Source organism: Lygodium microphyllum, chromosome 7, assembly GCF_053477565.2.
Source record: "Lygodium microphyllum isolate KBCC chromosome 7, Lygodium_microphyllum_v1.1.10, whole genome shotgun sequence".
Lineage (NCBI taxonomy): Eukaryota > Viridiplantae > Streptophyta > Polypodiopsida > Schizaeales > Lygodiaceae > Lygodium > Lygodium microphyllum.
Genome location: NC_141141.1, coordinates 65,321,921 through 65,394,009, shown reverse-complemented (window position 1 = coordinate 65,394,009; position 72,089 = coordinate 65,321,921).

Below are 72,089 nucleotides of genomic sequence, written 5' to 3'. Positions count from 1 at the left end.
GCAAAAGCTTTGGGAAAATAAGTTCCGAGGGAAATTCAAAAGGAGAAGAACATGGTATCTAGCGGCGGCAAAATCTTGCTTTGAAAAGTCCCAATGCAACGAGGAAGAGAGATACATTTGACAGGAAATGAGCAGTTGCAACTGTGTGCAAGACTTATGAAGACGCATTCTGTTGTTATTCAATTCCTTGCAACATGGAAATTGACTACGATTACAGGGGAATTGACTGCGATCTTGAATCTTCTAAGGCAATTGATGGCAGTCTTGAATTCTGGTGTTTCATATTTAGTTTCGAGACCATGAAAAGGGCTGCCTTTCTGAGGCTATTGTGGGAGAAAAGAAGAGCTTTATCGGTCATTTTGTTTTTCTCAGGGATCAAAGGGGGGGGAAAGAAAAAGCTAAGCAAAAAGCTTCTGAGTATCGGAAGCTCCTGACCGCCGGACATGGACCTCTTCCACTGGTAAGAAGCGCAGCAAGGTTCCTAAAATTCAGAGGCTGGTCACTCCCATTACCTGGCAAAGGAAGAGGAGGCACTCAGGCTGTTGTGAGTGGTGCAGACAATCTCCTCACTGCGCATGAGAAACATACGACGGGTGAAAGGGAGAAGGAAGGACTTCAAATCATTATAACTCGATTGGGCTGATTTCTGATTGGGATGGTGAAGACGAAGAAGACAGATCAACTGGGAGGACGTTGTTGTGAAGAGAAATCGAGACAAAGAAAAGCTTACGGAATTGCAGTTGAAGAGGAGACAAAGTTGTTGTAGCGAAGACGACAACTAGTGCTAATAAGAAGAAGATCAACCGTCAGCTATCTAAATATATACAAGGCAATATACAACTTGTCCAGCTACATCTGTTGCTGTGAGATGATCAGAGATCTTAGGGTCACCTCTCAGTAAAATAAAAAAGGGGACTTCGATGAGTTCGGAAGGAATTGAAGGCCACGAAAAAGCATCGGTGAACTCTGTTGAAGGCGAAGGAAGTCAATGATGATCTCTGAACTGTAAAAAGATTGATGAAAACGGCATGTCGGATGAATACGCTGAGGACAATGATGAAAATTAACTGAAGAATGACCGAGGGAGAAAATTAACATGCAAACGAAGTAAAGTAATCATGTCGATGATTGCTTGTGTGATCGAAGTAAAGAAGATAGCAGAAAATGACAGAGGAATGCTTAAGAAACTGAAGGAAACGCTAACCTGTAGACGAAGATGGACAACTGAAGATGCAAGGTGATGAAGAAAACCCACTGCAGTTAATGACTTGCAATTAGAGAAGAAGAGTGATCATCGATGAAGGCTGTTGCGGCAAAGATGCTGGAGGATCATAGGGTGATTACAACGATGAGGCCGCGCAGATCTGGAGGCAGACGCTACTGTGGCAAGTGTGCCTAGTGAACGTGGAAAAAGGGAAGGAAATTCGCCAACAAATGTTGCTGTGAACAAGGCACAGCTTAACAATAGTCCCGCCAATTTTGATTTAAGAAGGATAAATGCAGTTGTGCAGGACTTGTCAGTGCATGGTAGTGAGCCCTTATCATAATAAATCACAGCAGGATATTGCCATTCCCGAAAGCAGATCAAACTATGGACTTATAAACAGACATATATCACAAAAGTAAAAACAAAAATTCAAAATTACATAACTGGTTAGATGGAAAAAGTTTAAATATTTCAGACTGAAATTGCGGTGTCTTACAGAAAAGATGGCATGACACAGGCAGAAAATTCTGTTAAGAAGAACAACTCTCTTTTGCATTACAATCTATGGACTGCAAGGTCCAGTAAAGACATAACTACTTTTCTAGCATTGTATTTTGCCTTATACAGGGTTGTATAGGAAAGAAAGACCTGCTTACAGTTTGTTGGATGAAGATGCTCTTGTTGATATGTATGCTAAATGTGGGAGCCTAGAGAAAAGAGAAATTGTCCAGTATAACCTGAACTTGCTTGATTGATCTTCTATCCTGGAATTAGTCAAGGTTTTCTGTAGACATGACTTTTCTTTGCTTTGGCAAATCCTTCGACAGCGTTAAGAGTAAGACCCAGGTATTGCAGGTCATAGAACTCATTCATTTTCTGTGTGCGATACGCAGGTGGTAAGTATCTTCCTTGCACAGCTTTCTTCACCTTTTCCCTAGTAACGGATCCTTCTGAGATTCCTTGATCTCTGCACCATTACTTCCACCAAAGCTTGGCTTCGTCGGTGAGCTTCAGCTTGGCGAGCATTGCCTAGTTGGCGGGTGTAGTACTGGCTGCTTGAAAGTAATATTCCATGGACTCCATCCAAATCTCAGCATCCACTTGGACAATCCTTCCATTCTCGTCAAATTCTGGTGGCTTGATCTGCTTGAGAGGAAACTTCTTCTCCTAAATCACGGTCGTACTTGATGTAGGGGACAGACTGGGAACCTGTATCTAGGGTTGTGCCTGGATAGAGGATTCTTAATGTTACAACTCGCTAATCGTTATGATTATATTTCATACCCAATTCATCTTTCAGCCAAGAAACCTAGCCACTTAACTTTTTATCAATTCTCATAGACAAGACAAACATTGATAAAAAGGAGTCTTATCTCATTTATATGGGCATAGCTCTTTCGGAGTACAATATTTCTTGGGATGGTAGAGCAATTGATACATTAATTTGGGAAGAATAATGTTGTGTTACATTTAGCCATGGGAACTGGATAATAGTATGGTTTCGGGTTATGGATCTTCACGAATCGATAAGTCATCGGAAGATTAGGGTATCCTTTCCTTTGGTACCCATTCTTCTCGTAGTGTCCCAATACCTTGATCCTATCAACGAGGATTATGTGGGTCACTTCCTCATATACATATGAGTTCAGCTCGACCCTCTGACCTTCGACATGTAAAGTTGTGTTTACGTGAGCTTCAACAAAGATGAATAGCTTCACGATCTTCAAGTCCTCCAACCACTTAATCCTCTTTAGGTTGGTTTGAAGGTACGCAAACCAGTGGGCAACTATGTAGTAGATTCCTGAGTCACCCATCCACCTCCATTCCACGTACAAAGGCGATGGATTATAAATATGGTCTAGGATGTTCATCATATCAATCCTTTGTCGATAATCTAAGGAATGCATCGCGGTCATAAACATGACTCGGAACACTAAGAACCTGTTCCATGCTTCATAATTCTGCAAGACAGCATCGAAAGTAAGGAAATGTTCTTAACATCAATATTTGCTTTACTTCTTCTTATTAAGATTTCTTATAAAGACATATCCTTCATTGGTTCGCTCTGATACCAATTGTAACGTGTCCACTTGTTCCCTTTCAAGACACGTCTTAGCAGTCCATCGGAAAGAGAGTCTAGAAACCTCCGCCCGGCACTCCCATGGAATGTTACGAGGTTTGCGATCTAGGACTTTTCGCGTCTGCCACATAGCGGAAGTATTCCGGTCGTTCCCACTTAGGACCGACCTAAATCAGGGTTTCCCCTAATGGTCATTTTCCTAAACGGCAACTAGGATCGAACCCCAAGCGAACTACTTTACGTAGAAATGTCAGGGCCAAAGTGGATTCACGTTGCACTTGGTTCAAGGAGAATGGAAAACGAGAGGGATGCAAGGCTCAACCTCTCTACCATAAGGCATAGTCCCATTCTGTTCCCCTAAAACAGCATTAACCAGGATTTATATAACCTAGACTCTAGGTCAGCACCCTTGCTATTCATTTCCTTTAGGAAGATCTCATTTACTGTCCATTTTGATTGAGAAAAGTTCCCGGCCAATGAGGACCACCCATCCATAGGACGGACCCATGGCCACATCCACCTCACTTTCCTCAAGGTTGCTTTATTTGTCTAATTACCTACCACATTTAGTTGGACATACATCAACCAGCTTCCTTAATTAGCCCGTTAGACACTAGTTCCTTCACGTAATCTTAGCACTTGACATAGAAAAGTAGTGTCAAACAAGTCCCTTTACAATAGGTTATCTTATTTATCTTTGGAATACATCCATAAAGTTCAGCCAGCAAGCTAATCCATAATCCGCCCGAAGGATATCCATAATTCGTCCGAAGGCTATCCAGCAGTCCACAAGGATTACTAATCCAAGATTCCACTCGTAGACTAGTATGCAGACCTCGAGATCCAATCTCGAGTCACGTTGGCCTCTTGTGCAGGGCCCCGAAGGTAAGAGATTTACGGGGCCAGAGCCCCCCTAGCACCCAAGCGTCCTCCTACTCTAAGTAGCGCTCAACGGAGAGACCTCACGCGACGGGTTTGGTCTACGTTCTTGGCGCGGCTAACAACCCCCTTGATCAGGGTCAGGCAGACAGTCGAGGGTAACTGAAACTGCCTCTCCCTTCAGGTCTTCAACCTGAAGCATTAAATATATTTCCATCCTTTAGTCCCTTGAGCAAACAATGCAAACAGTGCTCCTAAACTGTTACAAGCACAATCAATTCCAGTGGTCCTTTACTTGGCCAACTGCTAAGGAGTGAATCCTTCTCTCTGAATGCATCCAACATTCGATGCGGGATCAATTGCAACTTGGAAAGATCCCTAAGGGTTTGTTTGTTCTCCCTTTTCTGCTTGGGATTAGGCCATACCCTGTTAACCCAACTTAACCAATACCTTAGATTTCATACATTAGCAATAACTCCTGGCGACCATGTCACTCTAAATTCTTAACTAATCCTTTGCTTCCAAGAAAATACCTAATTTCCCTTATCTTGGAAATTTTTCCCCAAGAAAGTTGCTGTAGCAGGACGACTACTCATCCTCCTGCAAGTTAAAACTTGTGCAAGAATCTGCCAACCTCATTCCAAGGAATGGCAAAACTTTCTTGCGACCAAACCACAAGACCATGCGACGTTGCAACTTGTTGCACAAGTGTCGCATCTATTCCAAGGGATTATTTCACCCTTTGAACGGTGTTTTCTAGTCAAGGAATTATGAGTGGACAAGAAGGGGATTTAGGGTGTCTTCTTACCCAATCCAATCCTAATTTGCACTAGGCCGACAACCTCCTAGGGATTCCAAACTCAAATTGTTTTAACACCTAGTCGATTGATCCTTAGGGTAGAAACTCTAGATCATTATTAGCATGCGCGTCCAATTGCCCCTACATACCGTGAATGTGGGTAGGACCTTTGGGTATGAGGGATTTGACTTGGCAAAACGTGCGAAACTAGGTCGAGTCCTTATCGTACTAAACCCTAGTTAGCACATGGGATATTTATCGTATCGCTTGAACCATCCTATGTGAATCCCTTGTGAGTTAGGTGATTTAGGTAATTCGATTTACTTGTCTTGCGACAAGGATGAACCATTCGTAGAGATGTTAACTTGATCTAAAAGGGGAAGACTAGTTGCATTATGTCACAATTCACATAAGCACGCCATTCATTGCTTCTACGTACGACTAGATTCACAATAACCCTAATATTTCTTGTTAAGACAAAAATGCATGTTACATTGCAGCATCACTTCCATTGAACCTACTAGGTCTTACATTCAAGGATCATGCTCACAATTCTTTTTCTAAGCTTTTTAAGATTTCATGCTTAAATGAACCATGCAGCCTTTCCCTCAATACAACTCTTGATGAATGAAATTCTTGCGTATGACGAATGTGCAACATGCAATCCTTTCCTAACTACAACGTAGTTAAATGAAATTCATGCCAATTGAAGCTAGAGTTAACCTATTTCATGCAGCCCTTAGAATCATTTCCATGTTTTGCTAATTCCTATGAGTGATAATGACTTTCTTAATGAATCATTACAAAGAAGATTTGTCTAAAAATGTGACATGCCATTAATCTTTCCATGCCTAGTCAAAGGTGTACTTCAATAATTTCAACATTATAATGATAGGCAATATCGTCACTTTGAAATGCACAAAAGGAAACTTACTGATAAGGTCCTAAAAATGCATAGACACCTTATGTTTTTTTCATTCATTCCATTGAAAGTACCAATGACCAATTTTCATATCTTGAGCTAATCCTAGTAAATGTTCAAATAGCCAATTTATTTCCAATTGCATTTAGCTAGGTGGATTTGACATGCATAGATGCATCCTAATCCATGAAATTATCGTGCATAATGCAATACTTCTATGTAAAATCAAAATAGAAAAAAAAAACCTGGACTTGTGGGCTCGGGGAAATATCCACGTGAATACTAGGAGATGAACCTCCTGCAGGCGTGCCTTGTGACTTTTTAGGGGCCATTGTAGGTGTGATTTTGGCTTCCGGTTTGCCTTCGCGGACTATGAATTTACTCGCCTTGGTATGCATCCTCAAGATCTTTCCCTTCTCCCTCGTATGCAGGAGATACCTTTACGGGACTTCGGATCTTGAAAAGGCCGGGCTTGTGAGACTTGGGCTCATGGGATTTGGAAGTATGGAATTTGAAGCTTTGCGAGGGGTTTTTGCGAAAAGGCTCTTACGAATGGTGCTTGCGGGAAAGGAGGCTTTATGAGATTCTTTAGGGAAAATCGGGGTGGCTAGGAATGGGCTTACGGATGGCTTGTGGGATTTGAAGCCTATTTGTGAAAAAAGGCCTTTTGTGAATGAAGCTGCGGGAAAAGCCTATGGAAAATGGGCTTTAAGGTGGCTTGTGTGAAAGGGGCTTATAGAAGCCCCCTTAGAGAAGCTTCTGTATATGGACAGATCCACATGGAAGAGGGAGGGGGCAATAAGAAATCGACGTGGAAGAGGGATGATGGCATGAGGGATGGCGGCGGCTGTCAGCACTGCAGGAGGCGGCGTTTGGCTTCACGGCAGCGGCCTCCAGGGCTGGGCAGCATCACAATAGCTTCCCTTCTCTCTCCACGATGTCAGCACGGCCTCTCTGCTTCATCCTCCTTACCCCCCTCCACTAAGGGGGTTTTTATAGGCCAAGGGGGGAGAGGGGACCTCCCCCACGTGGGCTGTGCATGTAGCCGACGACTCCCTCATGTAACCACCTCTCCCACCTAGCCTATCCCCTTTCCTCAGCCACGCATCGACTGGGGGAAAATTAGTACAACAATTTGCAATAGATTGCACATTATCCACTTAACCCCCTCCCAAGAGGGTGTTTACCCATGGTTTGTGGGTTTGAACCCCCCCGGACTCACTTTGCCAATGCAGAGGTCTCAATTTCTCACGTGTGGGTTACATATTACACTGTTGGCAATTCCAATATGGAAGATAACCTTTGCATGGGATTCACGTGGTGTGCGGCAAGCCAAGTTGGGTAATATTTTCCGAAGGGGAATATTACAAGTGACAAGTCATTTTCTTCAATCAATTAATGGAAGGTATGATGTGCAAATTGGAGCATTGTGCCCTCTTGTATCTATCAATATAGTATGAGATAGAGGGAGGGACGTGTGAGTGATTTTCCCTTCACTCAACTAAGACGTGAGGATTGAGGGACATTATGATAACTGGAAAAATCAAGTACATTCTCATTTTCCCCTACACACATGGATGGGTCCCTTCTACTACCACAAGACATGTCACTCTATTCTATGCATTGCACTATGAGACTCCTTGGCCTTCATTCTCGCACCCATGTTAGCTGGTTGGGACACATGGATACACCATCCATTTCACATATTTATATACTTTCTTTAAGTCTCCTCATCTTATCAAATTCTAAACTAGTGTGTAAGATATGGATCCTTCAACATCTATTATGCAATGTGAGTAATTGGGATGAGTAAATGATCTCTCCTTTCAACATAAGTGCCTGGTAAGATCGAGGGTAATGTGCTTTGATAATGACAACTTGCATTCTTTCATGGACAATGCTACCTCCCTGGGTATCGCTGCATAGTCCCTATCGTGTGTTCCCTTACTTTGCTAATGTGGCACCTCTTGCACAGTCAACTATGACACCTCATGCCACAAGGATTGTCTACTTCGACCACCTACTAAATGGACCAAGTGCTTCTAACCCTACTCTTTTGTATGTATATGTGTGTTATATCTTAAGTATGGGAGCATTACGGTCTAGTCATTTGTCACAATGGGTAGCCTCTATAGATTTTCATCACCTAATCAAATAAAGTCATAAGTGTGGGGATGCATCCTTGCACATCCATCTTGCATAAACCCATACAAATACTCTTTACAATTAATCAACTAAATTTTTTTTTTATTTATATCTTGCTAGGATCCCTGCCCCATCTACTATCATATCACTCCATACTAGGGCGGGTTTCCCTTCCCATTTTGCCATTTTTTAATTCACGAGTTTTTCATGTGAATATTTCCTAAGTTTATCAAAACTTAAATTTGATATCACAACCTTATTTTTCCCTTCAAATTAGACACTTTTCTCTTTTAGAGGCCTCTGTTTAGAGCAACAATTCATAGCTTATTAATTTTTGAAGGATTTTACATGAATCAGATATATTTTCATACCAATACATTTTTTTCACATCAAAACAAAGATTTGGCATGACAACCCTGACCTTTTCTCTTCCTTGGATATTTTTTCTTTCTATAGCTTTTTAATTTGATGCATGGATTGGACGTTATTAATTTTTGCATGTTTACGAGTATTAATTTTACGTGTATTTGTTATTTTTCCATTTAAACATTGTTTATCTCATTAAAACTATGTTCTAATAGGATAGCCCTCTATGACTCATCAAACTAGAAATTTTTTTCCTTTTTCTTGTATCTTGTTCGGACAAATAGGTTTCTTGTTATTAATTTGTTATTGGGTTTTTGTACGTTTTTTTGTCATTTTATCCATGCAAATATGCTTCATTGCCACCAAAACTGCATCTTGACTTGTTAGCCTTGTCAAGCATTTCAAGCTTGACATTTTTCCTCTTCACTGCCTTCTATTCTGACTCATAGATCTTCTCAAATTAAATATTGATCCATCTTACATGTGTGCTTTTTGACATTTTTCCATGAGAACCTACCCCTTTCACATCTAGATTGTGTTTTGACTAGACAACCATGTGTAGCTTGTCAACTGTTACAACTATATATATCATCTCTCACTTGACTTGGGTCTCACCTATATATACTAACTCTACATAAATATGAATCATTCTTTGGGAGCATGTTTTGTGTATCTCTCTCGTACTCTCTCTCTCTCTCAACATGGTATCAGAGCTATGGATGCGTAGCAACAACAAGGAAGATAAGTTGTTTTATTGTTTATACTTGATTGAATTCTTTGCACAAGTGATGATTTGATACATGAACTTGTTCAAATTAGAAGTATTAGTTAATTTTGTCTTTAAAAACCGCTTGTCGTGCTCTCGAATCCTGTCAAAACCGCTTGTCAATCGGAGTTCTGGATCAAAAGTTATGACAGTTCAGGATTCAAGACAGCAATTCTGCTCGAATCTCCGATTCTTTATTTAAAACTGTAATTCTAATTATAGTTCGTTAATCCCCAATTACAGTTTGTTAATTCCTGGTCTTCGTTAATGATGTTGATTACGACAAGCAAACATCTTGCTAATTTTAGCGATGTTTTATTATCGTTCACGTTCTTTGCTCAATCGAAAGAGTACTTTTCTTATATGCGTCATCTCGTCTTGCACGTTACACCTCTCTATTTCAGGCTTTCTTTTTAGTCACTCAATACTTTTCGTCGTTCTTACGTGCATATCCCTATTTTGATTGTCATGCGTCTCAACTACGCTCGTCTTGATCATGGTTTGCAGATTCTGCAATCTCATCTTATTTGTTTTCTCTCGACATACAGGCATGGCCAATTTCGTAATTGTTAATGGATATCCGTTTGGCCAACGTTCAGTTCCCTTCTTCCAAGGACAAGGCTTTCCTAGGTGGAAAGCAAAGATGATGCTTATTCTTGAAGGTGACGAATTATTTGATATTGTTTTGGGCAACCTGTCTTGCCCAGTTCACCCTATTGATGTGATGAATAACAATTCTGTGATTACTGATGGTCCATTATTTGAACAATGGAAAATTGATCATACTGATTGGATTCGTCGTGACAAAGCGGCTCGTCGTTATATATTGTCTGCACTTCCTGACTCACTTATGTTGGATGTCTTTCATCTGGAAACCTCTCATGCTATTTGGGAGTATCTTATCTCAACGTTTGAGAAGAAATCGGTCACCGAAATTTTATATCTCCAAACTTGTTTGAAGAATCTTCAATATAAGGTTGGTACTTCTATGCACTCTCATATCGAGGCTTTTAAAGACATTATCAATCAGCTTGGTGTTGCCGGCGCTCTTGTTGCTAAAAATCAGATTGTTACTCAACTTCTTCATACCATCAAAGATCCTTTATATGACAATATCATCACTATTTTGTCTAACAAGGATGATATCCACTTTGACAGAGCATGTATATCTCTTATTGAATATTCTCCGTCATGAGCATCATTTGGAAAAATCTGATGATGTTTTGGTCACTCACGAACAAAGGGATTTTGATGCTGCTTTTGTTGCTCGCAAGCGTCCCGCTTCACGTTTTCAGCAGGGTGGACGCCCTAATCAAGGTAGTAAATCTTCTCATCTTGCTTATCCTAACAAACACTATTCTTATTGTGATAAGAAAGGCCATGTGGCTTCTGATTTCTGGGCACATCAATATGATGAGGAGCATGGAGTTACTACAAAGCAACCTCGCTCGTCCAAAAGTTTTCCTCCTTGTGATTATTGTGCACATACAGATCATCCATCTCATCGTTGTTATAAACCAGATATGATGAAGAACGTTCTCGAGCTTATATTGTTCAACAAACTACAACTGATGATGATCATACTCATCAGGAGCTCAATTTCGTCCATCATGATATCTCTTCAGAAAACGTACTTCATGTTCATGATGGTTCTCTATTCATCCTTGATTCAGGTGCCACTGGAAACATGACATACCAATCGCAGTGGCTTCACAATTATCATTCTCTTCCTATCAAGAAGTTTGTTTACCTTGTGGATGATACGACTTGTCAAGTCAAAGGAGTGGGTGATTTATATCTGGGGACTGTTTCATCCACTAGAATATTAAGAGGAGTTCTTCATGTTCCAGATTTGCAAAGAAATCTTCTTTCTGTTGCTCGTCTAGTTGATCTTGGTTTGTTTGTTGGCTTTGATCATAATCAATGTCGTATAGAGAAAGACGGGCATACTATAGCAATGGCTCCTCGACATGGTAATCTATTTGAGCTATCACTGAACGATACAATTGCAAATGTTGTTACTGCCCCTGGAGATGCAGATTGCAAATTATGGCATCAACGATTTGCACACTCCGATTTTGCCAAAATTCTTGATCTTCATCGTCATCGTCTTGTGTAAGGTATGGATCTTAAATCTCATCCACGTATGGGAATATGTGAGTACTGTGCACTTGGAAAACACCATCGTTTGCCTTTCCACACTTCTATTTCATCACATTCCTGTGCTCTCTTGGATTTGGTTCATACCGATATTTGCGGTCCTTTTCCTGCCTCAAAGTCTCAATATCGATATTTTATAACTTTCATTGATGATTTCTCACGGTACACACATGTCTATCTTCTTCGACATAAGTCTGAGGCTTTATCTATATTTAAACAATACAAGATAAGTGTGGAGCTTCAAACTGGATTTTCTATAAAGATGCTTCGCAGTGACAATGGCGGTGAATATGTATCCAATCTATTTGATGACTTTTGTAAGGATCAAGGTATTCATCATGAGTTTACAGTTCCTTATTCTCCTCAGCAAAATGGTGTTGCTGAGCACAAAAATCGCACTATTCTTAATGCTATACGTTGCATGCTTATACACTCTGGTTTGTCTCAAAAGTTTTGGACTGAAGCACTTCTAACAGCCATTTTTATTCAAAATCATCTTCCAACTACTACACCTGCTGGTAAAATTCCTATAACAATCTGGACAGGGAAGACACCTTCAGTATCTCACTTTTGCACATTTGGCTGCATTGCTTATATTCATGTGCCCAAGGACACTCGACATAAGTTGGATCCTCTAGGTTTGAAGGTTATTTTTCTTGGTTATTCAGATCATTCCAAAGGTTACAAATTTTATGATCCTTCTACTCAAAAGGTTATCATTAGTCGTGATGCTATATTTGATGAGAAGACTATGGGTGGCACATGGTCGTCAGATGTTTCAGATGATACACAGTCTTTGCTTAGTGCATTTCCTTACTTGCTTTGTGATTCTACTAATTCTGATTATCATAAACCTCCTTCACCTCCAAAGAAGATTGATGAAAATTTGGAGATCTATGTCGATCTTCCTATTGAGATAGAGCATGGATTCTATTCTATTGAATATGATGTCTTTGATGATGCTATGTCTGTCCAAGAGGATCCAATATCGTATATGGAAGCTATCAATTTGTCTCAAAGGGATCAATGGCAAGAGGCTATGCAAGCTGAGTACGATTCTTTAATCTCCAAAGGTACATGGATTCTTACTGAACTCCCCCCAAATCGTGTTCCTATCAAATGTAAATGGGTTTATAAAACCAAGACCAAAGCTGATGGCTCGTTTGATAAGTTCAAAGCATGACTTGTTGCAAAAGGTTACTCACAGATTGCAGGAGTAGATTATCAAGAAACATTTTCTCCTGTTGTGTGCTCCACAACTGTTCGTATGATTTTGGCTTTTGCAACACTATTTGATCTAGAAATTCACCAAATGGATGTTAAAACGGCTTTTCTCAATGGAGATCTTGAAGAAGAAATCTATATGGAGCAACCTGAAGGTTTTATGATTGCAGGAAAGGAGCATCTTGTATGCCAGCTTCATCGTGCATTATATGGATTGAAGCAAGCCTCTCATGCTTGGTATATTAAGATTGATCAGTTCCTCACATCTAAAGGTTTTGTTGCATGTTTTGTTGACCCAAATCTTTATATCAAAAGGGAGGACAAAAATTTTATTATTCTTGCTCTATATGTTGATGATACTATTCTTGTGTCAAATAATATTGCTTTCTTGGATGCTATGAAGAAGCTTTTATCGACTGCATTTGAAATGGTGGATCTTGGTGAGATACATTCTTGTTTGGGTATTCAAGTTCAACAACACCGACAACAAGGAATTCTTATTCTTCTCCAGACAAAGTTTATTAATGATATTGTTAAGAAGTTTGGGTTGATAAATGCACACTCTGCCAACACTCTCATTCTTTCAAGCTCTACCAAGGGTACATCTACAACACGCAATGAAGAATCAGCCATTCATCAACCTTTTGCTAATCTTGTTGGTTGTCTTCAATTCATTGGTTTAAATACAAGACCAGATATTTTATTTGCAGCTAATTTTTTGGGACAGTATCTTTCTTCCCCTTCCACTATTCATTGGAGTGCTGCAAAACGTATTCTTAAGTACCTCAAGGGTACTAAGGAATTTGGTCTTATTTATCGTCGTCGAGAGGATTCTTCTTTATCTTCTTCAACTTCTCTTGACCTTATTGGATATACAGATGCTGATTGGGCAAGTTCACACTTATCCATGCGATCTACAAGTGGGAATTGTTTCTTTGTAAATGGATGTTTGGTTTCTTGGTCCAGCAAGAAACAACGATGTGTTGCGGTTTCTACAACTGAGGCCGAATATGTTGCTGCATCATTAGTAGCTCGCGAGCTAGTTTGGCTTCAACAACTACTTGCAGATTTGGGACATCCTTCATCATCTAGTACACCTCTTCGATGCGATAACCAAAGTGCTATTAATCTTACCAAAGACTATATACAACATAGTAAATCAAAGCATATTGCTATTCATTATCATTATGTTCGACATGAAGTCAAGAAAGGTTCCATTATGGTGGATCATTGTCCCAGTGAGCTCTTAGTTAAGGATTAAAGTGGAGGAGAGTCGAGGTCGACTGGCGTGATTGCTCTGTCCAAAATTAACTCAATACATCTCTCTATTATCCACACTTCACAAAAGCTCTTAGTGAAGCTCCCTTTAGTTCATTAAGACATGCACTTGGTATTGTTCCAAGTTCTTGTCTCACTGATTGAGGCATGTATCATTGTATTCAAGAAAACTTTATAGTAAACCATTTTTGTATCGTAGGTATGTGTAGGGGCTCGGGTTTTTCCCTTGTTCTCCCCAAGGGTTTTTTCACTCGCAACCAGAGACCTTTGTTTGAGTGGGGATGTTACAACTATATATATCATCTCTCACTTGACTTGGGTCTCACCTATATATACTAACTCTACATCAATATGAATCATTCTTTGGGAGCACGTTTTGTGTATCTCTCTCATACTCTCTCTCTCTCTCAACATCAACTTGGATATTTTTCATTTTCATTAAACTTTGTTTCGATAGGCGGATCTGACGATACTAATTTTCAAACACTAGTGCATGTGTCCCTCACCACCAGCACTATTGTCTCGCAACTGCCCATTGCATTGTCCAGGTTGCCTCTGCCTCTTTGACGTCCCATCTCCAACCAATGTGGTCACTGCGGTCAGTGCTCAGTATGTTGTAATCGCTTAGTACGTCGTTGCCACTGCCCTACACCTCCACTTTCTCCTCCTCCCCCTCCTCCAAACTCCCTCTACACCCTCTATCCCCTTCCCAACCAACCAGATTCCCACCATCCCCTTTCCACCCCCTCAACTAATCCCCATCCCACATAGTCCCTTGCTACCCCCCCCCCCCCCTTACCCCTACCCATCCTTGGTACCCCCTCTTCTCCCAAGCCACTATTAAAGAGAAGGAAGCTAAAGTTGTGAAATTAGAAGAGGATAAGCCTGAAAACAATGTATCTATATGAGAGATCGAGAGAAACAAACTTTGAAACATAAATAATGAGATCTATGTGATTAATTCCATTCAAATTTGAGTTTTTCCTTGTTCAAACCATTGTTAATTTGTTGTTATGAAAAATATGTAGTGATCTATAGTAAATCCATGGGAGTAATACATAACGTACAAAGTTTGTTCCTAGTGTTCTTTTTCTTTCTTGTGGTTTCCTAAAGCATAAAGATCAAGTTTGTTGATGAAATAAGATAGATTTTCTTGCAATTTCTTCCCCATATGTTTGGTGTTCCCTTTAAAGCTCCATTCTCAAGGTAAAGTCTTTAATAGACACATCTCTTTTTCAATCTAGTTTTTCAATTCTTAAGGGTTTCTATCTTTTCACCAAGAAACTAGCCTACATGGTACTATGAGTGCTTGTTTAAGGACCAAATAGTCTTGCCATATTGAGAAAGGTGCAATAAAAAATATCACCCTCATGGGTAGCATTTGCTTCTTCTATATGATTGTGACTCTCCTAACTATAAACAACAATGCCAAAAATTCCCTACCGTGATACCCATACTTATCACTATCTAATCTACCACAATCTCAATAGAATGATTGAGATAAGAAGCTTATTCAACAATGTAGTAGGGATTGAATATTTACATAGTTACTTAAAATTTTTATTACAAATAAGATACATGATTACTTTATTAATGTAATTAAAACAAAATTTGATCACTCTTGAGCAAGTAAAGGGCAACTTATAAACCTAAAAGCCCAATAGGCTTTTCAATATTTTCGATAGGGCCATGAGACTATATTGTATCTAACCGAGGCTGCTAGGCCCAATGAAAAGCTTGATGGGCTATAAAATATATAAGAAGAGGCTTGGGAGACTACTAGGCTTCCTTTGTAATTTGCCTCTATGTTGTCGAAGTGTGTAGGGTTGAAGGTCTACCACAAAGTTTAGAGATAAAAGGGTGTAGGTAGATTGAGAGATGGAACAAGATGAAAGAAAGAGAATTTAGAATTTGGAAGATTTAATGGAGACAAATAGAGATAAAATCAAGTGACTTCATTTTATATGTCTCAATAGAGCAATCAATTTGCAATACATTTGATAAATTTAATGGATATGCCCAAGACAAAGGCATATCTGCACACTTGGGATGATAGCCCAACATAAACTGAGACTATGGCTCAGTGTACAAACTAATACATGAATAATATCTACTAAACATAATTTAAAATCTATAAGTAACACCTCAAAATCTTATGTATATATCAATATATTGATAGAAGATTATAGATGGCACCTCCATAGATAAGACACATGAATAGGAATGCATAAATCCCTATAAATACCCTCTACAAACCTTTAAAGCACTTCAGACCTATTATTATTGTTTTATTATAGAATCCCAAAAATCCCAAAAAAACTTTATCTTTGTTGTGTATACTATGTCTACCAAAGGTAGAGATCAAGAATCAATAATCAAAACTCAATAAAAGCCCTATTTGAGCATCAAATCTCCATTTTCAGCTTACTACATTGTTCTTGTGTATTAACCATAGCCCAAAATAGTCCACATAAAGGACATAAACCCATCAAGACTCTTTAATGATCAAGGAGGATTCCCATTTTGTTCAAGTCCAAGAATCAAGTGAGAGATTGCCTCAAATATCCTATAAGAGATGAAGAAATTCAAGGTTAGCTTGCTACCTTGTCTTCCCATGTTTTCCCTTATTCAAAATAGTCCCAAAACTCTCCTCTCTCCTCTCCAATACATGATCCTCCACACCACTTACTTTCTTTGTCTCCTTCCCCCACCTTTCATGCCATCTCCTTCACCTTTGTGGCCACATTGGATAGCAACTACCCAATTAGTCCTATTGATGCCCCCCCTAAATCTATATCAAATGGTGTTCTTGATCTCATTCTTCATTCTCCACCACATAGCCCAAAAAACAAGTCACTTAAGTAACTACTAATGACTACTCAAAGTCACATGGCCATTAACTCCTAAGACTCCACTTGACTAACTCTTATTATCATGACAATGAGCAAGTTAGAGAAGTCCACTAACTACGAAGTTTTTCATTTACCATTCTATAGATAAAGCATGGATTCTTCCATAAGATAGAGCATACCTCACTTTCACACTTTGTATAAAAAAACCCCATGACATCCACCTGCTCCAAACCTACATGTCCTTTGGAGGTGCCACACAAATAGCCCAGCAGGATTTAAAAACCCAAACACCTATCATCTTCATGTTGTGAGTCCAGCTACTCCCACTTGATTCATAAGAGCATAGATATCCCATCTTGCATGTATCTTGCGCATAGATATCCATCCTTGGTAGTGATAGCTCTTATAACATTCTAACCTCTATAAATCCACATGGTATCCCAAGTTCATAAGTCAAGTTGCATCTTTAATGTCTATTACTATAATCGGATACAAGCACTACCACCACCACAGAGTAAAAGACAATCATCCTTAGAGCCAACATAAGTGGACACCAACATCCTAATCTATTGTCAATGTTAAATGTACAGAGTTTGACATGGTTAAACCAATGAAAACACATACCAAGATGCTCAATGAGGAAAATACTCAAATGTGTATTGATAAATGAAGTAGTACAATAGCCATTAGAGATGGAAATAATAGTGACAAAATATCCAAGAACAATCAATGGAGGGACCATAATATCTCATAGACTCAAACTAACTATGATTCATATACAATGACAATACTATTTCCTAAATTTGTGACTCATGATGTATAAAAGAGACAACTTTGCTATTGTAGTAGTACTTAGATGCTAGTTAAAGGAATGGTTGAAGGGATAGACAGAAAATGTAACAGTCAAGATTTTTATCCCTCAATCCTCTCCCAAATCTTCTGCTTGGGCAAGTCTCTTCCACTCATAAACATGATGTCGGCCCTTGCTTTAAATATTGCTACCACTACCAATTTTAACATTGGTATGAATAGTGGACTTGAACCCATAGAATTACTCATTGATGTCGCCATTATCCTCTGTGTGACAAACATCATTGTGTTGGATTTGGTATTGGTGTGAAAGTGGGATGAGGAGGGCCACTAGAGGAGGGATGGTAGGCAATAAGGTGTGTTGTGGGTTGGGATTGGGAGGGAAGGCTGAGTTGGGGTCCAATTGGGTCAAGAGATTGGGGTCATAGTGGGGGGAATGGGTTGTACTGGAAGTGGTACTATTGCAGCCAAAGATCCATTCGAGTCAAAAGGGAAGGTTGCAAGACATTGTGAAAAAAGAGTTTGTTAGCAGCCATGGATACCTTGTGTGGTCATGTCTTGCTTGTGAGCCTTAGTTTGAGTTACATGAGGACGTTAGGAGATCTAACATTGTATTTTTTTATTAATTTATGTGTTTTAGAAACTTTAGATGGAGAGCACATTAGTGATTTTCTTTTTGTGCACTTTGGGCTATTTTATAGGGGATTGACTACATTTAGGATTTTCTTTCTTTTTGGCTTATATATAGGTAGCATACCCTTCCACTTTCATTATCCATTATCCATCATTGATTCTTCATAATGAGCCAACCCTCCTCATTCTCTCATCCCCCTGCTACCACTTTGTACCCACACAAATTCATTGAGCTGGGTATCAGGGTGGTCGACCATTGAGCCTTATATCTTCAACCATTGTAATGGCATTGTTCTTCTCTCTCTCGTGTTCACTCTTTGTCTCTTTCTTCTCTCTATGTTCACTTTTGTGTTTTCATTGCATACTCTCACATGGTATTAGAGCCATGCTTGGGAGTCGGAGATCTCAAAGAGGAGCATACTATCTATGATGAAACTTGCTAGGTGTCATCCCTACATGCTACAAACCATGCACTTGGATTCAAATAGGGTAGGGTGGCTTATTTCCAGCCCCTTTTTTAGGCTCTTTTTACCAAGGTAGATTTTCATTTTACTCTTAGGCAGCATCTACCACACTAGAAAACACTATTACTATACTTCGCCGACATCAAATAGGTTGGGCAACCATACTATTAGCTAGGTGATACCAAAGTAGACGTGTTTTCTACAAGTAGCCCTTGACACACATGTTGTAGAACCCGGCCTTGCATTGCCTACATTTTTTTTAATAGTGTGGGAGCTTTCGATCAACTGCCAAGACCCATGGACCGCTTATTGTTTCAAGCATTCCAAGCGAGCTCTAATGGCTATCTCTCACCTAGCCAATGCGCCGTCGATCCTACGAGTGTTCTGAGTTTACCTTGATGCCCGATCGAGTACCCTCCTCTCTCTTGCACTCCGATAGCTCCACGATTCTTGATGCTAGCTCAAGCATCCTCAAGCCTCCTCCATCTCCAAGCTCCATCCTCCATAGCCATGCGCGCAAGAGAAGAAAAGAGAAGAGAAGAGAAGAAGAGGAGAGGAGATGGTGAAGAGCTTCACCCTCTTGATCCCTCACTCTCACACACACTCACTCCCTCACTCTCACACTCCCTCTCTCAAGAGCACACACAAGCAAGAAGGAGAGAAGAAGAGAGGAAGAAGAAGACTCTTTTTTGCCACACACCAAAGAATGAGCTTCCCATTCTCTTTTTTCAACTTTATATACAAAGCCCTAAATCCTTTTTGGGCGGTCATTCCTCTTTTACATGGCCGGCCGTAGCCTAGGCCCTTTTTCCCATTACCCACCATTCTAATTTATCCTATTCCCAACTAATGCCTACACTTTGCTCAGGAGCGAGCCTGGCACTCTTTTACACAGATTCGAGGGTGCTTCTGCATTTTAATGGTGTGCCTTTTTCCTCTTTCGTTGCCTTGGACCGACATCAAAGCTTCTTGCGGGTCGTGTCCGATCATTTGAATTTTTCAGGGATTGGTTGTTGGTCAAGGTGCCTTTTTCTGTTTTTATCTTTTTTTGCTTTTATCCTGTGCCTTTTTGCTATTTTCTCTTCTTTCTATTTTCTGCTCCTTTGTGCTGCGAAACCACGGTCGAAAACACGATAGCATTATCCCCTTCCTAGCCAAGTGCCAGTCCCATGGCACTGCGGAGGGACATAGTGGCAAGTTAGGTCGGTTGTTAGGCGGAATAGGTAGGTGGGTGGTTAGGAATGATGACTAGGAGAGATGCCGGTGTGCTTTAGGCTCGATGGAGATACTTGGCGTCTGTCACATGGTTGTGGCACTGGTTATGTAGCCGGTCGTCTTTTGAGTATGAGAAACGCTTGAAGCAATAAGCAATCCCTTAGGATGATGGTATTGGAGGGATTTATTCTAGAGAAACCCCCCGAATGCTGTTTGGTTTGAAAACCCGTGGCGTCGATTGAAGATCCTTGTCTTTGATTTGAAGGTCTTCAGTTTTGAGTTGAAGGTCTATAGGCTGGTGGAATCAATAAGCGATCTGTAGATCTTGGGGCGTTGGGCATGGATCATTGGACGATGAGGTTCCAAGATCTATGCCAATGGCATCTCTGTCTTGACTTGATTCAATCAGGGTGGCCATCAGCAGGCAGATGGCCGGATGCCGGTACAGGAAAAGAAGTGTTGACCATTAAGGGAAGTTGTGGGCGATCCTTCTCCGCGGGTAGCCATGTCTTGAAGTGCGAACATAACCTGCAAGAAAAGTTGTGCACTCCCTAAGGGGTGTGTCTGTCTTGCTGTGTAGTGTGTGGTGCGCGTGGCAATGGAACTGGGAGTTGGATCTGACCTTGGGCAAGCCCTTAGTAACGTCCCACACTTGAGGACCCAGTTCGTGCTTTGTTGGAAGTGCAGTGCAAGTCTTAGGGTGACAGGTCTGAAAGTCCTGCCCTTGATGTGCCCTAAGTGTGAAGTGGGGGGGGGGACTAGGGAGGATCCTAGGTGCGATGATTGTGGTGCGTCTTTCTTTCTTTCTTTCTTTTTTCTTTTTTTTATATAAATATAATAGCATGAGGAGGCGTATACATGGAGGCAAGCGGTACAAGGGCATGACAGGAGTTTACTCCTCATCATCTGAATGGCGGGTAGAGGATGGCAGAGGGCGGGGGGCCTTGTTAAGGAACTTTCGACTCAACAAGTAGCCTTTGATGTGGAGGCAGGTTTTGAGGGTGGTGGTAGAAAGGAAGGGATGGTTGCACTGGGTGAATTTGCTGTCGTTCATGTCTTCAAGTAGTGCAACACAGAAAGATGGCAAAAGAGAAGCACGCATCATGAGGCGAGTCATGGTGTTGCTGTATATGGCATTGGGATCAAAATAGAGGGGTGGGAGGTGGCGTTCTTGGGGTGCGGCTCTTGGTGAACTAGGATCCTAATTAGCCTAAGATAATTACAAGTGGTGATGAATGCGGGGTCGGGACAAGAGGTGAACTCGCTAAGAAATCTATCTATAGAGCTATACAAATAGGGGAGGGTGAAGAGAAGGGTGTCCCTATGGGAGGTGATATTGGTATTATAGATAATGGGGAAATTGAACCTGTCATGGATGGTCGGATTGAAGTCTACCCCTACCATTCGAGGATACGTCATAAAAGTAGGGTCATTTCTCTCCGAAGGGAGGGTGTTGCAAAATGCCATCCACGTGTCAAGGTTGACATAAAAAATGCGTCTCCTCCAGGTGGGTTGGCAATTATAGCATTCCACTGATCTAGGCACCTGGAGGACTTTATCTTGCCAAAATTCACGGTCCTCGGCTCCCCAAGCAGTTGGGTGAGCCTCATGCTCCACTAACCACTTGGCTTTGAGCCTTGCCCCCATAGCAATGACATCCTCTACCAGTTGAATGGGTAGTACCCTATTCAAGGCAGTGGGAAACTCAAAGCGCAAGTCGAAGAGGTCATGGTTATACTCCTACTGTTCCCAGATAATCAATTCGGCACGGAATTCAGCAGGGGGATCTTGGGTGCGCAGTAGGAGAGGGGCAGGCTGTCTTGGAACGGGTCTAGTATTCAGCTTTCTTCTTGCCTTCTCCACTATCTCTTTCCTGCGGTTGGTTTGGGCCACTCTTCTCTCGGCAGATGTATCAAGGGGCTGCACTTCCGCTTGTTGTGGCTGAGGGGGTGGTGGGACATATTCCTCCTCCTGAGGTCCCAGATCGAACTCCGGTTCACCCCCTTCTGCTTACTCGTCTTCTTGTGCTTTTGCCTCTATGAAACTGAGGTCATCTATTTCCTGCGCCGTCAGGCCTACCTGTGCAAGCTATCTCCTCTGCTCCTCTAGGCTCTGCAGTGGGCATCTTAGCTGCAGCGGCACGTGCAAGCCTGCTGTGAGAGCTCTGCGTGTAATGGTTAGTTTCCTTTGTAGCTGATCATTGGCTTCATCTCCTTCCGGTTTGGTGGAGTGGAGCAGCGTATTGAGGAAGGTGTGCTACTGGTCTATCATGGAGAGTTGGGCCGCCTCTGCCTGATTCTTAGCCAGCACCCTGTCTCCTTTGGCCTTGGCTAGCCGGCATGCTAAGTCCCGTACTCTCTGCTCATTGTGATCAGCCCATTCTTTGCTCTTTTTTCCATATCTTCCAGGCTCTCCCCCTGATGGAGGGTCATTGCCATGAGCTGTTGCTGCTTGGCCTCGAGCTCACGGTGCAGGCGGGTCTGCTCCTAGCGTTCATCTGCGATCTGTGCATTGAGTTGGTCCAGCTTCACCTACATCCTTCGCACCTGTTCTGCCCTTAACTGGTCCAGCTCTGCAGCCTCCTGTGTGATCTTGTCAAGCTGGCTTTGTGCTTCCAGGTTGACTGCAGATAGCAGATCATTTTTGCGCCAAAGGTGGGCATTCGTTTCCCTCTCCCCGTTGAGATGCTTCATCAAGATTTTTCTCCTTCCCTCCCAGACAGCGTCACGTTCCTTCAAGGCTTTTAATTCTTCTGCCTCCTTAGTGCTGGCTTCCTCCCTGAGCACAGCGATTTTCCTTTGATATTCTGTTATCTGCTTTGTTCTCTTCAGTTGGAGGGCGGCTTGTGATTCTCGTTTCGCTGCCAGCTCCTCAACGGCTGTCCTCCTTTCTTCCTTGGCCCTTTGCAACTGCGAGAGCAGTTTCTTAACATACTCGTCATATTGGCCTGGTAGAGGTGCGGGGTGGGGCATGGTCGTAGTGGTGGCAACATCTTCTATTTTTTGCCTTTTCAATTCCGGCTTTGACTCCAATTCAGCCATGGCTGCCCTTTTGTCTCCTGAAGCTAGGGTGGTCACGACCGCTTCCCTTTCCAGCTCCTGTTCCACCAAAAATTGTAGCCAAGTGACCACATTGCTTTCGTCAACTTTTGGGGTGGGCCCTTGGGTGGCGGTGGCAAGGGGTGTCATCATGATAGGAGTCGCTGGCATGGATGGTATGAGGAGGGGGGAAGTTGGCTTGATCGGGTCCTTTCCTCTTCCTTCTGGAGGGGGCAGGGGTGTGATTTCCGGCACACTGGTACTGGGATCGGGTGCCTCAGGTTGATGCGGACCCTGTGCTCCTTCCTCGTCTCTTCTGTGTTGCTCCTCGATGGAGCGACGGGTTGCTAGCTCCAATTCTTCCTCTTCCTTCCTTCTCAGCTCCTCCTCGGCCTTCTTTTTTCTTTCCTCCTCATCCTTCACCGACTCCCTTCGAGCCCTTTCCAGATCTTCCTTCTCTTTCTTCTTTCGCTCCTCCTCTCTTTTTCCATGCAGGGCTTTGGTTCGTTGTTCTGCGTGCCTTTGTGGTGTAGCTTGGGATTCTCCCTCTTCGTCGGCATCTGTCTCTGTTTCATCAGATGACCTCTACTGCTCTTCTATGTGAGGTGGGGACTATGATGGTGACTCGCCACTTTCCTCGTCACCTCCCTCTTTGTCTTCTCTTGCTTGTCCCTACCCTATCGCTTCTTGGATGATTGCGGTAAGGACACCTCCAAACCCTATGGTGGAGGCCTTGGAGGATTATGCCTTGCAGGTCGATTGGGATGACGGGGACTCTCCTGCCACGGCTCTTCCTCCTGTTGCCAGGGCCTTCGCCGAGGCCTCAATTGTCTTTCTCACAAACCCATTAAGGTTCACCTCATCCAGCGATTGCGCCACAATGCTGTCGAGAAGAGGTACATTGATTCGGGTCATAATGCTGTTGTACCTCTGGCTTGAGAACAGGGCGGGCACCATCTTTGCCTGCAGCTGAATTTCCTGGTTGGGGATGTCCGCCAGGCTAATTCCATCATTGGTGTGAACCTTCACTTTATCCATCCCCAACATGGCGTAGATGTCTCTTTTTGGTTTCCTTTCCACCTTATTTGGCAGCCCTAGTGCCCTTTCCACCAACTCGGGGGTTAGCTTGATCTGCACCTGTCTGGTAGCTTCATTGTCACACACCGTGATGGTGCCCCTGTTTTTGTTGAAGGTACGCAAGAAATCAACGCACAAGGTGTAATCTACCCTCCGGCCCACTATGTCTAGGCACTTCTGTAGGTGGCACTGCTCTATGATTTGGCGTACCGCCAGTTCTTCGATGGCTACGTCTTCAAGGTTGAAGATGTGGCGGAACTTTAACTGGTTGAAAGCTCTTGTTTCCACCATGAGGCCGTACTTTACTTGTTCCTCCTCTAAGAAGGGAAGCTTGCCTGCTTTGTCCCGGCTTGCCATGGTCGCCACCTGCACATTTAGCCATTTCCATTTTTAGTACTTTTTGGCAACTAATTTGCTGGAAGAACAAAAGCATAGCAGATTTTATTGAACATAGCCTTAACTTTGCCTTTCAGACTTCTATCACCACCTTTTACCTTTGCATTTCAAATTTAAGTGTTTCACACTTGGTTTACTTTTTAGATTTTATTTCGTTTATCCACCTTACTACCCCTTCCCCCCTTTGGAAAAGAAGAATCCGTCCCAGGATTGGAGGTTGTGAGGCCAAGGCGTTCATCTTTATTTATGTAGGAGCCAAGCGTAGAAGTTGGGGTTATATTCCAGTTGAGCAGCGCGGTCCAGATCAAAGGGTCAAATTCCTACATGTGTGATGTACATGAGGACATCTGTGAGGAAATCACCGGAGTCGACCCGACTTGCGATGTGGAGCTCTTCCTCTGTTAAGAGGCAGTCAAGATAGGGGTGCCCTATGATATGCTCATCCATGGGTCGACCCCGAAGAGTGGTTAGCACTCTATACGAGGTAGGCACGATGTAGGTGGGATCATACTCGGCCGTTTTGATGGCTCGACGTTGTTCGGCGTTGGTCATTATGCGACATCCGTTGACTTCCCATTGCAACCTAAGAGTGTACCACTGCCTCAAGAAGGCTGATCCCGTATCAGCAAGGTGGGATAACCTTGCGATCTCTTGGTCGGTGATGGCAGACATTGTCCATGGGTCATATGATGTGATGAGGCATTGCTTAATGGCTTGCTCTTTGGAGACCTCGCTAGCGAGCAACTCACCGGCAGAGCGAGAAGCCTGCGCAAAGGCGAATTCAAAAGTCTCCCAAGAGCAAGGCATATTGTGCACTTCTTGTAACAATTTTGTGTTAGATATGATCAATGCCCCACCCTCATTAGGTGCTACCAATGATCCATGGTGCTCAAAGTTGTAAGGCCCCCATTATGAGGAGAAGCCAAATGTGAGCCCGGACATTGGTTGAGTCCTGACTTGTATATCAGATGAGGTCTATGTGACCGGATGGCAAAAAGGTGACTGTTGTGGGTCTAATCTTTGGGTTAGACGGAGTGGTTATGCTGGTAGCAACTCGAGGCACATTGCATTGAGTTGCGCGATGGTAAAGGGAATATTCCCTGGAATATTCCCTGGCCGACTAGTGGAGGCTCATATGGTAGGTCGGTCAGCAGGCCGACCTAACGACCTTCGCGGGCTATAAAAGCTAAACCCCTTCGCAGCCATCTTACACTCATCTTTCACCCAGTCAGAGTTGTTGTTCCAGCTAGCCTTAAGCTCTTCACCTATCTTCTGTCTAGATCGCCATCTAAGCTTCATTCATTGGAAGCGCACGGGTGGACAGAGCCATCTTTGTATCAGTTGTTTGGAGTTAAAGAATTTTACTGATTCTCCTCTTATCTGTTGTGTACTCTCTATCTCTTTCTCAGATTCTGTTCGCTGCGCCGTGTAATATTTTACATGGTATCAGAGCCCAGGGGGCTCTAGAGATCGGAGAGAGTGCAAGAGGCAAAGGCTTCAACAGCAAAGAGAAACGATGTCGACTCCGGGAAGCAGTTCTGGCGCATCAGGAAGCGGTGCAGGAGGTGGTGCTGCTGTACCGGCTATTCAAACACTGAGGATTCGTCCACCAACCTTCAGCGAAGGCAAGTTAGATGGTACAAACTACACCTTGTGGAAGTTCAAAATTACTACTATCCTTGATTCTTATGAGCTTCTGGAGACTGTGCTGGGGACTGACGCAGAACCACAGCCTACCCCCGACCCATCAAATCCTAGTGTGATGATTCCTCCGAATGCAGATCTTCTACGAGCTTGGAAACGAAGGAATGCAGATGCATTGTGTGCCTTAGTTACAAGCTGTTCTGACAGTGTTTTGACTCTGATTCAGCATACAACCAAAGCGTCAGAGGCTTGGAATGTACTAAGGAGTCAGTATGAAACACGAAACCAAACAAGGATTCAAAACTTGGAGAATCAACTAGCAGCGGAGAAGTTTGCTGAAGGAGAGACGGTTGAAGCATTCATCACTCGGATTAAGAATCTGCGCGACCAGATGGCTGGCGCTGGGATACAAAAGACTAGCGAAGAGCTAGCTCGGAGGTGTCTTCGGATTTGTCCACAAAAGTTTGATGGACTAGTAACTGCCCTTAATACTCAGGTGAGACCTCAAGCTTTGACTTTTGAGGAGTTTTGTGCATTATTAATGGAGGAGGAGTTGAGGCTGAAAGCCCGAGAAGGAAGCAACAATGGAGATGCTGCATTCTCTGCCAATGCAAAAGGCAAAGGTGTTTCCTCCACCAAAAATGATGGTGACAAAAAGAAAAAGGGCGGCAAGAAGAAGTTTCAAGGAGAGTGCTTCTACTGTAAGAAGAAAGGACATGCGATTGCAGATTGTCGTGTCAAGAAGGCAGATGAAAAGAATGGTACCCTTAAAACTAAAGGGAAAGAGACAGCCAATACGGCTGAAGCAGAGTTGGAATTATTCATGGCGACCATTGAGGAAGTGTGCTCCTCGGCGCAAGAAGAATCTACCACTGACTCTTGGGTGTTGGATAGTGGGGCCTCCCGTCACATGACCAACAAGAAAGGTCTATACAGTTCTATGCAGCCTCTACAAGAATCCATCACTGTGACGGTTGGAAATGATGCTAAATGCCCTGCTGCGGGCACAGGTACTATTTCTTTTGTTGCTGCAAATGGTGAAGTCAAAAAGCTTTCAAATGTGTTGTATGTTCCCGAAATCAGGAGAAATCTCTTATCAGTTGCTGCCATAACTGATCTTGGTCATGAAGTGAGGTTCAAGAAGACAGGTGCAGAAATTATTGATAGTGCTGGCACAATTGTTGGCAAAGGAGAAAGAAGGAACAACCTGTATGAGCTAAGTGCTCTTACAGCCACCGCTGGAGTGGGCACAAGTAAGCTTTGGCATGAAAGGTTTGGACACATCGGATTTGCAGTATTGAAGGAGATGCAGAAGCAAGGTATGGTTGCTCACCTACCTACAATAACTGAATTGAAGGAACCATGTGAAGCTTGTATGATGGGCAAGCAACAGAGAAAGGCATTTCCACAAGAAAGCAAGAATAGAGCACATGCTCCTCTAGAGTTGGTGCATGCTGACTTGTGTGGTAAGATGCCTACACAGGCCTTGGGGGGATCTTCTTATTTTATGTTGATTGTCGACGACTACAGTAGGAAGATGTGGGTGTACTTCCTTCGTGATAAGGCTCAAGCTTTTGGTAAGTTTAAAGAATGGCTAATACTTGTTGAGAATGAAACAGGGAAAAGTGTGAAGAAATTTAGAACAGATGGTGGTGGTGAGTTCAACTCAAAGGAGTTTGAAGGCTTTTGCAAGAGCAAAGGGATCAAGCGTCAATTGACGACGCCTCACACACCTCAGCAGAATGGTGTTGTGGAACGCAGGAATCGTACCATTGTGGAGATGGCAAGATGCATGCTAAAGGGCAAGGGATTGCCTAACCATTTTTGGGCTGAAGCTGTTAATACTGCAGTCTACATTCTAAATCGGAGCTACACAAAGGCTCTCAAGGGAAAAACACCTCATGAGGCTTACACTGGTAAGAAACCATCTGTTTCACATTTCAGAATTTTTGGATGTGAATGTTATGCACATGTTCCAGATGAGAAGAGAAACAAGTTACAACCAAAAAGCAGAAAATGTATCTTCTTGGGTTATAGTGATGAGCAGAAGGCTTACAAGTTATATGACCAAGAGGCAAAGAAGATCATCGCGAGCCGTGATGTGGTGTTCAAGGAGGAGCCGCATACAGTGGAGGAGGAGAAGGCAAGGTCTTCCACTTTATCATCAAGCGAAGAAGTAGTCCACTATGAACCTGTCCCGAGAGCTATCCCTATCCTTAAGGAGGAGGAAGCATCATCTTCAGATGATGAGGAAAAAGTTCACCAACCTGACATCACCCCACCGGAAAAGCCATTGCCGCGCTGGGTGAAGCAGCTCTATGACCACAATAATCCTATGCCTGCATCTGTTGAGGAGAAGGCAGACGGACCAAGGAGGTCTCAGAGAATAGAGGAGCAAAGGAGGGCTTCTGCTCACATAGTCAACATGGCCTTGATGGTTGAGATTATGAGAGAAGTAAAGGAGCCAACTGACTTAGAAGAAGCACTTGCAGATCCATCATGGAAGGCTGCTATGCAGGCGGAGTATGACAGCATAATGAAGAATGACACTTGGGAGCTAGTGGATCGGCCAGCAAAGCGGAAGATTATTGGCACCAAGTGGATCTGGAAGGTAAAGTACAAGGCTGATGGTACCTTAGAAAAGTACAAAGCTAGACTGGTTGCCCAAGGATTTTCACAAGTTGAAGGGTTTGATTTTCAAGAGTCATTTGCCCCAACTGCCAGAATGACCACTATTCGCACGGTACTTGCAGTGGCTGCCCACAAGAAGTGGCCAGTGTACCAAATGGATGTTAAGTCAGCGTTCTTAAATGGTGACCTCAAGGAGGAGGTGTACGTGGCTCAGCCACCAGGGTTTGAGGCCCCCCATTCTGAGAACAAAGTGTGTAAATTGAAGAAGGCATTGTATGGGCTGAAACAAGCCCCCAGAGCATGGTACCAGCGGATAGATAGGTTCTTTTTAAACCTAAACTTCAAAAGATGTGCCTCAGATGCTAACTTGTATGTTTACAGGGATGGTAAAAAGTCTGTAGTGATTGTCCTATATGTGGACGACCTTCTTATTACAGGTGACTATGAAGATATGATCAACCAAACTCGAAAGGCTTTGAGTTTTGAGTTTGAAATGACAGACTTGGGCTTGCTGCACTATTGTTTGGGGATTGAAGTCTGGCAAGAGCCAGGAAAGATCTTCATCTCTCAGAAGAAGTATGCATGGGAGATCTTGAAGGCATTTGGCATGACCGAGTGCAAGGAGATAGCTACACCTATGGAGGTGAATGTAAAGTTATCCGTTGAGGATACATCAGCACTAGCAGACATTGGGAGGTATAGGAGGTTGGTCGGCAGTCTAATCTACTTGTGTAACACCAGACCAGATATCAGTTTTGCTGTTGGTGTTTTGAGCAGGTTCTCAAACAAACCTCATGAGAGTCATTGGAAGGCTGGGATGCGGGTGCTCAGATACTTGAAGAAAACTCTTGACTATGGTATCACATACAGTTTCGGAACTTCTCTTGTGGGGAACTGTGACTCAGATTGGGCAGGAGACATTGATTCCAGGAAGTCAGTTTCTGGTTATTGTTTCTCTTTGGGTTCAGGAATTTTCTCTTGGATTAGTAAGAAGCAACCAACAGTGGCATTGTCTTCTACCGAAGCAGAGTACAAGGCAGCTTGTTTTGCTGCATGTGAGGCCGTATGGTTGAGAAGGATTCTATGGCATATGGGAGTGCAGGATGAAGAACCAACTGTGCTGAGATGTGACAATCAGAGTTGCATCGCCATTGCCAAAAATCCAGTGTTTCATGCACGCACCAAACATATAGAGATCCAGTATCACTATGTGCGTGATTTGATGGAGGATGGGATAGTGGAATTGGTCTACTGTCCAACAGAGGAGAATGGAGCAGATATCTTCACCAAAGCACTTACGAAGGATCTGCTTCAAGTTCATCTTCAGAGACTCGGCATTGGGCCGAGGAGATAGTTCACCTATGGGTGGACATTGAGGGGGGGTGTTAGATATGATCAATGCCCCACCCTCATTAGGTGCTACCAATGATCCATGGTGCTCAAAGTTGTAAGGCCCCCATTATGAGGAGAAGCCAAATGTGAGCCCGGACATTGGTTGAGTCCTGACTTGTATATCAGATGAGGTCTATGTGACCGGATGGCAAAAAGGTGACTGTTGTGGGTCTAATCTTTGGGTTAGACGGAGTGGTTATGCTGGTAGCAACTCGAGGCACATTGCATTGAGTTGCGTGGTAAGGGAGTTAAAAGGGGCCCCTATTGTGGGGTCCGGGGGCCGCGGAAGCGGCCCCTGGCTGGGGGGTCCCAGGGGGGCCAGCGGCCCCCCTGGCGGGGGTCCGGGGGCAGCGCCCCCGGCCCGATGGTAAAGGGAATATTCCCTGGAATATTCCCTGGCCGACTAGTGGAGGCTCATATGGTAGGTCGGTCAGCAGGCCGACCTAACGACCTTCGCGGGCTATAAAAGCTAAACCCCTTCGCAGCCATCTTACACTCATCTTTCACCCAGTCAGAGTTGTTGTTCCAGCTAGCCTTAAGCTCTTCACCTATCTTCTGTCTAGATCGCCATCTAAGCTTCATTCATTGGAAGCGCACGGGTGGACAGAGCCATCTTTGTATCAGTTGTTTGGAGTTAAAGAATTTTACTGATTCTCCTCTTATCTGTTGTGTACTCTCTATCTCTTTCTCAGATTCTGTTCGCTGCGCCGTGTAATATTTTACATTTTGATCTCAAAATTGCACTTCTCACGAGAACCTCCTCTTACTAAAAATCCAAATGATTAAATTGTTAGTATTATGAAAAAAAAATTTAATTATTCCCTCCTTCCCCCAGCCGACTGTCGTGCTGGGGGAGAGGGAGGGAAGGCAGGATGACTAAGCATCCTTGTTGGATTCATGAGGGGGGGTGAATACCATGCAGCCAGGCCGCGTCAAGGGAGGGAGGTACCTCTCCCTCTACCTATAAAAACTATAGCTATGTGAGGGAGAAGGGAGGGGCTGGACTAGAGGACGGGACGCTGCCACGCCTCGGAAGAGAGAGTTTGAGAAGGTCGAGGCTACCATAGACAACTGTGGAGGGAGGAAGGACAGCTGCGACAGGCTACGATTGTACCATGGGATGAGGTAGCTGAAGGAAATGTCGAAGCCGGCTTGGGTGGGGGATCTGCATAAGACTGCCACTGCCTACTCAAGCTACCAGTTGCCGTGTTGCATCCGTGAGGAGGAGGAAGAGGGTGGATAGTGAGATGTGTCGTGAGGAGGCAAGGGAGCCCCTAGCTGCCGTGCGGGCTGCCATTGGCCAGTCGGCACCATCTTCATGCCGCCTTCCACGTGTCCTATTGGCTTTTGCCCCTTCCACGTGGTCTACATACACCCAGAAGCTCTTAGAAGCTTCTAAGGGGGCTTCCATAAGCCCCCTTCCCATTGCATCCTACACAAGCGGTCTTTACCCCCCCGGATTTAAGTCCCCCTTTCCCCTTGCATCCCCCAAAAGCGATTTTACCCCAGTTGTAAAGCCCTTCTCGTGGATTTCCCATAAATCCATTTTACCCCGGGATTTTAAGTCCCCTTCCTATTGGATCCACCTGCAACCTCATTTTTCTAACCAAATTAAAAGGCCCTTCCCTTTTTGAACCCTCCGAAAGCCCAAAGTTCTTTTCCCTCATAAGCTTCAAGAAGGAAGCCCAAAGTTCTTTCCCTCATAAGCTTCAAGAAGGAAGCCCAAAGTTCTTTCCCTCATAAGCTTCAAGAAGGAAGCCTATAAGGTCTTCCAAAGCCAATTCCACAAGACGAGGCATCGATCAAGGAAGCCGAATCTAAAAAGGAATTGCGCATGCGAGGGAGACGGGCCAAGATCTTAAGTTTGCAGCCAAGGCAAGAAGGTCGAATTCACGATGGCCCCTAAAAAGCCACAAGGTGCAACCGCGAGAGGTTCTTCTCCTAACATTGACATGGATATCTCCCTGAGTTCACAAGTCCAGGTTTTTACTAATTTTGATTCGTCGCAAAAGTAAGGCATTATGCACAATAAATTCAGGGACTAGGAAGCACCCACGCATGTCAAATTCACCTAGCCTAGTTAAATGCAATTGGAAATAGATTGACTATTTGAGTAATTAGCTCATGACATGAAGTGGTCATTGGTATTTCCAACATGATGAACAAAATAATGTAAATTACCTATGCATCTCACGACCTTATTAGTAGTTTCCCTTGCGTGCATGTCAAAGTAACGGCCTAGAACACCTATTGCCTATCCTTATAAGGTCAAAAATTATTAAAGTGAACCTTTGATTAGGCATGGAAAGATTAATCCCATGTTGTATTTTTAGACAAATCTTCATTGAATGATTCATTAGGGAAAGTCATTAATCCCGTAGAAAATAGAAGAGCCTAGATATGATTCTAGAAATTTGCGAGTGGCATGGATTGTAAATTGGAATAAGTTAACTCTAGTTTTTTTTGTTGCATAAATTTCAATCAATTACGTAAGTAGTTAGGAAAGTTGGTGTATTTCTCATTTAGCCTACGAATAATTCATTCAAAAATAAAATTAGGATGAGGTTGCATGGTCCATTTTAACATAAACCCCAAAAGCCTAGCAGCATAAATCATGAAATGCATGTTTAGAAGGGTCAATGAAAATTATGTCGTAACTTAACCTATGCCTTGATCTTAACCAGGAAAGTTAGGGTTGGTAAATCTAATCATATGTAGGCAATGAATCATGTGATTATGAGAATGGTATCATAAAAATCTTCAAGAAGAGACAAGTAGATTAGTTCACCCTAAACACCTAAACCGTGAGGGACTCGCTTGGAAATGGTTAAATCAAAGCAAACATATCCCAAGTGCTAACTAGGATTTAGAACGTTGAGTACGTAACCTAGTTGTTCTTATTGCCAAGTTGAAACTCTCATACCCTAAAGACCTGCCCACATTCACGGAATGTAGCAAAAATAGGACATACTTGCGAGAAACGATCTAGGGTCTGTTACCCTAAGGGTCGCTCACTAAAAGGATGAAACTGGGTTTGAATTGGAACCCTAGGACCAACAAGGTTGACCTAGTACAATCAGAAATGGATTGGATATGAGGACACCCTAACCCAAGGACATAAGGGGTTAACAAACAAACCCTTGGGGATCTTGCCAAGTCGCAATCGATCCCGGATCGAGTCCTGGATGCATTCGGAGAGAAGGATTCACTCCTTAGCAGTTGGCCAAATAAACGACCATTGGAAATGATTGTGCCTGTAACAGTTTAGAAAGCATTGTTTGCATTGTTTACTCAAGGACCTAAGGATGAAAAGATATCTAATGCTTCAGGTTTAAGGCCTGAAGGGAGAGGTAGTTTCAGTTACCCCCGACTGCCTCCCTGACCCTAACCAAGGGGGTTGTTGACCGCGCCGCGAACGTGGACCGAACCTGCCGCGAGAGGTCTCTCCATTGAGCTCTACTTGGAGCAGGAGGACGCTTGGGTGCCAGGGGGCTCTGGATGTAAATCCCTCGCCTTTCGGGTCCTGCACAAGAGGCTAACGTGACTCGGGATTGGATCTTGAGGCCCGCATACTAGTTTACGGGCACAAGCTTGGAATAGTGATCCCTGGGGATTACTGGATAGCCTTCGGGCAGATTATGGACAAGCCTATGGGCAGAACTCCTTGTATTTCAAAGATAAAATGATGAAATGTATAAAAAAAAAAGAACTTGCTTGATATTGCTTTTCTATGTCACGTGATAAGATTATGTGAAGGAACCAGTGCTTAACAGGATTAATTAAAGAAGCTGATTCTTATATGTCAAATTAATCTGTTATATAATTACATAACTAAAACAAACCGAGGAAAGTGCGGAGGATGGGCCATGGGTCCGTCCTACGGTTGGGTGGTCCCGGTTAGCCGAGAACATTTCTCAAAAATCTCGAAGAACAGCGAGATGATCATCATCATCAAAACAAATAACGAGAATGATGACCTAGAGTTACGCCTTACCCGATTAACGTTGTTTTAGGGGAACGGAATGGGACTATGCCTTATGGCAGAGAGGTTGAGCTTTGCATCCCTCTCGTTTCCCACTCTCCTTGAACCAAGTGCAGCGTGAATCCGCTTCGGACCTGGCGTTTCTGCGTAAAGTAGTTTGCTAGGGTCTGACGCTAGTTGTTGTTAGCTAATGACCAATCAGGGAAACCCTAATTCGGGTCGATCCTAAGTGGGAACGGCCAGTATACTTCCGCTACGTGGCAGACGCGGAAAGACCTAGATCGCAAAACCCGTAACATTCCATGGGAGTGTCGGGCCGAGTTTTCTAGACATCCTTTCCGATGGACTGCTAAGACGTGTCCTAGATGATACTAGGAAACACGTTACAGTTGGTATCAGAGCAAACCAGCAAAGGACTTGTTTTTAAGAAATTTTAATAAGAAGAAGTAAAGCAAATGTTATTGTCCAAAACATTTCCTTACTTTCAATGCTGTCTTGCAGAATTATGAAGCATGGAACAGGTTCTTAGTGTTCCGAGTCATGTTTATGACTGCGATGCATTCTATGGATTATCGACAAAGGGTTGAGATGATGAACATCCTAGACTGCATTTACAATCCATCGCCTATGTACGTGGAACGGAGATTGATGGGTGTTTCAGGGATCTATTACATAACTGCCCATCGACCTGCGTACCTTCAAATTAACTTGAAGAGAAGCAAGTGGATGGAGGATTTGAAGATCGTGAAGCTGTTCGACTTTGTTGAGGCTCATGCAAACGTGACCCTACAGGTCGGAGGTCGAATGGTTAATCAGAATAAGTATGTGTACGGGGAAGTGGTTCGAAGAATCCCTGCCGACCAAATCAAGGTGTTGGGACGTCATGAGAAGAATGGATATCAAAGGAAAAGATACCCTAATCTTCCAATGAACTATCGATTCTTGAAAATCGATGACCCCAATCCGTACTACTACTCAGTTCCTGTAGCTGAATGCAACAACATCATATTCTCCTCGAATTAATGTATCAACTTGTTCCATCACCCCAAGAAATAATTGTACCTCGAAAGGCTATGCCGATATGAATGGAAAAAAACTTTTTTTAAAATCAAAGATTGTCTTGACTGTGAATATTGTTAACAAAGAAAAGTGACTTGATCACTTGGCTAAAAGCTGAAGTAGATATGTGATGTAATGTGGAATTCTTACTGGGAGGAAAAGTCGACTTCGATCAGATTCGGGATCATGAACCTAGATATCCATGAGCTGTCTACTCGGAATGGATTGGCTTAAATCTAATAATGCCCACATTCATTGTGAAAAGGGGTCAAGTTCTTTTCCAAACTCTGAAGGGAAATTGGTTACAAACTCCAGGTGAGGCTGGAAAGCCAAAAATTCAATTCGCTTAAAGCATCTCGGATTAAAAAGGGAGTTAGAAAGGGACTATATGTCTACTTAATTAAGCTCAATAAGTTAGGTTAGAAGCAGGAGTCTAGTGAAGGATCTTTTTGGCTAAAGGAATACGCGGACGTATTTCCTGAAGAGTTAACAAAACTCCCTGCTTCAAAGTGAAGTAGATCATGAGATAAAGCTAGTAATAGGAGCTGCGTCAATTGCGAAGAGACCCTATAGAATGTCTATATCGGAAGCAATTGAGCTGAAGGAACAACTCAAGCAACTGCTAGATCAGGGCTACATCCGTCCTAGCAGTTCACCATGGGAACCACCAGTACTATTCCAGAAAAAGAAAAGATGGAACACTTCGACTATGTATTGATTACAGAGGGTTGAATCAATCAACATTCAAGAACAAATATCATATTCCTAGAATAGATGAGCTTCTTCATCGTCTTCAGGGTGCCAAGATCTTCTCCAAGATTATCTTAGGTCTGGTTACTATCAGATAAGAATCAAAGAAGAAGATATCCCAAAGACGACCTTCAACACTAGATATGGACACTTTGAGTTCTAGTTATGTCATTAGGGCTTACGAATGCGCCTGCCACCCTCAATAGGTTAATGCAGGATGTCTTTAGACGATATCTTGATAAATTCGTGCTCTTCTTCTTTGATGACACTCTAGTCTATTCCAAACATGAAGGAGATCATGAATCCCAACTTCGGATTTTCCTTGAGACAAGGAGGTCACACAAGCTGTATGCTAAGATAACGAAATGTGAATTCCTCAAACATCAGATTGGTTATCTGGGATTCATCATGTTAGCAGAAGGAATCTCAGTGGAGCCGGCCTAAGTCAAAAATGTTCTAGGATGGCCAAATACCAACAACTGTCAAAGAAATACGTAGTTTTCTTGGATTGACAAGATGATATAGGGTCTTCATAAAAAACTATGCTTTGATTGAAGCATCGACAGACTTACTGAAGAAGCAAACATTGCATGGTCAACTACCGAACAAACTAGCTTTGATAGGTTGAAGCAATGTTTGGTATCAGCACCGATCCTAAAACTTCTAGACCACAGTAAGGAGTTTGAGGTAGTAACTGATACTAGCATGCTTGCCTTAGGATGTGTGCTCATGTAGAAAAGTCATCCTATAGCATAATCTTCAAGAAACTGAAGAGCCATGAGAAGAATTATGCTACCCATGATCTTGAACTTTTAGTTGTCAAGCTTTGGAGACACTACCTACTGGGTAACAAGTTTACACTAGTGACTAATCATAAGAGTCTCAAGTGGATCTTTACCCAGAACGAGCTCAACATGAGGCAACGTCGGTGGATTGAAGTGTTGGAGGAGTATGACTTTGAAATCAAGTACCGACTGGGAAAGGAGAATGTAGTTGCTGATGCACTTAGTCGCAAGGCATTCCTTAATTCACTAATCTTGCAAAATCCATCAATAGCTAGATCTCTAGCTACAAAGGTGTACGTGCCAAACAACCCAATACTTGAGCTAGCTAGAGAAGAAGCATGCCATGATCCAGCCTATCAAAAGATGCTAAGGGAAATCTCTATCAAGGACCAGGAACAAAAGCTACAGGCTAAGTATCATGAATTCTCTGTCAATAGTGGACTTGTCTACTATTGAATGAGAGCATGTGTACTGGCAAGCCAGTCACTTAAGCAGAAGATATTGTGCGAAGCTCATGATTCCCCTTTCTTAGGACATCCTGGCTATGCCAAGTCTCTCAATGCAGTTAGGATGAGCTACTATTGGGAGAGTCTTAAAGGTGGCATTTTCAAATATGTCACTGAGTGTTTGTCTTGTCAACGTATTAAAATCGAACATGTCAAGATGCCAAGGAAGTTGCAACCACTCGACATTCCCCAAATGAAATGGAAATTCATCAGTATGGACTTTGTTGCTGGCCTACCCCAAGTTCAGGGAGGATACCACTCCATCATGGTTGTGGTTGACATGCTGACTAAGGTTGCACACCTTATTCTAGTAAAGATAAACTATAAAGCCTTAGACATTGCAAGGTTGTTATCAAGGAGATATTCAAGCTACATGGGTTACCCAGAAGAATCATTAGTGATCATGATTCTCTCTTCACATCACACTTCTGGAGAGCTATCTTTGAAGCCATTGGGACTCAACTCTGTTTTAGCACAACTTACCATCCCCAAACCTATGGTCAAACAGAGTGAGTCAATCAAGTTATCGAGGATATGCTTAGGGCACACTCCTGTTGTGAACCAAAAAGGTGGATTCAATACTTGTCTTTGGTGGAATTTGCCTACAATGCTTCTTACCAACAAAGTATTCAGATGACCCCTTTTCAAGCATTGTATGGTCATGACTATTGAAGTTCCCTAAACTTCTCAGATCCAACCTTGAGGGTTTAAGCTTCAAGGCAGATGTTGGAAGAGATGGATGACCAAGTAAAGTCAATAAGACAGGACATCGAAGGTGCAAAGGATAGACAGAAGGCGTACGCGGATTTGAAGTGTCAAGATGGAATATTTGAGGAAGGAGACATGGTCTTCATTCACGTATGCCCAAAGAAGAGTTCTCTATCCTTAGGAGATTGCAAGAAGCTAAGTCCAAGGTATTGTGGACCATACAAGATCCTCAAGTGCTTAAGACCTAATGCGTATAGACTGCAACTCCCTGAGAACCTAAGGGTTCATAATGTATTCCATATCAGTCTATTGAAGAAGTATGTGCCTAATCCTAACCATGTACTTGATGACCAACAAGTTGTAATGCCTAGTCAAGGAGTCCTTGAGCTACGGCCTGATAGGATCTTAGATGTTAGGGAGAAACAACTGAGATCCAGAACCTTGAGAGAATGCCTCGTCCAGTGGAAAGACTATCCTGAGGAGGATACCACTTGGATAGATGAAAGCACTCTCAACCATCAATATCCCAGTTTATCTCGAGATGAGGACATCTCGATTCCTCCAAGGGGGAGAGAATGTAACAATTCTGATCTCAAAATTGCACTACTCACGAGAACCTCCTCTTACTAAAAATCCAAATGATTAAATTGTTAGTATTATGATTTTTTTTAAAATTATTCCCTCCTTCCCCCAGCCAACTGTCGTGCTAGGGGAGAGGGAGGGAAGGCCGGATGACTAAGCATCCTTGTTGGATGCCTGAGGGGGGGTGAATACCATGCAGCCGGGCCGCGTGGAGGAAGGGAGGTACCTCTCCCTCTACCTATAAAAACCATGGCTATGTGAGGGAGAAGGGAGGGGCTGGACGAGAGGACGGGACACTGCCAGGCCTGGGAAGAGAGAGTTTGAGAAGGTCGAGGCTACCATAGACAACTGTGGAGGGAGGAAGGACAGCTGCGACAGGCTACGATTGTACCATGGGATGAGGTAGCTGAAGGAAATGTCGAAGCCGGCTTGGGTGGAGGATCTGCGTAAGACTCCCACTGCCTACTCAAGCTACCAGTTGCCTTGTTGCACCCGTGAGGAGGAGCAAGAGGGTGGATGGTGAGATGTGCCGTGAGGAGGGAAGGGAGCCCCTAGCTGCCGTGCGGGCTGCCATTGGCCAGTCGGCACCATCTTCATGCCGCCTTCCACGTGTCCTATTGGATTTTGCCCCTTCCAGGTGGTCTACATACACCCAGAAGCTCTTAGAAGCTTCTAAGGGGGCTTCCATAAGCCCCCTTCCCATTGCATCCTACACAAGCAGTCTTTACCCCCCCGGATTTAAGTCCCCCTTTCCCCTTGCATCCCCCAAAAGCCATTTTACCCTGGTTGTAAAGCCCTTCCCGTGGATTTCCCATAAATCCATTTTACCCCGGGATTTTAAGTCCCCTTCCTATTGGATCCACCTGCAACCTCATTTTTCTAACCAAATTAAAAGGCCCTTCCCTTTTTGAACCCTCCGAAAGCCCAAAGTTCTTTTCCCTCATAAGCTTCAAGAAGGAAGCCCAAAGTTCTTTCCCTCATAAGCTTCAAGAAGGAAGCCCAAAGTTCTTTCCCTCATAAGCTTCAAGAAGGAAGCCTATAAGGTCTTCCAAAGCCAATTCCACAAGATGAGGCATCGCTCAAGGAAGCCGAATCTAAAAAGGAATTGCGCATGCGAGGGAGACGGGCCAAGATCATAAGTTTGCAGCCAAAACAAGAAGGTCGAATTCACGATGGCCCCTAAAAAGCCACAAGGTGCAACCGCGGGAGGTTCTTCTCCTAACATTCACATGGATATCTCCCTGAGTTCACAAGTCCAGGTTTTTACTAATTTTGATTCGTCGCAAAAGTAAGGCATTATGCACGATAAATTCAGGGACTAGGAAGCACCCACGCATGTCAAATTCACCTAGCCTAGTTAAATGCAATTGGAAATAGATTGACTATTTGAGTAATTAGCTCATGACATGAAGTGGTCATTGGTATTTCCAACATGATGAACAAAATAATGTAAATTACCTATGCATCTCACGACCTTATTAGTAGTTTCCCTTGCGTGCATGTCAAAGTAACGGCCTAGAACACCTATTGCCTATCCTTATAAGGTCAAAAATTATTAAAGTGATCCTTTGATTAGGCATGGAAAGATTAATCCCATGTTGTATTTTTAGACAAATCTTCATTGAATGATTCATTAGGGAAAGTCATTAATCCCGTAGAAAATAGAAGAGCCTAGATATGATTCTAGAAATTTGCGGGTGGCATGGATTGTAAATTGGAATAAGTTAACTCTAGTTTTTTTTGTTGCATAAATTTCAATCAATTACGTAAGTAGTTAGGAAAGTTGGTGTATTTCTCATTTAGCCTACGAATAATTCATTCAGAAATAAAATTAGGATGAGGCTGCATGGTCCATTTTAACATAAACCCCAAAAGCCTAGCATCATAAATCATGAAATGCATGTTTAGAAGGGTCAATGAAAATTATGTCGTAACTTAACCTATGCCTTGATCTTAACCAAGAAAGTTAGGGTTGGTAAATCTAATCATATGTAGGCAATGAATCATGTGATTATGAGAATGGTATCGTAAAAATCTTCAAGAAGAGACAAGTAGATTAGTTCACCCTAAACACCTAAACCGCGAGGGACTCGCTTGGAAATGGTTAAATCAAAGCAAACATATCCCAAGTGCTAACTAGGATTTAGAACGTTGAGTACGTAACCTAGTTGTTCTTATTGCCAAGTTGAAACTCTCATACCCTAAAGACATGCCCACATTCACGGAATGTAGCAAAAATAGGACATACTTGCGAGAAATGATCTAGGGTCTGTTACCCTAAGGGTTGCTCACTAAAAGGATGAAACTGGGTTTGAATTGGAACCCTAGGACCAATAAGGTTGACCTAGTACAATCAGAAATGGATTGGATATGAGGACACCCTAACCCAAGGACATAAGGGGTTAACAAACAAACCCTTGGGGATCTTGCCAAGTCGCAATCGATCCCGGATCGAGTGCTGGATGCATTCGGAGAGAAGGATTCACTCCTTAGAAATTGGCCAAATAAACGACCATTGGAAATGATTGTGCCTGTAACAATTTAGAAAACACTGTTTGCATTGTTTACTCAAGGAACTAAAGGATGAAAAGATATCTAATGCTTTAGGTTTAAGGCCTAAAGGGAGAGGCAGTTTTAGTTACCTCCGACTGCCTGCGTGACCCTAACCAAGGGGATTGTTGACCGCGACGTGAACGTGGACCGAACCCGCTACGAGAGGTCTCTCCGTTTAGCTCTACTTGGAGCAGGAGGACGCTTGGGTGCCAGGGGGGCTCTGGCCATAAATCCCTCACCTTCCGGGTCCTGCACAAGAGGCTAACATTACTCGGGATTGGATCTCGAGGCCCGCATACTAGTTTACGGGCGGAAGCTTAGAATAGTGATCCCTAGGGATTACTGGATAGCCTTCGGGCAGATTATGGACAAGCCTACGGGCGGAACTCCTTCTATTTCAAAGATAAAATGATGAAATGTAAAAAAATAAAAAAACTTGCTTGATATTGTTTTTCTATGTCACGTGATAAGATTACGTGAAGGAACGAGTGCTTAACAGGATTAATTAAAGAAGCTGATTGTTATATGTCAAATTAATGTGTTAGATAAGTACATAACTAAAACAAACCGAGGAAAGTGCGGAGGATGGGCCATGGGTCCGTCCTACGGTTGGGTGGTCCCGGTTAGCCGGGAACTTTTCTCAAAAATCTCGAAGAACAGCGGGATAATCATCATCATCAAAACAAATAACGCGAACGATGACCTAGAGTTATGTCTTACCCGATTAACACTGTTTCAGGGGAACGGAATGGGACTATGCCTTATGGCAAAGAGGTTGAGCTTTGCATCCCTCTCGTTTCCCACTCTCCTTGAACCAAGTGCAGCGTGAATCCGCTTCGGACCTGGCGTTTCTGCGTAAAGTAGTTCGCTCGGGTCTAACGCTAGTTGCTGTTAGCTAATGACCAATTAGGGAAACCCTAATTTGGGTCGATCCTAAGTGGGAACGGCCATGATACTTCCGCTACGTGGCAGACGCGGAAAGACCTAGATCGCAAAACCCGTAACATTCCATGGGAGTGTCGGGCGGAGTTTTCTAGACATCCTTTCTGATGGACTGCTAAGACGTGTCCTGGATGATACTAGGAGACACGTTACAGTTGGTATCAGAGCAAACCAACAAAGGACTTGTTTTTAAGAAATTTTAATAAGAAGAAGTAAAGCAAATGTTACTGTCCAAAACATTTCCTTACTTTCAATGCTGTCTTGCAGAATTATGAAGCATGGAACAGGTTCTTAGTGTTCCGAGTCATGTTTATGACCGCGATGCATTCTACGAATTATCGACAAAGGGTTGAGATGATGAACATCCTAGACCGCATTTACAATCCATCGCCTGTGTACGTGGAATGGAGATGGATGGGTGTTTCAGGGATCTATTACATAACTGCCCATCGACCTGCGTACCTTCAAATTAACTTGAAGAGAAGCAAGTGGATGGAGGATTTGAAGATCGTGAAGCTGTTCGTCTTTGTTGAGGCTCACGCAAACGCGACCCTACAGGTCGGAGGTCGAAGGGTTAATCAGAATAAGTATGTGTACGGGGAAGTGGTTCGAAGAATCCCTGCCGACCGAATCAAGGTGTTGGGACGTCATGAGAAGAATGGATATCAAAGGAAAAGATGCCCTAATCTTCCAATGAACTATCGATTCTTGAAAATCGATGACCTCAATCCGTACTACTACTCAGTTCCTGTAGCTGAATGCAACAACATCTTATTCTCCTCGAATTAATGTATCAACTTGTTCCATCACCCCAAGAAATAATTGTACCTCGAAAGGCTATGCCGATATGAATGGAAAAAAACTTTTTTTAAAATCAACGATTGTCTTGACTGTGAATATTGTTAACAAAGAAAAGTGACTTGATCACTTGGCTAAAAGCTGAAGTAGATATGTGATGTAATGTGGAATTCTCACTAGGAGAAAAAGTCAACTTCGATCAAATTCGGGATCATAAACCTAGGTATCCATGAGTATCTACTCGGAATGGATTGGCTTAAATCTAATAATGCCCACATTCATTGTGAAAAGGGGCGAAGTTATTTTCCAAACTCTGAAGGGAAATTGGTTACAAACTCCAGGTGAGGCTGGAAAGCCAAAAATTCAATTCGCTAAAAGCATCTCGGATTAAAAAGGGAGTTAGAAAGGGACTACATGTCTACTTAATTAAGCTCAATAAGTTAGGTTAGAAGCAGGAGTCTAGTGAAGGACCTTTTTGGCTAAAGGAATACGCGGATGTATTTCCTGAAGAGTTAACAAAACTCCCCGCTTCAAAGTGAAGTAGATCATGAGATCAAGCTAGTAATAGGAGCTGCGCCAATTGCGAAGAGACCCTATAGAATGTCTATACCGGAAGCAATTGAGCTGAAGGAACAACTCAAGCAACTACTAGATCAGGGCTACATCCATCCTAGCAATTCACCATGGGAAGCACCAATACTGTTCCAGAAAAAGAAAAGATGGAACACTTCGACTATGTATTGATTACAGAGGGTTGAATCAATCAACATTCAAGAAAAAATATCATATTCCTAGAATAGATGAGCTTCTTCATCGTCTTCAGGGTGCCAAGATCTTCTCCAAGATTATCTTAGGTCTGGTTACTATCAGATAAGAATCAAAGAAGGAGATATCCCAAAGACGACCTTCAACACTAGATATGGACACTTTGAGTTCTAGTTATGTCATTAGGGCTTACGAATGCACCTGCCACCCTCAATAGGTTAATGCAGGATATCTTTAGACCATATCTTGATAACTTCGTGCTCGTCTTCTTTGATGACACTCTAGTCTATTCCAAACATGAAGGAGATCATGAACCCTAACTTCGGATTTTCCTTGAGACAAGGAGGTCACACAAGCTGTATGCTAAGATAACGAAATGTGCATTCCTCAAAACATCAAATTAGTTATCTGGGATTCATCTTGTCAGCAGAAGGAATCTCAGTGGAGCCGGCCTAAGTCAAAAATGTTCTAGGATGGCCAAATACCAACAACTGTCAAAGAAATACGCAGTTTTCTTGGATTGACAAGATGGTGTAGGGTCTTCATCAAAAACTATGCTTTGATTGTAGCACCTTTGACAGACTTACTGAAGAAGCAAACATTGCATGGTCAACTACCGAACAAACTAGCTTTGATAGGTTGAAGCAAAGTTTGGTATCAGCACCGATCCTAAAACTTCTAGACCACAGTAAGGAGTTTGAGGTAGTAACTGATACTAGCATGCTTGCCTTAGGATGTGTGCTCATGTAGAAAAGTCATCCTATAGCATAATCTTCAAGAAACTGAAGAGCCATGAGAAGAATTATGCTACCCATGATCTTGAACTTTTAGTTGTCAAGCTTTGGAGACACTACCTGTTGGGTAACAAGTTTACACTAGTGACTGATCATAAGAGTCTCAAGTGGATCTTTACCCAGAACGAGCTCAACATGAGGCAACGTCGGTGGATTGAAGTGCTGGAGGAGTATGACTTTGAAATCAAGTACCGACTGGGAAAGGAGAATGTAGTTGCTGATGCACTTAGTCGCAAGGCATTCCTTAATTCACTAATCTTGCAAAATCCATCAATAGCTAGATCTCTAGCTACAAAGGTGTCCGTGCCAAACAACCCAATACTTGAGCTAGCTAGAGAAGAAGCATGCCATGATCTAGCCTATCAAAAGATGCTAAGGGAAATCTCTATCAAGGACCAGGAACAAAAGCTATAGGCTAAGTATCATGAATTCTCTGTCAATAGTGGACTTGTCTACTATTGAATGAGAGCATGTATACCGGCAAGCCAGTCACTTAAGCAGAACATATTGTGCGAAGCTCATGATTCCCCTTCCTCAAGACATCCTGGCTATGCCAAGTCTCTCAATGCAGTTAGGATGAGCTACTATTGGGAGAGTCTTAAAGGTGGCATTTTCAAATATGTCACTGAGTGTTTGTCTTGTCAACGTATTAAAATCGAACATGTCAAGATGCCAAGGAAGTTGCAACCACTCGACATTCCCCAAATGAAATGGAAATTCATCAGTATGGACTTTGTTGTTGGCCTACCCCAAGTTCAGGGAGGATACCACTCCATCATGGTTGTGGTTGACATGCTGACTAAGGTTGCACACCTTATTCCAGTAAAGATAAACTATAAAGCCTCAGACATTGCAAGGTTGTTATCAAGGAGATATTCAAGCTACATGGGTTACCTAGAAGAATCATTAGTGATCATGATTCTCTCTTCACATCAAACTTCTGGAGAGCTATCTTTGAAGCCATTGGGACTCAACTCTATTTTAGCACAGCTTACCATCCCCAAACCTATGGTCAAACAGAGTGAGTCAATCAAGTTATCGAGGATATGCTTAGGGCACACTCCTGTTGTGAACCAAAAAGGTGGATTCAATACTTGTCTTTGGTGGAATTTGCCTACAATGCTTCTTACCAACAAAGTATTCAGATGACCCCTTTTCAAGCATTGTATGGTCATGACTGTTGAAGTCCCCTAAACTTCTCAGATCCAACCTTGAGGGTTTAAGCTTCAAGGCAGATGTTGGAAGAGATGGATGACCAAGTAAAGTCAATAAGACAGGACATCGAAGGTGCAAAGGATAGACAGAAGGCGTACGCGGATTTGAAGTGTCAAGATGGAATATTTGAGGAAGGAGACATGGTCTTCATTCACGTATGCCCAAAGAAGAGTTCTCTATCCTTAGGAGATTGCAAGAAGCTAAGTCCAAGGTATTGTGGACCATACAAGATCCTCAAGTGCTTAAGACCTAATGCGTATAGACTGCAACTCCTTGAGAACCTAAGGGTTCAAACTATATTCCATATCAGTCTATTGAAGAAGTATGTGCCTAATCCTAACCATGTACTTGATGACCAACAAGTTGTAATGCCTAGTCAAGGAGTCCTTGAGCTACGGCCTGATAGGATCTTAGATGTTAGGGAGAAACAACTGAGATCCAGAAACTTGAGAGAATGCCTCGTCCAGTGGAAAGACTATCCTGAGGAGGATACCACTTGGATAGATGAAAGCACTCTCAACCATCAATATCCCACTTTATCTCGAGATGAGGACATCTCGATTCCTCCAAGCGGGAGAGAATGTAACAATTCTGATCTCAAAATTGCACTACTCACGAGAACCTCCTCTTACTAAAAATCCAAATGACTAAATTGTTAGTATTATGAATTTTTTTTTAAATTATTCCCTCCTTCCCCCAGCCGACTGTCGTGCTAGGGGAGAGGGAGGGAAGGCAGGATGACTAAGCATCCTTGTTGGATGCCTGAGGGGGGGTGAATACCATGCAGCCAGGCCGCGTGGAGGGAGGGAGGTACCTCTCCCTCTTCCTATAAAAACCATGGCTATGTGAGGGAGAAGGGAGGGGCTGGATGAGAGGACGGGAGGCTGCCAGGCCTGGGAAGAGAGAGTTTGAGAAGGTCGAGGCTACCATAGACAACCGTGGAGGGAGGAAGGATAGCTGCGACAGGCTACGATTGTACCATGGGATGAGGTAGCTGAAGGAAATGTCGAAGCCGGCTTGGGTGGAGGAGCTGCGTAAGACTGCCGCTGCCTGCTCAAGCTACCAGTTGACGTGTTGCATCCGTGAGGAGGAGGAAGAGGGTGGATGGTGAGATGTGTCGTGAGGAGGGAAGGGAGCCGCTAGCTGCCATGCGGGCTGCCATTGGCCAGTTGGCACCATCTTCATGCCGCCTTCCACGTGTCCTATTGGCTTTTGCCCCTTCCACGTGGTCTGCATACACCTAGAAGCTCTTAGAAGCTTCTAAGGGGGCTTCCATAAGTCCCCCTTCCCATTGCATCCTACACAAGCGGTATTTACCCCCCCGGATTTAAGCCCCCTTTCCCCTTGCATCCCCCAAAAGCCATTTTACCCCGGTTGTAAAGCCCTTCCCGTGGATTTCTCATAAATCCATTTTACCCCGGGATTTTAAGTCCCCTTCCTATTGGATCCACCTGCAACCTCATTTTTCTAACCAAATTAAAAGGCCCTTCCCTTTTTGAACCCTCCGAAAGCCCAAAGTTCTTTTCCCTCATAAGCTTCAAGAAGGAAGCCCAAAGTTCTTTCCCTCATAAGCTTCAAGAAGGAAGCCCAAAGTTCTTTCCCTCATAAGCTTCAAGAAGGAAGCCTATAAGGTCTTCCAAAGCCAATTCCACAAGATGAGGCATCGCTCAAGGAAGCCGAATCTAAAAAGGAATTGCGCATGCGAGGCAGAAGGGCCAAGATCATAAGTCTGCAGCCAAGGCAAGAAGGTCGAATTCGCGATGGCCCCTAAAAAGCCACAAGGTGCAACTGCGGGAGGTTCTTCTCCTAACATTCACATGGATATCTCCCTGAGTTCACAAGTCCAGGTTTTTACTAATTTTGATTCGTCGCAAAAGTAAGGCATTATGCACGATAAATTCAGGGACTAGGAAGCACCCACGCATGTCAAATTCACCTAGCCTAGTTAAATGCAATTGGAAATAGATTGACTATTTGAGTAATTAGCTCATGACATGAAGTGGTCATTGGAATTTCCAACATGACGAACAAAATATTATAAATTACCTATGCATCTCATGACCTTATTAGTAGTTTCCCTTGCGTGCATGTCAAAGTAACGGCCTAGAACACCTATTGCCTATCCTTATAAGGTCAAAAATTATTAAAGTGAACCTTTGATTAGGCATGGAAAGATTAATCCCATGTTGTATTTTTAGACAAATCTTCATTGAATGATTCATTAGGGAAAGTTATTAATCCCGTAGAAAATAGAAGAGCCTAGATATGATTCTAGAAATTTGCGGGTGGCATGGATTGTAAATTGGAATAAGTTAACTCTAGTTTTTTTTGTTGCATAAATTTCAATCAATTACGTAAGTAGTTATGAAAGTTGGTGTATTGCTCATTTAGCCTACGAATAATTCATTCAGAAATAAAATTAGGATGAGGCTGCATGGTCCATTTTAACATAAACCCCAAAAGCCTAGCAGCATAAATCATGAAATGCATGTTTAGAAGGGTCAATGAAAATTATGTCGTAACTTAACCTATGCCTTGATCTTAACCAGGAAAGTTAGGGTTGGTAAATCTAATCATATGTAGGCAATGAATCATGTGATTATGAGAATGGTATCATAAAAATCTTCAAGAAGAGACAAGTAGATTAGTTCACCCTAAACACCTAAACCGCGAGGGACTCGCTTGGAAATGGTTAAATCAAAGCAAACATATCCCAAGTGCTAACTAGGATTTAGAACGTTGAGTACGTAACCTAGTTGTTCTTATTGCCAAGTTGAAACTCTCATACCCTAAAGACCTGCCCACATTCACGGAATGTAGCAAAAATAGGACATACTTGCGAGAAACGATCTAGGGTCTGTTACCCTAAGGGTTGCTCACTAAAAGGATGAAACTCGGTTTGAATTGGAACCCTAGGACCAACAAGGTTGACCTAGTACAATCAGAAATGGATTGGATATGAGGACACCCTAACCCAAGGACATAAGGGGTTAACAAACAAACCCTTGGGGATCTTGCCAAGTCGCAATCGATCCCGAATCGAGTGCTGGATGCATTCGGAGAGAAGGATTCACTCCTTAGCAATTGGCCAAATAAACGACCATTGGAAATGATTGTGCCTGTAACAGTTTAGAAAGCACTGTTTGCATTGTTTACTCAAGGAACTAAAGGATGAAAAGATATCTAATGCTTTAGGTTTAAGGCCTAAAGGGAGAGGCAGTTTCAGTTACTCGCGACTGCCTGCCTGACCCCAACCAAGGGGATTGTTGACCGCGCCGTGAACGTGGACCGAACCCGCTGCGAGAGGTCTCTCCGTTGAGCTCTACTTGGAGCAGGAGGACGCTTGGGTGCCAGGGGGGGCTCTGGCCATAAATCCCTCACCTTCCGGGTCCTGCACAAGAGGCTAACATTACTTGGGATTGGATCTCGAGGCCCGCATACTAGTTTACGAGAGGAAGCTTAGAATAGTGATCCCTGGGGATTACTGGATAGCCTTCGGGCAGATTATGGACAAGCCTACGGGCGGAACTCCTTCTATTTCAAAGATGAAATGATGAAATGTAAAAAAAAAAAAAGAACTTGTTTGATATTGTTTTTCTATGTCACGTGATAAGATTACGTGAAGGAACCAGTGCTTAACAGGATTAATTAAAGAAGCTGATTGTTATATGTCAAATTAATGTGTTAGATAAGTACATAACTAAAACAAACCGAGGAAAGTGCGGAGGATGGGCCATGGGTCCATCCTACGGTTGGGTGGTCCCGGTTAGCCGGGAACTTTTCTCAAAAATCTCGAAGAACAGCGGGATAATCATCATCATCAAAACAAATAACGAGAACGATGACCTAGAGTTACGTCTTACCCGATTAACACTGTTTCAGGGGAACGGAATGGGACTATGCCTTATGGCAAAGAGGTTGAGCTTTGCATCCCTCTCGTTTCCCACTCTCCTTGAACCAAGTGCAACGTGAATCCGCTTCGGACTTGGCGTTTCTGCGTAAAGTAGTTCACTCGGGTCTGACGCTAGTTGCTATTTGCTAATGATCAATTAGGGAAACCCTAATTTGGGTCGATCCTAAGTGGGAACGGCCATGATACTTCCGCTACGTGGCAGACGCGGAAAGACCTAGATCGCAAAACCCGTAACATTCCATGGGAGTGTCGGGCGGAGTTTTCTAGACATCCTTTCTGATGGACTGCTAAGACGTGTCCTGGATGATACTAGGAGACACGTTACAGTTGGTATCAGAGCAAACCAACAAAGGACTTGTTTTTAAGAAATTTTAATAAGAAGAAGTAAAGCAAATGTTACTGTCCAAAACATTTCCTTACTTTCAATGCTGTCTTGCAGAATTATGAAGCATGGAACAGGTTCTTAGTGTTCCGAGTCATGTTTATGACCGCGATGCATTCTATGGATTATCGACAAAGGGTTGAGATAATGAACATCCTAGACCGCATTTACAATCCATCGCCTGTGTACGTGGAACGGAGATGGATGGGTGTTTCAGGGATCTATTACATAACTGCCCATCGACCTGCGTACCTTCAAATTAACTTGAAGAGAAGCAAGTGGATGGAGGATTTGAAGATCGTGAAGCTTTTCGTCTTTGTTGAGGCTCACGCAAACGCGACCCTACAGGTCGGAGGTCGAAGGGTTAATCAGAATAAGTATGTGTACGGGGAAGTGGTTCGAAGAATCCCTGCCGACCGAATCAAGGTGTTGGGACGTCATGAGAAGAATGGATATCAAAGGAAAAGATGCCCTAATCTTCCAATGAACTATCGATTCTTGAAAATCGATGACCTCAATCCGTACTACTACTCAGTTCCTGTAGCTGAATGCAACAACATCTTATTCTCCTCGAATTAATGTATCAACTTGTTCCATCACCCCAAGAAATAATTGTACCTCGAAAGGCTATGCCGATATGAATGGAAAAAAACTTTTTTTAAAATCAACGATTGTCTTGACTGTGAATATTGTTAACAAAGAAAAGTGACTTGATCACTTGGCTAAAAGTTGAAGTAGATATGTGATGTAATGTGGAATTCTCACTAGGAGGAAAAGTCGACTTCGATCAAATTCGGGATCATAAACCTAGGTATCCATGAGTATCTACTCGGAATGGATTGGCTTAAATCTAATAATGCCCACATTCATTGTGAAAAGGGGCGAAGTTATTTTCCAAACTCTGAAGGGAAATTGGTTACAAACTCCAGGTGAGGCTGGAAAGCCAAAAATTCAATTCGCTAAAAGCATCTCGGATTAAAAAGGGAGTTAGAAAGGGACTACATGTCTACTTAATTAAGCTCAATAAGTTAGGTTAGAAGCAGGAGTCTAGTGAAGGACCTTTTTGGCTAAAGGAATACGCGGACGTATTTCCTGAAGAGTTAACAAAACTCCCCGCTTCAAAGTGAAGTAGATCATGAGATCAAGCTAGTAATAGGAGCTGCGCCAATTGCGAAGAGACCCTATAGAATGTCTATACCGGAAGCAATTGAGCTGAAGGAACAACTCAAGCAACTACTAGATCAGGGCTACATCCGTCCTAGCAGTTCACCATGGGAAGCACCAGTACTGTTCCAGAAAAAGAAAAGATGGAACACTTCGACTATGTATTGATTACAGAGGGTTGAATCAATCAACATTCAAGAAAAAATATCATATTCCTAGAATAGATGAGCTTCTTCATCGTCTTCAGGGTGCCAAGATCTTCTCCAAGATTATCTTAGGTCTGGTTACTATCAGATAAGAATCAAAGAAGAAGATATCCCAAAGACGACCTTCAACACTAGATATGGACACTTTGAGTTCTAGTTATGTCATTAGGGCTTACGAATGCGCCTGCCACCCTCAATAGGTTAATGCAGGATATCTTTAGACCATATCTTGATAACTTCGTGCTCGTCTTCTTTGATGACACTCTAGTCTATTCCAAACATGAAGGAGATCATGAACCCCAACTTTGGATTTTCCTTGAGACAAGGAGGTCACACAAGCTGTATGCTAAGATAACGAAATGTGCATTCCTCAAAACATCAAATTAGTTATCTGGGATTCATCTTGTCAGCAGAAGGAATCTCAGTGGAGCCGGCCTAAGTCAAAAATGTTCTAGGATGGCCAAATACCAACAACTGTCAAAGAAATACGCAGTTTTCTTGGATTGACAAGATGGTGTAGGGTCTTCATCAAAAACTATGCTTTGATTGTAGCACCTTTGACAGACTTACTGAAGAAGCAAACATTGCATGGTCAACTACCGAACAAACTAGCTTTGATAGGTTGAAGCAAAGTTTGGTATCAGCACCGATCCTAAAACTTCTAGACCACAGTAAGGAGTTTGAGGTAGTAACTGATACTAGCATGCTTGCCTTAGGATGTGTGCTCATGTAGAAAAGTCATCCTATAGCATAATCTTCAAGAAACTGAAGAGCCATGAGAAGAATTATGCTACCCATGATCTTGAACTTTTAGTTGTCAAGCTTTGGAGACACTACCTGTTGGGTAACAAGTTTACACTAGTGACTGATCATAAGAGTCTCAAGTGGATCTTTACCCAGAACGAGCTCAACATGAGGCAACGTCGGTGGATTGAAGTGCTGGAGGAGTATGACTTTGAAATCAAGTACCGACTGGGAAAGGAGAATGTAGTTGCTGATGCACTTAGTCGCAAGGCATTCCTTAATTCACTAATCTTGAAAAATCCATCAATAGCTAGATCTCTAGCTACAAAGGTGTCTGTGCCAAACAACCCAATACTTGAGCTAGCTAGACAAGAAGCATGCCATGATCTAGCCTATCAAAAGATGCTAAGGAAAATCTCTATCAAGGACCAGGAACAAAAGCTATAGGCTAAGTATCATGAATTCTGTGTCAATAGTGGACTTGTCTACTATTGAATGAGAGCATGTATACCGGCAAGCCAGTCACTTAAGCAGAACATATTGTGCGAAGCTCATGATTCCCCTTCCTCAGGACATCCTGGCTATGCCAAGTCTCTCAATGCAGTTAGGATGAGCTACTATTGGGAGAGTCTTAAAGGCGGCATTTTCAAATATGTCACTGAGTGTTTGTCTTGTCAACGTATTAAAATCGAACATGTCAAGATGCCAAGGAAGTTGCAACCACTCGACATTCCCCAAATGAAATGGAAATTCATCAGTATGGACTTTGTTGTTGGCCTACCCCAAGTTCAGGGAGGATACCACTCCATCATGGTTGTGGTTGACATGCTGACTAAGGTTGCACACCTTATTCCAGTAAAGATAAACTATAAAGCCTTAGACATTGCAATGTTGTTATCAAGGAGATATTCAAGCTACATGGGTTACCTAGAAGAATCATTAGTGATCATGATTCTCTCTTCACATCACACTTCTTGAGAGCTGTCTTTGAAGCCATTGGGACTCAACTCTGTTTTAGCACAGCTTACCATCCCCAAACCTATGGTCAAACAGAGTGAGTCAATCAAGTTATCGAGGATATGCTTAGGGCACACTCCTGTTGTGAACCAAAAAGGTGGATTCAATACTTGCCTTTGGTGGAAATTGCCTACAATGCTTCTTACCAACAAAGTATTCAGATGACCCCTTTTCAAGCATTGTATGGTCATGACTGTTGAAGTCCCCTAAACTTCTCACATCCAACCTTGAGGGTTTAAGCTTCAAGACAGATGTTGGAAGAGATGGATGACCAAGTAAAGTCAATAAGACAGGACATTGAAGGTGCAAAGGATAGACAGAAGGCATACGCGGATTTGAAGTGTCAAGATGGAATATTTGAGGAAGGAGACATGGTCTTCATTCATGTATGCCCAAAGAAGAGTTCTCTATCCTTAGGAGATTGCAAGAAGCTAAGTCCAAGGTATTGTGGACCATACAAGATCCTCAAGTGCTTAAGACCTAATGCGTATAGACTGCAACTCCCTGAGAACCTAAGGGTTCATAATGTATTCCATATCAGTCTATTGAAGAAGTATGTACCTAATCCTAACCATGTACTTGATGACCAACAAGTTGTAATGCCTAGTCAAGGAGTCCTTGAGCTACGGCCTGATAGGATCTTAGATGTTAGGGAGAAACAACTGAGATCCAGAACCTTGAGAGAATGCCTCGTCCAGTGGAAAGACTATCCTGAGGAGGATACCACTTGGATAGATGAAAGCACTCTCAACCATCAATATCCCAGTTTATCTCGAGATGAGGACATCTCGATTCCTCCAAGGGGGAGAGAATGTAACAATTCTGATCTCAAAATCGCACTTCTCACGAGAACCTCCTCTTACTAAAAATCCAAATGATTAAATTGTTAGTATTATGAAATTTTTTTTAAATTATTCCCTCCTTCCCCCAGCCGACTGTCGTGCTAGGGGAGAGGGAGGGAAGGCAGGATGACTAAGCATCCTTGTTGGATGCCTGAGGGGGGGTGAATACCATGCAGCGAGGCCACGTGGAGGGAGGGAGGTACCTCTCCCTCTAACTATAAAAACCATGGCTATGTGAGGGAGAAGGGAGGGGCTCGACGAGAGGATGGGATGCTGCCAGAGGCATGGGAAGAGAGATTTTGAGAAGGTCGAGGCTGCCATAGACAACCGTGGAGGGAGGAAGGACAGCTGCGATAGGCTACGATTGTACCATGGGATGAGGTAGCTGAAGAAAATGTCGAAGTCGGCTTGAGTGGAGGAGCTGCGTAAGATTGCCGCTGCCTACTCAAGCTACCAGTTGCCGTGTTGCATCCATGAGGAGGAGGAAGAGGGTGGATGGTGAGATGTGCCGTGAGGAGGGAAGGGAGCCGCTAGCTGCCGTGCGGGCTGCCATTGGCCAGTCGGCACCATTTTCATGCCGCCTTCCACGTGTCCTATTGGATTTTGCCCCTTCCACGTGGTCTGCATACACCTAGAAGCTCTTAGAAGCTTCTAAGGGGGCTTCCATAAGCCCCCTTCCCATTGCATCCTACACAAGTGGTCTTTACCCCCCCTCCCCCCCCCCAGATTTAAGCCCCCTTTCCCCTTGCATCCCCCAAAAGCCATTTTACCCCGGTTGTAAAGCCCTTCTCGTGGATTTCCCATAAATCCATTTTACCCCGGGATTTTAAGTCCCCTTCCTATTGGATCCACCTGCAAGCTCATTTTTCTAACCAAATTAAAAGGCCCTTCCCTTTTTGAACCCTCCGAAATCCCAAAGTTCTTTTCCCTCATAAGCTTCAAGAAGGAAGCCCAAAGTTATTTCCCTCATAAGCTTCAAGAAGGAAGCCCAAAGTTCTTTCCCTCATAAGCTTCAAGAAGGAAGCCCAAAGTTCTTTCCCTCATAAGCTTCAAGAAGGAAGCCTATAAGGTCTTCCAAAGCCAATTCCACAAGACGAGGCATCGGTCAAGGAAGCCGAATCTAAAAAGGAATTGCGCATGCCAGGGAGACGGGCCAAGATCATAAGTCTGCGGCCAAGGCAACAAGGTCGAATTCGCGATGGCCCCTAAAAAACCACAAGGTGCAACCGCGGGAGGTTCTTCTCCTAACATTCACGTGGATATCTCCCTGAGTTCACAAGTCAAGGTTTTTACTAATTTTGATTCGTCGCAAAAGTAAGGCATTATGCACGATAAATTGAGGGACTAGGAAGCACCTACGCATGTCAAATTCACCTAGCCTAGTTAAATGCAATTGGAAATAGATTGACTATTTGAATAATTAGCTCATGACATGAAGTGGTCATTGGTATTTCCAACATGATGAACAAAATAATGTAAATTATCTATGCATCTCACGACCTTATTAGTAGTTTCCCTTGCGTGCATGACGTCAAAGTGACGGCCTAGAACACCTATTGCCTATCCTTATAAGGTCAAAAATTATTAAAGTGAACCTTTGATTAGGCATGGAAAGATTAATCCCATGTTGTATTTTTAGACAAATCTTCATTGAATGATTCATTAGGGAAAGTCATTAATCCCGTAGAAAATAGAAGAGCCTAGAAATGATTCTAGAAATTTGCGGGTGGCATGGATTGTAAATTGGAATAAGTTAACTCTAGTTTTTTGTTGTTGCATAAATCTCAATCAATTACGTAAGTAGTTACGAAAGTTGGTGTATTGCTCATTTAGCCTACGAATAATTCATTCAGAAATAAAATTAGGATGAGGTTGCATGGTCCATTTTAACATAAACCCCAAAAGCCTAGCAGCATAAATCATGAAATGCATGTTTAGAAGGGTCAATGAAAATTATGTCGTAACTTAACCTATGCCTTGATCTTAACCAGGAAAGTTAGGGTTGGTAAATCTAATCATATGTAGGCAATGAATCATGTGATTATGAGAATGGTATCGTAAAAATCTTCAAGAAGAGACAAGTAGATTAGTTCACCCTAAACACCTAAACCGCGAGGGACTCGCTTGGAAATGGTTAAATCAAAGAAAACATATCCCAAGTGCTAACTAGGATTTAGAACGTTGAGGACGTAACCTAGTTGTTCTTATTTCCAAGTTGAAACTCTCATACCCTAAAGACCTGCCCACATTCACGGAATGTAGCAAAAATAGGACATACTTGCGAGAAACGATCTAGGGTCTGTTACCCTAAGGGTCGCTCACTAAAAGGATGAAACTGGGTTTGAATTGGAACCCCAGGACCAACAAGGTTGACCTAGTACAATCAGAAATGGATGGGATATGAGGACACGCTAACCCAAGGACATAAGGGGTTAACAAACAAACCCTTGGGGATCTTGCCAAGTCGCAATCAATCCCGGATCGAGTGCTAGATGCATTCGGAGAGAAGGATTCACTCCTTAGCAATTGGCCAAATAAACGACCATTGGAAATGATTATGCCTGTAACAGTTTAGAAAGCACTGTTTGCATTGTTTATTCAAGGAACTAAAGGATGAAAAGATATCTAATGCTTCAGGTTTAAGGCCTAAAGGGAGAGGCAGTTTCAGTTACCCCCGACTGCCTGCCTGACCCTAACCAAGGGGATTGTTGACTGCGCCGGGAATGTGGACCAAACCCGCCGCGAGAGGTCTCTCCGTTGAGCTCTACTTGGAGCAAAAGGATGCTTGGGTGCCAGGGGGGCTCTGGCCGTAAATCCCTCGCCTTCTGGGTCCTGCACAAGAGGCTAACGTTACTCGGGATTGGATCTCGAGGCCCGCATACTAGTTTACGGGCGGAAGCTTGGAATAGTGATCCCTAGGGATTACTGGATAGCCTTCGGGTGGATTATGGACAAGCCTACGGGCGGAACTCCTTGTATTTCAAAGATAAAATGATGAAATGTATTTTAAAAAAAAGAACTTGCTTGATATTGTTTTTCTATGTCACATGATAAGATTACGTGAAGGAACCAGTGCTTAACAAGATTAATTAAAGAAGCTGATTGTTATATTTCAAATTAATGTGTTAGATAATTACATAACTAAAACAAACCAAGGAAAGTGCAGAGGATGGGCCATGGGTCCGTCCTACAGTTGGGTGGTCCCGGTTAGCTTGGAACTTTTCTCAAAAATCTTGAAGAACAGCGGGATAATCATCATCATCAAAACAAATAATGAGAACGATGACCTAGAGTTACGTCTTACTCGATTTAGGCTGTTTTAGGGAAACAAAATGGGACTATGCCTTATGGCAGAGAGGTTGAGCTTTGCATCCCTCTCGTTTCCCACTCTCCTTGAACCAAGTGTAGCGTGAATCTACTTCGGACCTGGCGTTTTTGCGTAAAGTAGTTCACTCGGGTTTGACGCTAGTTGCTGTTAGCTAATGACCAATCAGGGAAACCCTAATTCGGGTCGATCCTAAGTGGGAACGGCCAGGATACTTCCGCTACGTGGCAGACGCGGAAAGACCTAGATTGCAAAACCCGTAACATTCCATGGGAGTGTCGGGCAGAGTTTTCTAGACATCATTTTCGATGGACTGCTAAGACATGTCCTGGATGATACTAGGGGACACATTACACTTCTCTTGCAAAGGGTTCTTCTAATAGACCCAAGTCCAAGCGGTCATAGCTGAGGGCCAGTGCTACAAAGGTGGCATCGAGCTGTTTGATGTAGTCCACCACATCATCTCCGGTGTCCTCTACAAGGTCAGTGGCCAGCGTTAGAAATGACTTTCGTTCATAGGAGGGCGTAAGGCTGACGAGTGGTTGAGGTCTGCTAGAACTAGAGGTTTTGACTGTATAGAGCTACGGCTGGGAGTCCCTTTGAGTCGACAACCTGGCTCTTGGCAAGATGGGTGGGTTAGGTTCGATCACAGTAGCTGGGCTGCTGCAGTCAGCTAGGCTGCGGAGAGGCGGGTTGACTTGGTCAGATGATGCCACCTATGGTGGTGGCCGTTGTTTGGGCCGATAGGTTTGTGCGACTCTCTTGGGCCGACGCATAGAGGAGTCGGATGGTTGGGGCTCTGGAGAGCACTGCAACCTATGGTCTTGAGGTATCGGGGGGCATGGGTTGATCAGACTTGAGGTCGGCGTAGGACTGGTGCCCTTGGCAGTAGGGGCCTTAGGGATCCACAGCGAGGCATTCCCCTCATAGTAGCCTTGCTCATGCAGGAGGACTTTAGGGACCCATATTTGCTTAATCACGCGGCGATTCCAGTGATTGCGTTTTGATTTCCTAGATTTAGAGTTGTAGGTCTTATGCAGACATGCGCGTCTAGTCCTAGGCGGTTCTCGAGGCTGTTTAGGCACCCATTGGAAGCGAGGCTGTTGGGGTTTTGCTTTGCTTGTTGCAGCCTGCGGTTTATGGGAATCTGGGAGCGGAAGACATGCATTACACTCCTCCTTAGTCTTGCCTATGGCTGTTTCTATCGGTGATCCTATGGACGATGATGGTGTTACGAAGCCCTTGCTGAAAGCTGTGACAATGTGCATGTTGCCGATTGCTAAGTGCATGCGCTGCGACTCATAATCAACATTGCAGTGAGTCTGCTTTTTAAAGGTTCGCCCGAGCAATGACTCCATGCCTGCGTCCGTGGTACTCGGCAATACGTAAAACAACATTGGGACAGTTTCAAACCTCATAGAAATGGCGACTCTGCATGCAATAACAGGGGTTAACTCCATTTTATCTTTACGAATCGGGACTTTTGTCCGTTGGCACTCGTCACAATGCTTGACGAATTGCTTAGTGTCGCGGAAAAGTGTGGGCCACAATAGCTGGGATTGCAGCACCTTCCGTGCTGTCGTGTCTCCGCTAAAGTGTCCTCCTGTAATGCGGCTATGCGCCTCTAAGAGCACATCATGCATCTCATGCTCACACATGCACCTACGCAGCAATCCGTCTTGCCCCAGCCTATAAAGTTGGCCTGCAATCAGCTAGTAGGGCTGGATTTTCAGGATCAAGCGCCTAAGCCGTGCCCTTTCTATTGGTCGCTTTGATAGTCCATGCTCGAGCACTTGGACTATGTCATCTACCCAGTATGGTGTCAGATTGGCCCTAAATAGGTCTCCTTCGCTAGATAGGTGGAATAAATGGGCATCAGGTAACTCGTCCATGATGTCTTGTCCAGCAGCTTCTCCCATGGGTATACGGGACATATGATCACCCATGTAATGTTGTTTTCCCTTTCGTACCACCACGGAGAAATCGAACTCTAGGAGCAGGAGGAGCCATCGAGCTATGCGTCCTGTAGCACAAGGTTTGTTCACTAAATAGAGCAGGGCTTGATGGTCCACGAAGAAGGTGAAAGGGGTGGCCAATAGGTAATGCCGGAACTTCTTCACGGTGAACACCATGGCTAATCCCTCCCTTTCCGTTGTCGAATAATTCATCTCCGTCTCAGTGAGTTGCCTGCTAGCAAAACTCACTGGGTAATCTAGGTTATGCTCACCAGGTTGGAATAACACTGCCCCCACGGCAAACATAGAAGTGTCAATGTGTACGTGGAAGGTAATGGTCCAGTCTGGGGCTCGTAGAATCGGTGTCGTTGTTAGAGCCTTTTTCAATTCTTCATACGCCCGTTGGCATGCCTCGGTCCACTTGAAGACAATTAGTAGCTTGTACAATGGCCTAGTGATCAGTGCATAGTTTAGTACAAATCGCCGATAGTATCCTGTGTGACCTAAGAAGCATTGAACTCCCTTGTAATTACTTGGGGATGGAAGGTCAATGATAATCCTGACCTTCGAGAAGTCCGTGGCAATGCCGTTCTTCGACACCACGTGTCCTAAGATGCATCCGTGCTTCACCCAAAACTGACATTTCAAGGGGTTCAGGGACAAATGATATAAGCGGCACCGTTCAAAGAGGCGCCCTTGGTGCGTCTGGTCATGGGCGGCCTAGGGATCTCTGGGTCGCTATCCAAAGTAACTTCCGATTCAGAGTCAAACATTCCATCTTTGCTAGAAGAGGTGGTCTCCCCTGGTGGCAACAATTCAGATGGCGATTCGGTTCTAAGTATTGGTGTCGTTCTTGATTGGGCTAGGCCTGCTTGCTCCAGGTCTATGGCCCCCATACATTCCAACCATACACGATCACATTCCATGTGCATGACTCCTTGCTCCAGTCTAAGGGCGTGCCTTTTCTGTGGCTTGGCGTCTGCTCGTATCTGCTCAATTTCTCATCCATCAGTGTCATACTCTATGGTATCCACTTCACCCTCGCTCTCATCACTGAAGGATTGGTAGTCTTCGTATTCATCGCAGGAATCTTTGTCATTCAACTGCCCATCGTCTCCTAGGGCTTGGAATGCCCCGTGTCGTTGGTCTGGAATCAGGGCCCAGTTATACATGAGGTTAAGCTCGTGCACTCTGGTCCATTGCCACTTAGGATCCTCTAAGAGATCCTGGAGCAGTTTGAAGTTGGCAGCTGGGTTACCTGCTAGCTGGTCTGCTAGGTATTCCAGTACCCCCTGTAGTTCCTTTTTGTTGGATGGCACTTGGAAGGTAACAGGCTTAGGCTTTCCATGGAGGCCTGCTGCCATCATGTAGATGGGTGTAGAGAGTGCTTCGTTTGTCTTGCCAATTGTTTTGATGGCCTGCTCATACGCCTCATGGTCTGAGAATGGCAGGTCAATTGTAGTGAGAATGTGCATCCAATCCCACTCATCCTCTGGGCATGGGATATACTTAGTCAAGGACCCATAGGGTTCCCTGACGTGAGTGTTCCCTTTGAGCATAGCAAAGATGGCGTCTAGGTCGACTGGTGAGGTCTTCCAAGTGTCCATCTCTATTCTTACAGCATCAGTTATATTACCAAGGAAGATCAGGCTGTTACCCCAATCTTTGATGACTCTAGCATTGCGCATCCAGGGTCGGCCCAATAGGATATCATAGTCCACTCCCTTCATGAATATAAAGTCGACAGAGAACTCGACACCTGCGATCTTTATTGGCCAATTCTTCAAGACCCCGAATGGCTTCACTCTCATACCGTTTGCTAGCGTGACATTAAATCGAGCAGCTTCGACAGGCAGGTTTCCCCAAGTCTGCAGCACTGCGTGGCTAAGCACACTAACCCCGGCATCCGTGTCTACAATTCCCTTCCTTGTTGTGTCACCCACTGCGTGCATCTCAGAGCCCTCCCAAAAGGCATTGACGTGCAAGGATTTAGGCATGGAGTGTAGTGTCAGACTTGGTAATTGTGTTTCCGCATCCTGGTCTTGAGGGTCTGCCATGGCCTGCTCTTGCGATCCCTCGACCCACTGCTTAAGGTCTTGCCATAGGGCAGGGTGCTGCTTAAGCAGGTCCCCCAGGCTAAGTATTACAAGTGTGGTCACTAACGTGGTCAAGAGGTTGTCCTTCTCTTAGCCTAGACTGTCCTGGCCACTGGCCGCGGCTGTTCTACGGTTCTATTGCGTCTAGACTTGGTCTCAGCAGCACTGCTTGTGGCGTAGTGGCTTCGGCCGACTTAGGTTGAGGTGGCGACATTGGTGCACTCATGCTAGAGAGATCATCGATCTCTTCCTCTATGATGGGTTCAGCATCTTTGAGATGCTGCTGAGCCTCCCTCACCCATTCCTTCATCTTTTCTATGGCCTCTAATTGCCTCTTTGGATGCAGATATTCCCCTATCTTAGCGCTTCCCTTTTGGGCTGTTTTAGGGGCTGAAGTCTTTGCCTCTGCATCTGAGACTTTCTTCCCATTAGGTAAGGTCGTAGCATTGTCGGTCTTTAATGCGACCTTAGCTTTCGATCTCTTCTTTCTTCGCCTATGGTTTTTCTTTCCTACTAAGGTCGCGTCAAGATTGCTAGGTCCTGGTAGAGAGATCCTGGCCTGCTTTGTTTGGGCTTGGGTCATAACTCGCAAGGGAATAGGTGTGGCCTCCCCATCGGGGTTTTCAACACCAAACAGCCCCAATGGGAGGGATGGAAAATTAGTTGAACCGGAGGACGACTTCCGCTTTAGGCAGTCTATGAAAAGATGGGTGATTCCGCACTCTGCGCACCTTTGGTCAGCTTTGTCCCTATTTTGCTGCTCTCTTTCAGGGCAGTGTGATGAGACATGACTAGGGTATCCATAAGTCCACAAGTGACCGGATCCTGTGGTGGTTGCTCTCCTAGGCCTCTACCCTGTCCTCGTCCTAATGCCATCACCGGAACGGGTCGATAATCCATGAGGACCACGTTGCCCTCATCGTCATGCGAGACGTAAGGGTATATGTAGGTCTCTTTGTCACTGGGCTCCTCCACGTAGTGTACGGGAGCATCGCTCGGTGGGTGGGTCACATAAGGACCAGGCGGTCTAGGAATGCCGATAAGATTTATGTCCATTCTAGGGACAGCTGGTTTCATATCGTCAGGTGCAAGTAGGGCTACCAGGGCTCCCCTTCCGAAGAATGGCTACAGCCTATTAGTTGGATAAGGCTGGCCGTAGGGTTGCGAGTATGGAAGTCTTCGTGGCAGTTTGCAATGTGTGGCATCATGGCCGAACCTACCCCAGTTAGCACAAGGTCTTGACCTAGGGTCTTGACACTCTGCTGGCATGTGGTTTTCGCCACAGTACATGCACTGGATGTGCGGGCGCGTTGGTCGTCTCAACAAGTCTTGTATCTTGGCTAATTCCATCTTGAGCCTTGGTCTGTCTCGGTGGTCTTCCCCTTATCTTGGGATGATGGGTTTGACCGCTCACTAGAGGTTGACGTTCGTTCTAAGCTTTGCGGGTTAGTCTCTTCCAGAGTTGAGCTCCTAGAGCTTCGCTCTTTCAGCTGGTCAATCGACTCTGATGGCTTCCTCAAAAACTCTAGCCACCACATCCCGCTGCAAGCTTGAATTGCCTGCCAATGCCTTATATAAATCCTCATCTCTAATTCCGTTGATGAATACAGTTGAAAATGCTCTGTCAGTCGGTCGCTCGCCTAAAGGGATTCTCTTAAAGAGACTTCTCACGTGGGTCACGTAGTCACAGATGTCCTCCTTCTCCTTTTGTTTGACATTCATCAAGCATACTAGTAGGTTGTCGGAGTATCCGGGCTCGGTGAACCTCTTGACGAAGAGATCCTTGAGATTATTGAAGTTGGCTCGTTCCAGGGCATCGAGGCTTGTATACCATGTCCTACCATTATCGCTTAAGCAAAGTCCAAATGCTTGCGAACGTTGAGTCTAGTCTAGTCGTTGAGGCCGTTGGCTTCGCATACTTGCTCAAACTGCTCAACGAAGCTGTACGGATCGTCATGCGGTTGGTACTTGTTGAGTTACTTGGCAACAATTGGTATTTTGGCTTGGCTCTTTGAGCCCTGGTTTGCCCCTAATCTTGCAAGCAGAGACGTCGCTAGTGCAGTGGCACTCTGCTCTACTGTGGTGTTATCGAGCAGCCATTTCATGAGGAGCTCGCTTAGTGTCAGATCTCCCTCTAGTGCTCTCTCATGGTCTGTTCGGTTCCGACCAGCCAAGTTCAACACTCGTTGCACCTCATGCAGCTCCATGCTTTGCCTTTGGCTCCTAGCTTGTTGATCCCTATTATACTCAGCTATGCCTTGCAATGCCTTACGGGCTAGCCTTCTCTCCTCCTCTAGGTCTGCAATGATTGCATCTACCGTCCTACCACGGTGCTCGTACCGGGCGTGTGCATCGTAACTGCTCACCATTTGCTGTATAGCGTCTGGGAATACACTCACATCGAGCTCCTCGGTAGACCAATTGTCTGAGCTTTCTTCCGTCATGGCCGAATTCTTGTGCCTCACTGCGTTGTCGATCAGGTTGACTAGTTGTGACAAATCCTTGTCGTTGGCGCTCCTTGCTTGGTTCTACCCTGCGCTTCGCGTATTTGTCTATGTCTTGGGTCCTCTCCTATTGGTGGGTTTTTTGAGCGATTTATCTGAGTAAGTTCCTTTAATTACTGAATACAATTCTCAACTTATGGTCACTCGGTGAGTGTGTTGTTCCTCGTGCACTTGTGCTCAATCAGGCTTTCAGCTTTCCTAAGTGTACTTCAAGTGCGGAAATTCAACGTGAGTGCTGCAAGCAATTTCCCGGCATCTTACTCATGCTTGCTCGTTTCGGGCCTGATAGGTTTTGTTACTCAAGTCCTGGCCGTTCTAGTGGGTTCTAGGGGGTAGATCACTGGGGGATGCTCTAGTATGTCCCTTGGTCTTGACTCCTACGTCGGAAACTGCCTACACGGCGTTTGCCATGTCGTCCTGGAGCGGGTTGCACTTCCAATCGCTCTTTTTTTTTTGTTCGACTCTGGGACTCGGTCGTCCGATTTACCAGTGGTCCGATTCTGGGAATCAAACTAGGTGTGTCAGATTTGAGTAGTAGTCTCAGAGTCCGAGTGTTCGATTTTCAAAATCGGACGAGCAAGTGTTCAATGAATCGGACAAGGGTGGTCCGATTCTGGGCTGGTCCGATTTTGGGTGTCCGATTCATCCGAATGGTCCGATCGAACAGGGTGGTCTGATTTCTAAAATCGGACGGGCTGATCCGAGTGTCCAATTCTGGTGGTCCGATTATGGGAGGGTCCAATTCTGGGACTCGAACCGTGTTGAGATGGCAAGCTCAACACATGTGGACATGGATGATGGACTGCCTGGTTAGATGGGTCCACACGTCTGCACTTAGCACATCGGTGGTCATTATGCATCTCACATGGCCACTGACTCATTACTTATTATATTCAGGTCGTTACACCTATTTACAACTGGCATAGTTATAGCGCCAGTCGACTAGTGTAGTTAGTTATGCATTGTTTGACTTAGTAGGCCACTTTCCTTTTATGTTGTATCTTATCTATACTTTGTGAACATTGTAAAGTGTGTGGAAGAAGAAGAAGAAATCAGCAAGAAAACGTTTTGGCCTCCATCTCTCTTCTTGTCTCTTGAGTGAGCTTCTCCTTGTGCACTCTGTGTGTGTTTGGCACAGTATCTTGAGCAACTCCCTCCACCACATGATTCTTGACATGGGATCAGAGCCGCGCCATTGAGAGAGGCTGATTTCGAAGGTTGAAGCAAAGGAGAAGAAGCAAGGTTCGAGCAAGCAAGCCACGGGTAAGAAGCTCTCCCATCCTTCAACTCTTTCTCTTGGATAGTGCCTGTGGAGGCACCGGAAGCAGGGCAGAGCAAAAATCTCAGATTGCAGTGAGATTTGGTGTGCACGAAGAGCGATGTGTATTGTGCAGATGTGCCCTTTAGGGCTTTCCCGCAGTTATTTTGGGCATCTGAGGCCGTTTCAGGGCCCGTTTTAGAGCCGCAAAGTTGGGGACAACAGTTTCAAGGTACACTGTGACTTCGACTGTATTGACCGAACGTGGGTGCGCAGGTTACAGATTTCAGATCTGTAAGTTCAAAGGTGTTTACGAGTGAGTAAACACAAGGTTTATCTGCAAACTGGTTGCAGATTGCATGTATTGTTGAGCAGACAGTGAAAAAGGTTGTCTGGTGTATTGCTGTGCACTACAGGTCAAGGATTGTAGAAGATTTGCTTGCTGTTGGTATTAATTTTGTGATAATGGTAGAGAACAGTGGAAGCCCCATCATTGAGAAGCTCGACAAGAACAACTACCCATCATGGAAGTTTCGTGTCACGAACTTCCTTATTGGAAAAGGCCTCTAGAGTTCGTTTCAGGTGAAGAAAAGGAGCCGGAGGTGAGTGATCCTCCAACTGCAGAAGAGACAAAGGCACGAAAGGAATGGAATGCAAAAGACAAGAAGGTCATGTATTGGTTGTCTGCAATAATTGACAATAATATGCCGGGATACATTAGAAATGCAGAGAATGCATATGCAGCTTGGACCATACTTGAAAGTATGTTTTCTGTAAATACAAAGGCACGAAAGATTCAACTCAAGCAAGAGTTGAATACATTGAAGAAAGGGAAGATGTCTATCAATGAGTATGCATTGAAGGTAAGGAGCATTGCAAATGCATTGGCAGCGATTGATGCAATGCCCGATGATGATGATTTGGTGTTGTCTACCTTGGGTGGACTTAACAATGAAAAGGCTTGGAAGTCTTTTGTAACTTTCGTATATGTCAGAAAGCCATTTCCAGATTTCGATGAGTTGGTCTCTCTAATGATCACTGAAGAAATCAACATGCAGAGTGAGACATCTGAACGAAGTGGTGAACAGGTCCAGGCTTTCTACTCCAGTTCAGAAAGGGGACGTGGTAGGTTCTCTTCAAGAGGCCGTGGTACAGGACGTAGTAGTGATAACCAGCAAAATAGATTGAATCAGCAATTTGGCGATATGCAGCTTTCAGGAGGTCGTGGTAACTTTAAAGGCAGGGGGAGCTTTAGAGGAAGAGGTGGATGGCAGAATAGAGGTTCTAACAACTCTGGTATTGTGTGCCACTACTGTGGCAAAACAGGTCATATTGCAGCCCAATGTTATGCTAAGAGAGATGATATCCGCAGTGGTAAGTTGCAGCAAGGAAACTATGCATCGTCTTCATGACAGAATGAAGACAAAAATGAACGTTTGTTCGTTATGCAGCATATGCTGAATGCTGTTACAGGAAAGGGAACACATGAAGATGTTTGGTATGTTGATTCAAGTGCATCCAATCATATGACCAGCCATGCAGAATGGTTTGGAGAGATGCAAGATTTGCAGAATGCAGGTTATGTGCAGACGGGTGATGACTCATGCCACCCAATTTCACACATTGGAAAAGTTCCCTTGTCCTTGCATGATGGTAAGACAAAGAGTCTTTCAGATGTATTACATATGCCATCTATTACAAAGAACTTGGTGTCAGTCGGTCAAATGGTAGAACAAGGGCTGCAAGTCAGATTTAATGCAAAGGGCTGCTTTGTAGAAGACTTCAATGACAAGTGCAGGTTGGTAGCAAAGGGAAGTAGAGTTGGACGTATGTTCACTCTAGATGCTGGAATTCCTACTATGAATGCTGCTATGTATGCCAAAGGAAAAGGTATTGTTGCAGACATTGAAATTTGGCACAAACGCATTGGACATGCAAATGTACAAAGGCTGAAATTAATGCAGTCCAAAGGGTTGGTTACAGGTTTGCCTACATTTAAAGTTGCAGATTTTCAAAAGGTATGTGAAGCATGTCAGTTTGGTAAGCAGGCAAGACAACCCTTTTCACATGATAGAGATGTAAGCAGAAATATCCTTGATGTTATACATACAGACATTTGGGGGCCTACACAAAATGTATCTCTTGGAGGTAGTTCATACTTCGTCACATTCATTGATGATTGTTCTAGAAAGCTGTGGGTATATTTTATGAAGGAAAAGAGTGAAGCGTTTGAGCACTTTAGAACTTTCAAGGCTGCAGTTGAAAGAGAAACAGGCTTGAAAGTAAAGTGCCTGAGGTCAGATGGAGGGGGAGAGTACCTCTCAAATGAGTTCAGTGATTTTCTGAGGTCTCATGGGATAAAGAGACAGTTCACATGCAGGTATACCCCACAGCAAAATGGGTTTGCAGAAAGGAAAAATAGGCATATTACAGAAGTTGCACGCGCCTTGATGGCTGAAAAGAATATGCCTAAGCATTTTTGGTCTGAGGCTGTTCATACTGCTGTTTATATTATAAACAGAACTCCCACAGCTGCAGTTCATGGTATGACCCTCGAAGAATGTTTTACAGGTAAGAAGCCTGATGTTTCACACTTGAAAGTGTTTGGCTGCATTGTGTATGTTCATGTGCCAGATGAGTTGCGGAAGAAACTGGATCCTCAGAAATAATGGCCCAAGGGCATAGAAGAAGAGCTGAAACAAGATTCAACAAGCTTTTTAGAATGTGTTTGTAATAAGCCTTCCTTCCAAATAGTTAGGTATGTCCATATCCAGTCCTTCCACCCCTTTATACCTGTGATGATCCAGTTGATACTTTTGAAATGTCATTGACATTGGCACCCCACAGGCAAGTTTTCAAAAAAATTCCAAGAAGTCGGTTGTATATCGGTGTAGAGAAGGCCAGATTATGACTTAGTTCATGTATTGCCAGAAAAAGGTTGTGATTGAGGAAGGCTCCAAAGAAATAGGCAACAATTAAGAGAGTTGTCCACTGAGTATCTCTGAGACAGAATGCTGTCCAAAACTGTACCAGCACTACTACTACTATCTTAAGGAAGGCCTAGTATAATTCAGAGTGACCCTCAGAGAAAGCAGCGTCTTTTTCGATGATGTAATCACGATCTCCGAGCTCACCATCCACGTCTTCTATGTCATCTTTTTCTGCTTTATGTCATCTTCTTCCGAGGCTTCATCTTTCAAACTTGTCATTCCTTTGTCGTAGTAGCATGCTTGTCCTTCCATCCGCTCTGGGTTTTGACATCCCCTCCTGTTATTATAGTCACAAACACCAAGGTTTGGTCGTTCCTCGTTATCCTCCTCATCTCCTACTTTGTGGCAAACACGTCCTTGTTCATGGTAGTAGGCAGGTTGATTCGTCGTCTTTACGTCTGCATAACTGCGTTTGCTAAAGCCTTCGTCTGTCTCATCCTCAACTACAACTTCTTCATCGATACTCGACCTCTGTTGACGATGCTTTCTTGTTGCAACCTCGTCCTTCTTCTCATCTGGTTCTTTTGTATGTCCTCTTTTCCAGCAGCATCTCCTCTTTTTTGATCATTGCCTTCCACTCATAATTGTCCTTCCCCCATCATCTTCAACGCAGCGTTCACATTGCATCCTCCTCACTGCTTCATCTTCAGTATAGCATCCTTACCGCATTATTCGCCGAACTCTGTTGCATTGAGGAAGGTGCCGCCATGTTGCCATTAAAAGCATAGCAAGTGATGCCGCGATAAGCTACAGAGGGTGGCGTCAGAGGAGTTTTTAAGAGGGATAGAGGGTGGAGACATCAGTGAAGAGCCCTGAGGCTGATTCGATAGATTCCTTGATTGACTGCTTGGGCAAGAGAAAAAGCCACTAAGGCTTTACCTCGTTTTTCTTTAGGTTTAGTCCTCTGTGACAAGAATAGGCATGGCCCAAAAGGTCTCCTGTCACGCATGATTAAATCGTAATGAGTGATTAAAACATTAAATCTTTCCTCTTCTTTGTATAAATCCCTCAAGTCTTTGCAGTCAATACGGCGTCCATCGTACAGAACTATAGCAATACTTGATGCCCAAGTGGCAAATTCATAAGCCCAATTGGAAAGAAATGCCTTCGATGCGATGATAAGATGTGGGCCACTTAATCCTTTGTTTTCCATAAAATATGCCAATAGAGCTATTGTTTGAATGGTTTTTCCAAGCCCCATTTCATTAGCCAATATGCCATTCAAGTTGTTATTGTACAGAGACAACATCCACTGCAAACCTTCTAGCTGATATGGTCACAACTCTCCGCCTGTTAGCATAATAGGCTGCTTGGTAACCTTTTCCTGAATGGAGTGAACTAAAGAGTTGTATTGTCTTTGACCCTCAAGTAGGTCTCTTTTCTTCAAGGGCCCCTCTCCATCATAATCTCCATTGCATGTAGTGCCAATGTATCTTCTTCAAAAATGCTTTGTCCCGCATGTTACGTTGGCCTTGTTCACGTGCAACCTTTATCTTCATAGCTTAAATTTCGACTTCTATAAAGCTTCCTTTGATTCCACAGTTTCCTGCACTTTTCTTGGAATTCATCATTGAAATTGACGGCATGATAATATTCTTTGGCATCAGTTTTTCATATTTTTCTGAAACACACACAACATGCACACAAACAGAAACACACGCAAACACAAACACACAAGTGGAGTATGTACATTGGATGCGGGTATAGGAAAGGACGGAAAGATAACGCAGCAATCAAACACAATGAAACACATGTGAAAAGATAACACAGATGCACAACAAAAATGGAGGTGTTTACGGCTCGGATGCGCAGCAGCACGACATCCACCCCCTCTAAACTTGCACATCCTCCGGATGAGCCAACTATCCATGATTATCTAAGTCCACAAACAGGTCCAGTCCTTCATCAGTTTCCGGTAGACCTGTTTCTCCATCAGCTACATCATCCATATTCTCTGCTTCTTCTGCTAGAATTTATTCTGACTGCTCTTCTTCTACCAATGCTTCAAGTGCATACTCTTCATCTTCTCTTCTCTTGAAAATCTTGACTCGTTTTCCAGTAATGGGCACCCTCAATACCGTCCCATCCAATTCATCCAACTCATAGGTAGCATTGTCAAAAACCTGTTTCACCTCATACGGTCCAAACCATCTTTGAACCATTTTTCTCATGCTGCTATGCTGATTCTCTAGGCTACTGTCGTAGACTAGAACCCCATCTCCCTCTTTTATGGCTCTAGGCCGCAAGCGATGCCTCAAATCAAACCTGTCCTTGTTTCTGAGTCGAGCTGCCTTCAAAGGATCAACTGCTAGCTACACATCTTATGCCCTTCTCTCTAGTTGACGAATCCGAAGAGCTAGAAGCTCCTCTCTTGATAAATTCTCATGCCAAGGAAGAGCACTCCACATGAGAGCACAAATTTCAGTAGGCATGACACGTTTTTGCCCATGCATCAACTCTGCAGGCATATATCCAGTAGTCACGCTATGTGTAGAGCGGTCTGTCCACAATGCAAAAGGTAGTAATCTCGGCCAATCTCCAATCCGACCTCTACAAGCTTTTGCCAATGCCTTAACTATTGGCGGATGTAAAAGAGTAGAGCTGACAGTCCCTGCAAGTCTCCACAAAGTGGGAAACATCCTTATACATCCCTTTCCACCAGTATCTTTCTTTGATTTTCTCATGGGTAGCCCACACACCTCTATGTCCAGCCCAAGAACTCTCATGAAACTCTCGCATAATCTGTATCTGCATCACTACCTCACAAACTACTCTCAAGGGTAGGCGGCCTCTTTTCTTTGGGTGCTTCCAAATAAAACCATCTTTCAAGAAATACCCATAAGCCTTTCTTCTGATTTTCTTGAATGCATCATCTGTCCAATCAGCTCTTCGAGTCAATGAACTCAGATACTGACCAATTTGCAGCCACTCCCCAACATAGAGTTCTTCAATAAGGCTTCAACAGTAGATACATGACAATCATGAATAAGGACAGAAGCTGCAAACTCTGTCTCATCATCTTCTGCAAGCAATGACTCCTCATCCTCATATCTCGCTCTAGACAGCATGTCAGCCTGGATTATCTTTTCCTACTATATGTCGAAATTCTGGATTTAATGATTTGATGTAGGCAATCCACCGAAGCATCGCTATATCTGGAGTCGAACAGCTAATAATCATGCCAAGCAAAGGCAAGCAATCTGTTTCCACAACAACTGAAGCACCAATAAAATACTCTTTATCACACTTCAGTGTAGTGACTACTCCCCATAACTCTCTTTTAATCTGCGGATATCTTCTCTGTCGCTCATTAAGAACTTTAGCTCCAAAGCGGATTGCATATCTATTTCCATCAGAATCATCCTGTCCCATTGCCCAACCTATGCCAATAGGGCTAGTATCAACTGTCAACATGATTGGCCGTCCACACACTGATAATCCACCTTGCGAAGAGTAGGAGCTGACTGCAACAGCTTCTTGAGTTTACGCATGGCTTTCGAATGCTTCTCATCCCAATGAAACTTCTGCCCCTTTCGAAGCAGCTGATAGAGAACATCTGCTATGTGAGCAAAATGAGGAATCCAAATCATGTAAAATACATAAGCTCCCACAAATCTCTGCACCTCTGAAGTAGTCGAGCAATACTCTGCAATCCTGCTTATGGCATCCACCTTTGCAGGTGAAGGCTTCCTACCATAATAACCAACCATATGCCCAACTATGATGACTTCATTAACACCAAAGACAGATTTCAGCCCTGAAAGAGTCAAATTCACCTCCTCTAATCGTGTCAATATTTACTCACAAGCAACCAAGTGTTCACCACAAACTGTCTACATCCTCGCAAATCAAGACTCTCATTCTTTTCTTCTTCTGCACAACCCTTAATAGGCACATCATCTAAGAAAGGAATGGTATACTGCGGAATATAGTCTCGCAGAACTTTATGCATAGCATTCATCATATAAGCAACTGAGTTGGTGGCACCTTGAGGCAAGGTACACATCCTCACAAGACCAATAGGTGTCTACATAGTGGTAATATCCTTGCTTTCTAAGGCAAGCTGAAACTGATCATAACCAGAATACAAGTCACCTAGGGAATAGATGGCTCGTCCTACAAAAGCCTCGGCAAAATCGTCCACAACTGGTCCTATTTCCACATTCCTGATTGTCACTCTATTCACGGGCTGCATATCCTGAATAAATCTCAAGGTTCCATTCTTCTTTGGTACACTAAACCACTTGTTAGAATAGGGTGCAGAAGAGGGTTCCAA